General features: G+C 43.9%; 4 protein-coding genes across 4 annotated transcripts in view; 3 read left to right on the plus strand and 1 right to left on the minus strand.

The window, feature by feature from the left end:
• The window catches only part of LOC127626125 (GTPase IMAP family member 7-like), a 13,683-nt gene extending 7,234 nt beyond the window's left edge, over window positions 1–6,449 (plus strand). The window contains exon 6 of the mRNA XM_052101700.1: window positions 6,385–6,449. Within this exon, the coding sequence (XP_051957660.1) occupies window positions 6,385–6,397 (13 nt within the window). The 3' untranslated portion in view covers window positions 6,398–6,449. The remainder of the gene's footprint in view (window positions 1–6,384) is intronic.
• A 30,263-nt stretch (window positions 6,450–36,712) lies between these two features.
• On the plus strand, window positions 36,713–40,006 carry LOC127626113 (GTPase IMAP family member 8-like). Its single transcript, XM_052101679.1, has 6 exons — window positions 36,713–36,859; window positions 37,149–37,820; window positions 37,906–38,718; window positions 38,795–38,857; window positions 38,947–39,051; window positions 39,160–40,006. Exons 1-6 carry the CDS (start codon window positions 36,850–36,852, stop codon window positions 39,321–39,323), a joined length of 1,827 nt encoding a protein of 608 aa, XP_051957639.1. The 5' UTR covers window positions 36,713–36,849; the 3' UTR covers window positions 39,324–40,006.
• Window positions 40,007–50,709: 10,703 nt separating this feature from the next.
• LOC127625986 (zinc finger BED domain-containing protein 4-like) lies at window positions 50,710–57,016 on the plus strand. Its single transcript, XM_052101487.1, has 4 exons — window positions 50,710–51,150; window positions 51,245–51,433; window positions 51,542–51,765; window positions 57,008–57,016. The coding sequence occupies exons 1-4, from the start codon at window positions 50,811–50,813 to the stop codon at window positions 57,014–57,016; spliced, it is 762 nt and encodes a 253-aa protein (XP_051957447.1). The 5' UTR covers window positions 50,710–50,810.
• LOC127626115 (GTPase IMAP family member 8-like) lies at window positions 56,817–59,889 on the minus strand. The gene is made up of 6 exons (XM_052101680.1): window positions 59,753–59,889; window positions 58,794–59,465; window positions 57,896–58,708; window positions 57,757–57,819; window positions 57,563–57,667; window positions 56,817–57,454 (listed from the first exon to the last, which is right to left on the minus strand). The coding sequence occupies exons 1-6, from the start codon at window positions 59,760–59,762 to the stop codon at window positions 57,300–57,302; spliced, it is 1,818 nt and encodes a 605-aa protein (XP_051957640.1). The 5' UTR covers window positions 59,763–59,889; the 3' UTR covers window positions 56,817–57,299.
• Window positions 59,890–68,111: the final 8,222 nt, after the last annotated feature.

Genomic DNA, 68,111 nt, shown 5'->3' on the forward strand with positions numbered 1-68,111 from the left:
CTGCATTTCACTTCTAGTGCTTTTATATCTTAGTGCTGCATTCGACACAATAGATCATGACATTCTCTTGAATAGGCTAGAGAATTATGTTGGCATTTGTGGAGTTGCAGTAGCACAGTTTTGGTCCTATTTAGCAGACCGCTACCACTTTGTCTATGTAAATGAGGAATTGTGAAACCAAACAAAAGTTAAATATGGAGTGCCACAGAGATCAGTTTTAGGACCTCTGCTTTTCTCCATGTATATGCTTCCCCTGGGAGATATTACCAGGAATTGTGCAATAAGTTTCAAAATAGAAGCAAAGACTTATTAACAAGCATGGAGCATGGTAAAGTGTTCCTATTTACTTTATTTATGCCAATTCCTGTTCCAGTTCTCTTTATATTACATCATGCACATGTTCCAATTCCTGTTCCAGTTCTCTTTATATTACATCATGCACGTTATTTACTGTCATTCTTTATTTCTGACTTGATGAAAGTTCATTAAAAAAATTATGGTAATAAAATAGTTAATGGACACTTGATGCAACTAATGATCCCTAGCTAGAAGAAGTCTAAGAGCAAGCAGTCTAACAAGTTTTAACCCCTGTAATGTTAGCGAAACAAGACAGGACCTGTTCTAGAATAATAAAGATTTACAACTGCTCATGCTCTAACTTTATTTCAGGTTAATATTTGATTCTTTCAGATGATACATTTAGTAAATGTTATACAGAGTAGGGCTTTATTCAGACAGACAGCAAAAATCTAATTGTTTTCAGTTGGAAAAGTTGCTTGCTGTCTAAATGGCACAATTTTTACAAACCTGCTCCAAATCCTGTGCATATGTGGTCTGAAATCAGATTCAATTCAGATATATTGACTGTCTGTGACTGTAACATCATAAGTAGTGGTGCGTCTTCAGTTGTGTCTGAATTGACACATTTATACTTACAGTACCAAGTTAATTGTTTTAAACACCACACCAGATATTTACACAAAATAACTATTATAAAGTATCTGTCATGATTCCCTTGTTGTCTGCCCTGGTTTCACTTGTCTTTGTCAAAACTACACTTCCCAGGATCCCTGGCCCTCATCACTGCCAGCCCTGTGTCATTGTGCTCACCTGATTGTCGTCTGTCATCATCATGTCTCCAGTGTATATAAACCCTGATTGTTCTCCATTCCCTTGTCAATCGTCGATGTTTATGGATGCGTGTTTTGCCGGTTTCCCTGTGTATGTTCTCCGTGTTTTTGTTTCTTATGTTTACATTTTTGTTATCCCCTCGTGGATGTTTTGTTTGTTCCCAGTGTTTTGTTTTATTCTGTGTTTTCTTGTCTATTTAATAAAAGAACCTGCTATTAGATCCTCGCCCCTCGTCTGCCTTCCTGCTCATCGTAACAGAACGATTGACCCAAAATTGATCTAACAGTGTTCCTCAGAGAGCTGACAGAGGCGGACTTGTCTGTTCGGGAGTTCACCCACTTCTTCGCCAGCGTGGCCAGTTACACCGGCTGGGATGATGATACCCTGAAGAAAGCGTACCGGTTCGGCATACCCAGACATCAATGGTGGGAGTTACCGGAGACTACACCTGGCAAGAGTATGTGGGACTCGTCGTGGAGGAATTCGCTGCCGGGGAACCACCTCTCTTGATCCCGGCTCCCGCCTCTGGGCTTTCCGCGCCAGCCACGGTGAGTGAATCAACCCCCACGCCTGCTGTGATCAGCGAGCCAGCGCCTGCAGCCCCTATCGTCAGTGAGCCAGCGCTGCCAACTTCGTCCGCCCGGAGGAGGAGGAGAAGAAAGGCCTCTGCTCACCAGCCTCCGCCAACCACGGCCAACCAGCCAATGCCTGCAGCCCCGAACGTCAGTGAGCCAGCACCTGTAGCCTCGGACGTCAGTGAGTCAGCGCCTGTAGCCTCGATCGTCCCAGAGCCAGCGCCTGTAGCCTCGATCATCCCAGAGCCAGCGCCTGTAGCCTCGACTGTCCCAGAGCCAGCACCTGTAGCCTCGACCGTCCCAGAGCCAGCACCTCTAGCCATGACCGTCCAAGAGCCAGCGCCTCTCGAGCCTCCCAGGGCTCCGCCTCTCGAGCCTCCCAGTGCTCCGCCTCTCGAGCCTCTTGAGCCTCTTGAGCCTTCCAGGGCTCCGCCTCTCGAGCCTCTTGAGCCTTCCAGGGCTCCGCCTCTCGAGCCTCTCGAGCCTTCCAGGGCTCCGCCTCCGAGTCTCCCAGGACTCCGCCTCTCAAGTCTCTCGAGCCTCCCAGGGCTCCGCCTCTCGAGCCTCTCGAGCCTTCCAGGGCTCCGCCTCCCGAGTCTTCCAGGACTCCGCCCCTCAAGTCTCTCGAGCCTCCCAGGGCTCCGCCTCTCGAGCCTCCCAGGGCTCCGCCTCTCGAGCCTCTCGAGCCTTCCAGGGCTCCGCCTCCCGAGTCTTCCAGGACTCCGCCTCTCATGTCTCCCGAGCCTCCCAGGACTCCTCCTCTCGAGCCTCCCAGGGCTCCGCCTCTCAAGTCTCTCGAGCCTCCCAGGGCTCCGCCTCTCGAGTCTCCTAGGGCTCCGCCTCTCGAGCCTCCCAGGGCTCCGCCTCTCGAGCCTATCGAGCCTCCCAGGGCTCCGCCTCTTGAGCCTATCGAGCCTTCCAGGGCTCCGCCTCCCGAGCCTCCTACGGCTCCGCCTCCCGAGTCTCTCGAGCCTCCCACGGCAACGCCTCCCGAGTCTCCTAGGACTCCGCCTCCCGAGCACCCTGAGCCTCTCGAGCCTCCTACGGCGCCATCTCCCTCGGCTCTGCCTCCAGAGACTCCTACGACTCCGCCTCCAGAGCCTTCCAGGTCTTCACCTCTAAAGCCTCCTACGGCGCCGCCTTCCTCGGCTCCGCCTACTGAGCCTTCCAGGGCTCTGCCTCTAAAGCCTCCCACGGCGTCGCCTTCCTCGGCTCCGCCTCCTGAGCCTTCCTCGGCTCAGCCTCCAGAGCCTCCCTCGGCTCTGTCTCCTGAGCCTCCCACGGCTCCGCCTCCTGAGCCTCCAGAACCTGCCTCAGCTCCGCCTCCGGAGCCTCCAGAACCTCCCTCAGCTCCGCCTCCAGAACCTCCCTCAGCTCCGCCTCCTGAGCCTCCAGAACCTCCCTCAGCTCCGCCTCCTGAACCTCCAGAACCTCCCTCAGCTCCGCCTCCTGAGCCTCCAGAACCTCCCTCAGCTCCGCCTCCGGAACCTCCAGAGCCTCCCTCAGCTCCGCCTCCTGAGCCTCCAGAACCTCCCTCAGCTCCGCTTCCTGAGCCTCCAGAACCTCCCTCAGCTCCGTCTCCTGAGCCTCCAGAACCTCCCTCAGCTCCGCCTCCTGAGCCTTCTACGATGTGGTCTCCTGAGCAGTCCACGGCTCATGGGGCAGAGTTCCCCATGGCTGTGGTCCTGAGGCCGCCTCCCAGGCCTCCTGAACCTGTCTTTGCTCTGTGGCCAGCTCCCAGGCCACCTGATCCAGTCCTCTTGTGGACACCTTGGACTGCCTGTCTGCCCCCTGTGCCTCCTTGGACCGCCTGTCTGCCCCCTGTGCCCCCTTGGACCAACTTCTTGCCCCCTGTGCCTCCTTGGACTGCCTGTCTGCCCCACGTGCCTCCTTGGACTGCCTGTCTTCCCCCCGTGCCTCCCTGGACTGCCTGTCTTGTGCCCCTTTAGACTGTCTGTTTGCCCCTTGTGCTCCCTTGGTCTGTCTGTTTGACCCTTGTGCTCTCTTGGTCTGTCTGTTTGCCCCTTGTGCGCCCTGGGTCTGTCTGTTTGCCCCTTGTGCTCCCTTGGTCTGTCTGTTTGCCCCTTGTGCTCCCTTGGTCTGTCTGTTTGCTCCCCCCCCCCCCACTCCTTGGACGCTTTTTGTTTTTTTTGGGGTATTACCTTTTTGTTTTTGTCTTTGAGGAGCGTCTGGAAGCCGCTCCTTTGAGGGGGGGGGGGGGGGGTTATGTCACGATTCCCTTGTTGTCTGCCCTGGTTTCACTTTTCTTTGTCAAAACTACACTTCCCAGGATCCCTGGCCCTCATCACTGCCAGCCCTGTGTCATTGTGCTCACCTGATTGTAGTTTGTCATCATCATGTCTCCAGTGTATATAAACCCTGTTTGTTCTCCATTCCCTTGTCAATCGTCGATGTTTATGGATGCGTGTTTTGCCGGTTTCCCTGTGTATGTTCTCCGTGTTTTTGTTTCTTATGTTTACATTTTTGTTATCCCCTCGTGGATGTTTTGTTTGTTCCCAGTGTTTTGTTTTATTCTGTGTTTTCTTGTCTATTTAATAAAAGAACCTGCTATTAGATCCCCCATTCAGAGCTCAGAGCAGTTGTTCTGGGATGTCGGACAGCTGAAAAAGCGTCAGTGATTAACAATATTTTAGGTCAAACAGATTTTTCGTGAAGTCTGTGAGGAGAGAAGGTGACGTGAATGGAAGGAAGATCACTCTGATTAACACAACCTGCTGGTGGAAGGAGTACAGTACGAAGGATTTGCCAGAAGTGGTCAAACAGGAACTGGTGTGCAGTGTCTTCCTGTGTCCACCAGGACCTCATGTTTTTCTGCTGGTCGTTGATCTCAGTTTGCCTTTTCCTCAAGAACACAGAATTAGTATTGAGGAACATCTTGGTCTCTTTGGAGAGAGAATCTGGTCACACGTCATAGTGATCTTTACACGAACAGTTTCACTGAAAGATGAATCCATTGAGCAGCACATACAGAATCAAGGAGAAGATCTGCAGCAGATCATCCAGAGATGTGGACACAGATACCACATCTTTGATATTGACAATAAAGGTAACTAGAGTTGAAGAACTGCTTGTGAAGATTGATGGTGTTGTGACTGTAAACAATGGCAAACACTTTGAAACTGATGATGAAAAACTACTTGAGGTGAAGAAAAAGAGAGAAGAAATTCAAGAGAGAGCAAAAGCCAGACAAACAATGGTGCAGGAAAAAACAGAACAGCTGACAGAAAAAGGTAAAAGTCAATTACAGTTATATTAGTGATGAATGAATAGCTTGGAATGATCAATCTTTATAATCATGACACATTTTCTCCAAAGGTGACGTGTTTCCACTCCGATAACTGAGAGTTGTTCTGGTGGGTTGGATCCTTGCTGGGAAAAGTTCAGCAGGAAACACCATCTTGAATGATGATGTATTTAAAGCAGGAAAAATAAAATCATATGTAGAAGGTTCTGGTGATGTGAATGCAAGGAAGATAACAGTGATGCCAGGCTGGTGGAAGTATGTTTCAACCCAATTCAATCCAGAGTTTATCCAGACATCACTTCTAGAGAGTGTTTCAAAAAGTGGAAAATTTCCCCAAGCAGTAATATTAGTGATTCCTGGAGACACTTCATTTAAGAAAGAACAAAAGAGAATCATTGAAGAAAATCTGTCTGTTCTCGGAGAGGAAGTCTGGAGACACACCATAGTTTTGTTCACATGGGGCAACAGATTTACAGACATCTCAATCGAGGAGCACATTGAGAGTGAAGGAGACGCACTCCAGTGGCTGATTGAGAAATGTGGGAACAGATATCACGTCTTTGACAACACAGACAGGAAGAATCGAGATCAAGTCACACAGCTGCTCCAGAAGATTGATCAGATGGTGGCAGAAAACTGTGTTCAGTCTCAACACTCGCTGTGCTGCAGAAATGAATCTTCATGACACACAACAAGATCTGGATTCAGAGGAGGAAATCAATCTGGACACTCAACATGTGCTGAAATTACTAAGTGAGGAGCTAAATAGCAGGTTGAAGGGAATTCAAAATACGACACCAGAAATATTGAAGGATTTCACTGAAGATAATGACGTTGCAAGCCAGAGAAGTTTGCAAAGCCCTCTAGATTGTGAGTTATTAATATTAAAATGAGTTTCAAGTTCTCAGTCTTTTTCAGTTCCAGTAATATTGTGTTTTATTTACAGTTAAAGAGGATGAATCAAATAAATCTTCTGAAACACAGATCATCAAACATCAACAGGAGATCAGTAAGTGTAGTTTTACATTGTATCTGACTGTAGTTTCAAGAGTTGAATTTGTGCATATAGTTCATTGAGTTTAATATTACATTACTCTTTCAGTTCAAGAGAAACTGCAGGATCAGATTAAAAGGGAAGGAAACAGATGGGAAGCCATTTTAATGGAGGGACTCTTGAATATTTTGCAGATTCTTAAAGTATCATGTGGTGAGTTATTGAACTGATACAGAAGAAATGGGATTTTTACTGCTTGAACTATAGAATTTATCTTTCACCAAACTCACACTCACTTTTTTCAACTCATAATATCTACAGATGAAAATGGGATCCAAAGATCAGATGAGGTGTGGAAGTGGGTTCAAAGATGTGAGGAATACGGCACATCTGCATATGAATCAATCTCTAATCTCAGTGAATACAGAATAATAAAAAACTCAACATCAAATCACATTATCAACAGTTCAGTCACATTGTGATTGATTTGAAAAAGTTTAGAAATTTTTGTATTTTCTGCTTTGATAAACTGTAAATCTGTAATTCCCCTTCTGTCGCTCTCTCCACGTTGTGTCAGAGAAGCGACACTAGGGGTCTCTCTTGAGCGCCGATATTCACCTCTGAACTATGAAAAAAGGCCAATGAGAGTTGGCACCCAGTATTTGCATGTCCCGCCCCCGGACATACGGGTATTTAAGCGGCGCAAATACGGGAGTTCATTCAGAAAATTTCTTCGGAGCCGATGGTCGTGCATGCAGTCTGCTGCGAGTTACACACCCAGTTCCTGTTTAATCCTCTGACGCTCTGCATGCTGTTGGATCTGACGGCGCATAACAGCGGCTTTCTCATTCGTGCACGGCTGTGCATTCTTGCCCCTGGGCGCTTCGACAGCGCAGACAACTCGAAAGAGTTATTCTAAAAGAGTGAATTTCGCTCTAAAGAGCAAAACACAGCGGCGCTTGAACGTCCTTCTCAGGACGCGTCTTTTTAAAGACGATTTTCCGCCTCTGTGTAGTTTCTGGATGCGTTGATTCTCCCCACCTCTGACGGCCATAAAACTGCCTTGCATTCCTGGGTTGCGATCACACGCAGGCAGCGTTTTTATGAATGGTCTATGTTTTCAGTACGAGAACATAGCCATGACAGCATTAGTGGTCGTAGGCTTTTTCTTGTAGTGAGAAAAGCCGCTTCAGCCGCCTCCGCTCGCCTCCTTCCTACGGGATTGAGGCAGGCGCCGCGGGCGATGAAAACGATCTGGGGACAGTGACGGGCTCCGTTTCGCCGGGTGAACCCCCTCGAAACCCCCCGCCTCCCCGCACGCTTGCTTGTTTCCGTCCGAGCTCGGGATGAGCATTCTCTCCAATGGGTTATGTTTTCAGTGTGAGAACATAACCGCGGCAGCTGCTACGATCTCTGCTTTCTCTTGTAGTGAGAGAGAGCCATTTCAGCCGCCCCCCGCGCCTCGCCTCCTTCCTACGGGATTGAGGCAGGCGCCGTGGGCGATGGAGAACGATCTGGGGAGAATAACGGGACGCTTTCGCCGGGTAAATCCCCTCGAAAACCTCCCGCCTCCCCGGCACGCTTGCCTGCTTCCCCCGAGCTCGGGATTAGTGCGGTCCGCTTAACAGCCTACCGTCCGGTCCCTCGAGCTCCCCGGCATTGGATGATGACATCACCGCTGCATCGGAGAGCGTAACAGCGGCGTCGATGCGGATAACTCGCCTGGGCCGCCACCTTCGGTCTCCGCCCAGTCTGAGCCTGACGCAAGAAGGTCCGCTATGCTTCCCGGGCTTAATTGGTTCCGCGGGCATGTGCGCCGCTCACAGCCGCGCCCCCCCCGGATTCCTTCCCGGACGTGCATGACGAGCTGAGCAAGCCCAGCTTCCTCGCTCCTCCGCTCTCGCTACCCTCGGTGGTAGAACGGTCCCAGACCGCTCCCCCCTGCATGCCATGGCCCCCTCCTGCAAGTCCACCGGGCCAGGGCACTTCAAAATCTGCACTTGGGTGGTCCTGTTCTTGACGTGCTGCAGGAACTGCACTCAAACAGGCGATGGCCACTCCGTGGTCCAGAAACGCAACGATGGACAGGCAGTACGGGAGGCAGACAAAGCACGCTTTCTCAAACGCCCCCGTCTCCCAGCTCCGTCCATTCGGCGACACCACTTGACGACTTCGCCCAGCAGTCCTCAGTGGTGAAGAAACAGACGAAGGCTATTTTCAAGCAAAAAAAAAAAAAAAAGCATCCTGCCCTGTCGCAAACCTGCCACCAGGGGCCATGCCCTGTCTGCTCGCTGAGGGCGTCCTCCTGCGGCTTTCAAGAAAGAAAGAAAGTGGTGCTCCGCCTCAACTAACAAGTGAGTGGGCCCAGCTCTCAGCCCCAGCGTTGAGCTCCCCGCAGAAGTTGGACGCCCATCGTCTCACGGACCCCTTTGAGGACCCAGAAGGCTCCCAGGCACTCCTGAGATGACAGACCCAGAGACCGAGACGTTAGCTCCGGAGCTGGTAAGACGACTCCGTTCCCCGGTGGAGGGCCGGGAGGAGAATTTTTTGTTAAATTCTTTACACTCTATAGAGCTATTTCCTTGTTGTCTCTGGGGTCACCTGGCTCGCAAATGCCGTTCTCACGGCACTCTGCTTTCAGGCCTCAACAGTCCCGGCTTCCTGGACGCGGTATCCCCGCCCTCAGCCCCTACGACTGTTCCCCGGCCGGCCGGTTCAGACGAGTTCAGAGGACGCCAGCATCAGACCTCCTCCTCAGTCACTGAACCCGCCCCTGCCAGGTGCGCGGAGCAAGGTAAGTGCTTTGAGTTTATTCTCAGCACCAGAGCCTCGGACGCCACGCTGCCTCCCGACGCCGCGTTACCTGTTCCAGCACCGCTGCGAAGCCCCGCCGGTACGCCCAAAAACTCGCCCCTTGGTGCCCCTAGCACGGAGCTTAGAGGCGTGGCCTTCACTGCCCAACCCGGCCACGCTGGCTGCACCGGACCATTCGACTCGGTTACGCTAATTCAGTTTGCCAGGTCTCCGCCCTTCGTGGGCATACATTTTTCCGCAGTACACGGCCAACATGCCCATTCCCTGCGCGAAGAAATCGCCTCCCTTCTATTAAAGGACGCGATAGAGCCTGTCCCTCCAACCGAAACGAAGAAGGGTGTCTACAGCCCTTACTTCGTTGTACCCAAGAAAGGCGGCGGCTTACGACCGATCTTGACCTGCGAAGTTTTCAATCGGACTTTGTCCAAACTCCCGCTCAAAATGCTCACCCAGAAACAAACTCTATCTGGCGTCCGGCATCTAGATTGGTTCGCAGCGTAGACCTGAAGGACGCTGTACTTCCACGCCTCGATTTGCCTCGACATCGACCCTTCCTATGGTTCGCGCTCGACGGCCAGGCGTATCAGTACAAAGTCCCCCCTTCGCCTGTCTCTGTCCCTCGCGTCTTCACATAAGTCGCAGAGGCAGCTCTTGCCCCGCTCCGAGAAGCCGCATACGCATACTCAATTACCTCGACGACTGGCTCATCCTGGCCCCTCACGAGAGTTACTATGCGCACACAGAGACCAGGTGCTCAGGCACCTCAGCTGTTTGGGGCTTCAGGTCAACTGGGAAAAGAGCAAGCTCACCCCGGTCCAGAGCATCTCTTTTCCCGGTTTGGAGTTAGACTCAGTCTCAATAATAGCACGTCTCTCCAATGAGCGTGCTCAGTCAGTGCTGAAATGCCTTGCTCTCTTCAAGCCAGGTGCCGTGGTCCCTCTAAACGCATTCCAACAGCTCCTGGGGCATATGGCATCCTCCGCGACGGCCGCGCCGCTGAGGTTGATGCATATGAGACCACTTCAGCACTGGCTCCAGACTCGAGTCCCGAGACGAGCATGGCGCCGCGGCACGCACAACGTGAAAGTTACCACTGCCTGCCGCCAAACCTTCAAACCCTGGACAGACCTCTGCTTTCTACGGGCAGGACTACCCTTGCAGCAGGTGTCCCGGCGCGTTCTGGTTACAACCGACGCCTCCAAATTGGGTTGGGGCGCCGTGTACAACGGGCACGCAGCCGCAGGCCGGTGGAACCGAGGCCCGCTGCGCTGGCGCATCAACTGCCCAGAGCTGCTGGCTGTTTTCCTTGCCCTGAGGAAGTTTCTCCCGTTAATTCGGGCAAGCACGTCCTAGTCAGGACACACAGCACCACGGTCGTAGCCTACATAAATCGCCAAGGCGGAGTACGCTCCCTCCACATGTCACAGCTCGCCCGTCGTCTCCTCCTTTGGAGTCAGCAGCGACTGGAGTCACTGCGCGCCACTCACATCCCCGGCAACCTCAATGTGATAGTGGACGCGCTGTCAAGACAAAGCTCACCCGGCGGAGAGTGGAGGCTCCACCCCCAGTCGGTCCAGCTGATTTGGGACAGGTTTGGCAAGGCCCAGGTAGACCTGTTTTGCCTCCCAAGAAACCTCCCACTGCCCGCTCTGATATGCCCGGACAGAGGCTCCCCTCAGGGCAGATGCTTTGGCACTCAGCTGGCCCGTGGGGCTGCGCAAGTACGCATTTCCCCCAGTGAGCCTTCTTGCACAGGTGCTATGCAAGGTCAGGGAGGACGAAGAGCAGGTCATTCTGGTGGCCCCCTACTGGCCCACCTGGACTTGGTTCTCGGACCTCACGCTCCTCACGACAGCCCCTCCCTGGCGAATTCCCCTGAGGAAGGACCTTCTTTCTCAGGGACGGGGCATGCTCTGGCACCCGCACCCAGACCTCTGGAACATCCACGTCTGGCCCTTGGATGGGATGCGGAAGATCTAGCCGGCCTACCATCGACAGTCATAGATACAATCAATCAAGCCAGAGCCCCCTCTACCAGGCATCTTTACGCTCTGAAGTGGCGTCTGTTCGCGGACTGGTGTTCTTCCCTACATAAGGGAAGTCAAGTCAAACCAAGTCAAAACACCAAAAACCTCGTAAAATAGGCGGTCAATAGCCTATTAGGATATGGAAACGTGTCCGAGGTTCCCTGTACCCTGCGCGCCAGCCTCAGAAAATTTTTCGGGGCCCCGGGGCGGGCGCCAGTTCGTTCGGGGGGTCCGACGAGGAAGTCTGTGACGCGGAGGACCTCCTCGGGCGCAGCGGACCCCCGCCACGGGCGTTTAAAGAATCCCCCCGAATATAGCCTCTCCATTGCATTTCAGCCTTTACCCACGTGAGGGCGGCCTCACGTCCCACCTCTGGCTCGAATGAATGGGCGCCTTCTCCATTCATATCGATGGCAATCGGGCGCCTCTCGGGGCAGGGCTCTCCCTCGTTCCATTTGTTGCCCTGTGTTCTTTTAAAGGGGGAGTGGGACGTAATGCCCCCTGAAGACCCCCATGGACCCCTGTGCCACCCTGGGGGCTGTCCACGGACCCATTATCATCCCCTGACCCACTATTTTACCCAAACTGACCAGTGAGACCCCTGACCACCCTGGGGGCGGGGCTGTCCACGGACCCATTATCATCCCCTGACCCACTATTTTACCCAAACTGACCAGTTAGACCCCTGACCACCCTGGGGGCGGGGCTATCCACGGACCCATTATCATCCCCTGACCCACTATTTTACCCAAACTGACCAGCTGAGACCCCCTGACCACCCTGGGGGCGGGGCTGTCCACGGACCCATTATCATCCCCCTGACCCACTATTTTTCCAAAAGTGACCAATGAGACCCCCTGACCACCCTGGGGGGGCAGGGCTGTCCACGGACCCATTATCATCCCCCTGACCCACTATTTTTCCAAAAGTGACCAATGAGACCCCCAGACCACCCGGAGGCGGGCTGTCCACGGACCCATTATCATCCCCCTGACCCACTATTTTTCCCAAATTGACCAGGGAGACCCCCTGACCACCCTGAGGGGGCGGGGCTGTCCACGGACCCGCTATCTGCCCACTAACCATCTATTTTGCACACAAACTGAGTCCACCAACAGACTAACTTCAATTAGCATTTGATTGTATAGTTGTATGTCCACCAACAGACTAACTGCCCATTCATTTGACTGTAAGTGGGACTACCCACGTACAATTTATTCAAAAGGCTATATGCCCATTAGCAATTGATTGTATAGCTGTATGTACACCAACAGACTAACTGCCCATTAGCAATTGATTGTATAGCTGTATATACACCAACAGACTAAATGCCCATTCATTTGACTGTAAGTGGGACTACCCACGTACAATTTATTCAAAAGGCTATATGCCCATTAGCAATTGGTTGTATAGCTGTATGTCCACCAACAGACTAACTGCCCATTAGCAATTGATTGTATAGCTGTATATAAACCAACAGACTAACTGCCCATTAATTTGACTGTAAGTGGGACTACCCATGTACAATTTATTCAACAGACTAACTGTCCATTATCAATTGATTGTATAGCTGTATGTACACCAACAGTCTAACTGCCCATTAATTTGACTGTAAGTGGGACTACCCACGTACAATTTATTCAACAGGCTATATGACCATTAGCAATTGGTTGTATAGCTGTATGTCCACCAACAGACTAACTGCCCATTAGCAATTGATTGTATAGCTGTATATAAACCAACAGACTAACTGCCCATTAATTTGACTGTAAGTGGGACTAACCATGTACAATTTATTCAACAGACTAACTGCCCATTATCAATTGATTGTATAGCTGTATGTACACCAACAGTCTAACTGCCCATTAATTTGACTGTAAGTGGGACTACCCACGTACAATTTATTCAACAGGCTATATGACCATTAGCAATTGGTTGTATAGCTGTATGTCCACCAACAGACTAACTGCCCATTAGCAATTGATTGTATAGCTGTATATACACCAACAGACTAACTGCCCATTAATTTGACTGTAAGTGGGACTACCCACGTACAATTTATTCAACAGGCTATATGCCCATTAGCAATTGATTGTATAGCTGTATGTACACCAACAGACTAACTGCCCATTAGCAATTGATTGTATAGCTGTATATACACCAACAGACTAACTGCCCATTCATTTGACTGTAAGTGGGACTACCCACGTACAATTTATTCAACAGACTAACTGCTCATTAGCAATTGATTGTATAGATATATGTCCTCCAATATACCACTGCCCATTCATTTGACTGTATATGGGACTACACACATGCAATTTATTTGCATTGGATGAAATCATGACTTGGTGTTCAGTTGAATTTATGTTTTGAAGGGTGCACTATGTTCAGGGGGAGTCCTATAGTCACCTAAATGTGATTATATGTCATACATTTAATCCTGGAGTTATAAAAATGAAGTACACCAAGTGATAATTGCTGGTCCGATCACGGGTCCGATTTCGGGTCCATTAAATCGATTGCAAGTGGGACTCCCACATGCAATTTATTTGCATTGGCTGAAATCATCACTTGGTTGTAAGTGGAATTTATATGTTTTGAAGAGTGCACCATGTTCAGGGGGAGTCCTACAGTCACCTTAATGTCATTATGTCATGAATTTGATCCTGGAGTTATAAAAATGCAGTACACCAAGTGATGATTTTGGGTCCATTAAATTGATTGGAAGTGGGTAGTCCCACTTCCAATCAAAGTAATGGGCTACAAAGACAGACAGACAGACAGACAGATAGACAGATAGACAGATAGACAAACATCCTACAGATAGATACATACATACATAGACATATATTGGACATATTGAGAACTGCACTGTGCAAAAGTGCTAAAAAGTGGAATTCTTAGCAAAGAATCACAGACAGGGATTGCTGAGATCCCACATACAATTTGTCCCATTAAATTGATTGGAATTGGGACTACCCACATTAAATTTGTGCATATCTCAGCTCTAGACAGACTTGGGAAGCTGAAACTTGTATTTCTGTTCATCTCCAAGCCTCCTCTTTCTATGGTATAAATTTCATTAAGATCGGAGGATGTCGAAAATTTAGTGCGTAGCCCTTTAAGAATTTGTGCGCGCAAATTTCGACTTCCTCAGATTTTCTTGAAACTCACAAAACAGAAAGAGGAGGCTTGGAGAAGCACAGAAACGGAGGTTTGAGCACAATAAGTCTGTCCAGAGCTGAGATCTGGACATCCCACATGCAATTTATTTGCATTGGCTGAAATCATCACTTTTTGGACATGGTTTTTTTAACTCCTGGATTACATTTTTGACATATAATCACATTTAGATGAATGTAGGACTCCCCCTGAACAACATAAGCCCTTCAAAACATAAAAGTTCCACTGACCACGAAACCATTTCTGTGAATGGGTCAAATTGGAGTTGGGATGTGCAGATCTCAGCTCTGGAGAGACTTGGGAAGCTGAAACTTGTATTTCTGTTCTTCTCCAAGCCTCCTCTATCTATGGTATAAATTTCATTAAGATCGGAGGATGACTGAAAATTTCGCATGCGTGCCCTTTAACTCTTTCCCGCCAGCGTTTTAAAAAAAGTTGCCAGCCACCGCCAGGGTTTTTGACGATTTTCAGCTAAATTTTAATGGCCCGCAGAATATTTTCTTCCATGAATATATGAAGATGCTATATATCAAAATAAAGATCTGGGCCTCTGCTTTTAGGCAAAAAAACTATTTTATTTTATCTTCATTTGTTCTTTTTTATTAGCTGACTTGAACAGAGGTAGGTTTTGTCAAAAACAACGTTTCAGACAAAAAGCTGAGAAAAGGCATGTTTATGTCTGATATTTTGAGCTTCTCATACTCCACTTCTTCATGTTTGAGACGATCGCAGTCTGTTTCTTTTGATCAAAGAGTTAGCATACTCTTTCAAAACATGCTTAGGGTCTTCCTTACAGTATAACACCTAAAACACGGAAACCCGGAAAATTCTGTGTTTGGCGGGAAGCTGTTCATAAAACACGGAAAATTCCGTGTTTGGCAGGGAAAGAGTTAAGGATTTGTGCGCGCAAATTTCGACTTCCTCAGATTTTCTTGAAACTCACAAGATAGAAAGAGGAGGCTTGGAGAAGCACAGAAACAGAGGTTTGTGCACACTAAGTCTGTCCAGAGCTGAGATCTGGACATCCCACTTGCAATTTGTCCCATTCACAGAAATGAAGGTTTCGTGGACAGTTGAACTTTTATGTTTTGAAGGGTGCACTATGTTCAGGGGGAGTCCTACAGTCACCTAAATGTGATTAAATGTCATAAAATGGATCCTGGAGTTATAAAAATGCAGTCCACCAAGTGATGATTTCAGCCAATGCAATTAAATTGCAATTGGGTAGACCCACTTCCAATCAAAGTAATACAATTTGTCCCATTAAATTGATTGGAAGTGGGTAGTCCCACTTTCAATCAAAGTAATGGGCTAAAAGGATAGACAGACAGACAGACAGACAGACAGACAGATAGATAGACAAACATCCTACAGATAGATGCATACATACATAGACATATATTAGACCTATTGAGAACTGCACTGTGCAAAAGTGCTAAAATGTGGATTTCTTAGCACAGAATCTCAGACGGGGATAGCTGAGATCCCACATACAATTTGTCCCATTAAATCGATTGGAAGTGGGACTGCCCACATGCAATTTATATGCATTGGCAAATGATGCTTTTCTTTCAGCACCACTTAGAGGCTATCTCCCCCTCAGGCAGCACCATGGGCCCTTTTTATGTTCCTGGTGGGCTAGTGAGAGGAAGCTGGGCTCGTTGTAAAGGTCTCAGGCAGCCCTTTCGAACGAGGTCAGTCCCGAGGTCGTAGCCCGAGAGCTGAGATCTGGACATCCCATGTACAATTTGTCCCATTAAATTTATTGGAATTGGGACTACCCACATTAAATTTTTGGGATGTGCATATCTCAGCTCTAGACAGACTTGGGAAGCTGAAACTTGTATTTCTGTTCATCTCCAAGCCTCCTCTTTCTATGGTATAAATTTCATTAAGATCGGAGGATGTCGAAAATTTCGTGCGTACCCCTTTAAAGGATTTGTGCGCGCAAATTTCGACTTCCTCTGATTTTCTTGAAACTCACAAGACAGAAAGAGGAGGCTTGGAGAAGCACAGAAACAGAGGTTTGAGCACAAAAAGTCCGTCCAGAGCTGAGATCTGGACATCCCACGTACAATTAGTCCCATTCGGAGAAATAAAGGTTTTGTGGTCAGTGACGGTTTTTTTGTTTTGAAGGGCTCAGGTTGATCAGGGGGCTTCACTGAGTCACCTAAATGTGATTTTAAGTCATAAATTTGATCCAGGGGTTAAAAATAACCATGTCCAAAAAGTGATGATTTCAGACAATGCAAATAAATGGCAAGTGGGTACACCCACTTCCAATCAATTGAATGGGTCAACAATCATCACTTGGTGGACTTCATTTTTATAACTCCAGGATCACATTTTTGACTTAAAATCACATTTAGGTGACTCTGTGAAGCCCCCTGAAACACATAAGCCCTTCGAATTTGTGTATTCTGTACAGAATACACAAATACAACATGTTTATGCAACTTACAACTCATTAACATGCATCATTTGCCTAAAAATGAAAGTGTCCATAAGCATTTTGTCCTATGGAGACTCAACAGCAGGTTTATGGGCTATTCATTTGAAACACTTAACATTTACATGCAGTTTTATTGACAAAATCCCTTTGGCAGCACTCAGAATACACAATACAACAAGTTGATGCAACTATCAACTCATAAACATGCACAATTAGCTTCAGAGTGAGACTCAAAGGTCAATTATTAATCATTACCATTGTAATTGTCTTATAGTTGGAGAACCATTGAAACTGGCTTGAAAATGGAGATGGGGGGAGGGGATCCAAATACAAGCCAAAACATGCAATAGAAGTTGGAGTGGGGGGAAACAGTATGCTTTATTATGTTCCTTTATGAAATAGGACTCAACTCAGCCTAATGTAACAAGCTGATGCAACTATCAACTCATAAACATGCACAATGAGCATAAAAATTAATTCCCACGAGCCATGCATTTGGTGCCATTCAAACCAATTGGAAGTGGGCACTTCCTGTATGATTCGGTGAAAAAAGCCTTGAATCATATGCCAGCAACTTCAGCCGTCGAGTACTCCTTCTTGGGGCCTTCATATACAACATGTAACGAATTCAAGTCCCTCGGTGTTAAGCAAGTACTTTAAAAAAAATCAAGAAAAATATTCCTGAAAAATGATTGTCACATTACACACATTAGTCAGCCAATGAAGCACTTAACAAAGTCATTCAGACTTGAACCTTTTCACAGTGACTAAGGGGCCCCTGAGAAGCTACAAATTTACATTTGGAGCCATTTGGACCTTTCCAAGTCATGTCCACGGTCCCGCTGTGAAAATGAATGGTACAAATTGTAAGTGGGATTGCTCTTCCCGATGTCCCAAAGACCCCAGATTTCGCACGGTGACACGTCAAGGGCCCCTTATCGACATACTAAGAGGACTAAGGCCTAGGGTGCAAAAAAGTATTTTTCATTAATTTCAACAGATCTCTCTGCCTGTCACAGGAATCAATGAGACAGGCTGCATTTTGGGCCTGTGTGCGACAGTCCGTTCATCGGAGCCTTTAATACTCAGCAATCCCCCAGGGCTTCCAAGCTCTAGGACCTGACTCGGGGGCCCCTGACGACCCAATATCTGAAATTTCGAGGTCCTGCGATCTCGGGAACCCCCTTTTCTAGATGTCCCACTATCTCTTTCAATCAATGCATTTTTCACAATGTTTTTGTGGACAACGTCCCTAAATGGGCCAAATGAATGGAAAATAAGGTCAAAAGGCCACGAGACTCTCCACGCTGTCTAAGGGCACCCCGACGATGCGCATATGTCGATTTCGAGTCGTTCGGACCTTTCTGCGCCCCGTCTGCCAACCCGTAGCAGACAACAAATGAAACAAATAGCCTGTGGGCTTTTTCTAGAAAGCTCCCCCAGCCCCCAAATTTCACACGGTGGTAGCCTGACGTCCCCCGAAACACATACCGAGAGCACGTGGCTCTAGAAAAAAGGAAAAGTTTTTTTGGGGAGTTTGTGCAAGATTCCCTCAAAATCCTTTAGCACTTAAAGCTTGAAAGAGTCTCTTGAAGGATGAGAGGCCACTAGGGTTAGGGTTTGAATATAAGCTCAGGAAGGTTCTAGAGACCCCAAGTTTTGGTTCCTGATTCGTGGGGACCGGACGCTCGCGGATCGGGAGTTTCGAGAGCCTGCGACCTTTTGACCCCTCTTTTCCAGACGTCCCACTATCCCTTTGAATCAATGCATTTTTCACAACGTTTTTGTGGACAACGTCCCTAAATGGGCCAAATGAATGGAAAATAAGGTCAAAAGGCCACGAGACTCTCCACGCTGTCTAAGGGCACCCCGACGATGCGCATATGTCGATTTTGAGTCGTTCGGACCTTTCTGAGCCCCGTCCGCCAACCCGTAGCAGACAACGAATGAAACAAATAGCCTGTGGGCTTTTTCTAGAAAGCTCCCCCAGCCCCCAAATTTCACACGGTGGTAGCCTGACGTCCCCCGAAACACATACCGAGAGCACGTGGCTCTAGAAAAAAGGAAGAGTTTTTTGGGGGAGTTTGTGTAAGATTCCCTCAAAATCCTTTTGCACTTAAAGCTTGAAAGAGTCTCTTGAAGGATGAGAGGCATCTAGGGTTAGGGTTTGAATATAAGCTCAGGAAGGTTCTAGAGACCCCAAGTTTTGGTTCCTGATTCGTGGGGACCGGACGCTCGCGGATCGGGAGTTTCGAGAGCCTGTGACCTTTTGACCCCTCTTTTCCAGACGTCCCACTATCCCTTTGAATCAATGCATTTTTCACAACGTTTTTGTGGACAACATCCCTAAATGGGCCAAATGAATGGAAAATAAGGTCAAAAGGTCACGAAACTCACCACGCTGTCTAAGGATGCACTGACGACGTGCATATGTCGTTTTTGAGTCGTTTGGACCTTTCGGTGCCCCGTCCATCGACCCGTTGTAGAAAATGAATGAAATTAATGGCAGATGGACTTTTTCTAGAAAGCTCCTCTGGGCCCCAAACTTCACGTGCTGGTAGTCCGGGGCCCCAAGCGCGTCATATTAAAAGCGCAACTCTCTAGAAAGAAATTTTTTTTCCATTTTTTTTTTGGCTTGAATGCGAGAATCAACCTCACAGGCCTTTTGCTCTCAAAGCCAGAAAGAGCCTCTTGCATGTGCAAAGTCATTTGGGTGTTCATTTAAGGTCTAGAGCTGAAAGAGTGCATTCGGAAAATGTCTAGAGCTTCCAAATTTTAGGCATCGATTTGGGGGCCCCTGGGGCTCCAGAATCCCAAATTTCAAGGTCCTGCGACCTTTTGACCTCTTTTTACAAGAAATCCCACTTGCCCATTGAACCAATGCAATTCTACAGCGGTTTCGTGTACGGGGTTAAAATTGATGCTCAGACCTGGGGGCTTCGAATGCTTCATTGTTGGGCCCTCAGAAACAACATATTAAAAAGGTGTGTCCCTCAGAGTTAAGGAAGTACTTTAAAAAAAATCAAGAAAAATATTAGAGGAAAATTATTGTCACATTACACACATTAGTCAGCCAATTAAGCACTTAACGAAGCCATTGGGACTTGAAACTTTGCACACTGACTAGGGGGGTCCCTGTGAAGCTACTGATATCAATTTGGAGTCGTTTGGATCTTTCGGAGTCGTGTACACGGTCCCGCTTTGAAAATGAATGGTACAAATGGTCAGTGGGACGTGTTCTAACATTGCACCCTGAGCTCCAACGGACCCCAAATTTCACACGGTGACACGTCAAAAGCCCCTTATCGACATACTAAGAGGACTAAGGTCTAGGACGTAAACAAGCATTTTTCATTATTTTCAACAGATCTCTCTGCCTGTCACAGGAATCAATGAGACAGGCTGCATTATAGGCCTGTGTGCAACGCTACATTCATCAGAGGTTTTAATACTTAGCAAGCCCCAAGGGCCTCCAAAATTTAGGACCTGGCTCAGGGGCCCCTGAGAAGCTACTGTTGTCAATTTGGAGCCGTTCGGACCTTTCGGGGTCGTGTACACGGACCCGCTGTGTAAATACAAGGTACAAATCGTACGTGGGATGTGCTCTAACTTTGCTCCCGAGCTCCGGCCGGAGCCGAAATTTCACTCGGTTGCACACCTGGTGCCCCTCTATCACATACTAAGAGGGCAGACACCTCTTGCCATTCTTTTTTTTTCACCTTCAAAATATGCCATTTCAAGGGTGTGGGCGGGCACCCCGACCACCAAACGCGTGGCCCGTGAAATCCCAGAGCGTAAAAACCTATTTGGGAACAGTTGGTCAGGGGGATGATAATTGGTCCGTGGACAGCCCCCCCCGGGTGGTCTGGGGGTCTCATTGGTCACTTTTGGAAAAATAGTGGGTCAGGGGGATGATAATGGGTCCGTGGACAGCCCCCCCCCCCCGGGTGGTCACTGGCCATCGTGAGTGGTCAGCGGGCAGACAGTGGGACCGTGGGACGCCGGGGGTCTCACCGCAGCTTACAGCACCCCCTATGTGTGTCCGTTCGGTCATGTATTCCGGACCGCAGACTCAGACCGATAAGCAGACCGATAAGCTCCATCTGTCCATTGAGATAGGCTACAGGAGGCTGTCCCCCTCCACCCTCAAGGTGTATGTCGCCGCTATCGCAGCCCACCACGACACGGTAGACGGCAAGTCTCTTGGTAAGCACGACTTAATCGTCAGGTTCCTAAAAGGTGCCCGGAGGATAACTCCCTCCCGGCCTAACCTGTTCCCCTCCTGGGATCTCTCGGTCGTCCTTACGAGACTCCAGAGACCCCCCTTTGAGCCGCTTGACTCAGTTGGACTCAGGGCCCTCTCTCTCAAGACCACCCTGCTGATCGCGCTTGCTTCCATCAAGAGGGTCGGGGACCTGCATGCGTTCTCTGTTAGCGACGCTTGCCTGGAGTTCGGTCCGGCAGACACTTTCGTGATCCTAAGGTCGCGACCGGGCTACGTGCCCAAGGTTCCTACCACACCCTTCAGGGATCAGGTGGTGAACCTGCAAGCGCTGCCCCGGGAGGAGGCAGATCCAGCCCTTTCACTGCTGTGTCCAGTACGTGCTTTACGGATTTATCTGGACCGCACACAGAGCACCAGACGCTCTGAGCAGCTCTTCGTCTGCTTTGGGGGACAGCAGAAAGGGAACGCTGTCTCCAAGCAGAGACTCGCCCACTGGGTTGTCGACGCCATTTCCTGGCTTATCACACCCAGGCCGTGCCCCCCCCTTGCGGGTCCGAGCCCACTCCACCAGGAGTGTTGCGTCCTCATGGGCACTGGCTAGGGGCACTGCCCTAGCAGACATTGGTAGAGCAGCGGGCTGGGCAACACCTAACACTTTTGCAAGATTCTACAATCTCCGAGTTGAGTCAGTATCGTCCTGTGTTTTCTCAGGTACCGAGCCGTAGAACTCGGTAGCACGCCCACGATCTGACCGGGTGAATCGCTTGCACCTAGCGCCTTTCCCCCTAACCAGGGGAAACAGTGCGCCTTCATTCCCAGGAGATCCCAGGTTTGGGACACTGGTTGATTCCTCCCTAGCCCTCGTGGGTCGCAGTTCAGCGGAGGAAGTCGCCGACCCAAGCCACTGCGGGTACCGCAAGCTACCCTGTACTGGTATAGGTGCTCCACAGGTAAGGCCTCCTTCGGACTCCCCTGTGTGTAACACCACGGTTCTGTCCCTCTGGCTAGCGGACTCCGTGTTTCCCTTAGGCAGTCACGGCTGCCTCGGTTGCCGTGCTGTATATTCCCCCCTCTATGAGGCTGGATCCACCACTGCACCAAATTTTCCACATAGGCCCTAAGTCAGGCCTCTGATGGTTTTGCCACTTAAACTTGCCTCCCCTCTCGGGTAGGCGTGGCCTCCGCAGGGTCTTCTCTGCCCTGAATAAGGGCTAAGACCCCCTTCCCTCAATGCGTGTAAGGGCCCCGGCCTTAGTTGATCTATGCGAGAAATATAGAGAGAAAAGAGGCCCAGCCAGGCTTGGCCCATTCCCAGGTTGGTGGCCAGCACCTTGTTCCCCCCTCCAGGGTAACGATAAGGAATCCTGATGGCTTAAATGGGGCATTGGGGAAGGGTACGTGCAGCCTGATACAGTTGGTCGTCCTGCACGTAAGAATACCTGCTCGCTCCTGTATCAGCAGTTCACGTACACGGCTCAGCGCATGGCACTTTTACAAGTGGACCCCTAGTGTCGCTTCTCTGACACAACGTGGAGAGAGTGACAGAAGGGGAACGTCTAGGTTACGTATGTAACCTCCGTTCCCCGATGGAGGGAACGAGACGTTGTGTCTCCCTTGCCACGTCGCTGAGCCGAGCCACTGTTGTGGCCGGACTATTTCCGGCTCCTCAGAAAAATCCTAAATGAACTCCCGTATTTGCGCCGTTAAAAAATACCCGTATGTCCGGGGGCGGGACATGCAAATACTGGGTGCCAACTCTCATTGGCCTTTTTTCATAGTTCAGAGGTGAATATCGGCGCTCAAGAGAGACCCCTAGTGTCGCTTATCTGACACAACGTCTCGATCCCTCCATCGGGGAACGGAGGTTACATACGTAACCTAGACGTTTTTTGTAATTTAAATTATTTTACTTCATGCTCATAATTCTGTATTTCATGATTAATTTTTTTTAAAGTAATTTAAGTTTTAAAAAATGGTTTCTTGATGGAATGTTACTCAAATTGTTATATGATGACTACACGGTATATTAATTATATACTATACTACGCAATAGATATCTTACCATAACTGAATAAGTTTTGTTTTGAAATGTAACTGCAATGCGTTTTTAAGAGTAACAAATTATGTCACACTTAAATCTATTTAGTTGACACCAACTCATTTCATCACATGGCAAACTCTGATCAGACTGATCTCACAGTGAAATCGGAAACAGTAGTTTGACTTTCCTTTAGATAAAATCAGTCTAGTGTTGTTGGGCATATGGGCACATGGGAGAGTGTGAAATGTCCACGGATGGGCACCAAAAGTGAGATGTGCAAGCTGTAATACAGTGAAGAGGAATGCATATTTTATAAACTTTACACCCCACCCCAAACCTAAACCTAACCATTACTGGAGTAAAAATGTAATGTTAGAGGGAAAAATTAAACCTCTGAATTGTAGTGTTTTGGATAGAACTGCACAGATGAATTTATTTCAGTAATCCATTTATTTTCCAAACAATTAACTGTAACTTCTTACAGTTATTGAAAATGCGGCATCCTTCTTGTCAACTTGTGAATTGTAACTAACTGGGTGCTTCTCATTTTTTTAATTGTACATCCTCGTTTCCTTGCTCCTCCGTCCTTGAGACTGTGACCCAGAAACCGATCAAAGTCTGCCATCATGAAGGACGACTCAATACTGTAAATACACCGCAGGGACCGAGGACAGAGGAAGATTCCCGAGGACGCTTGAGGAAGCACCAGAGCATCCTATGCGGAAGACTTTTTGGCTGATGCACCTGATGCACACTTAAATTCTCCATCTCCGTTCTTAACATTTTTTTATTCAAATGTAATTAATGTTTCACATTTGCGGTTTAAATAAACCATAATTGTCACACACTTTAACTGTGCATCTTGAATTATTAGGTTTTATTAAGAAAATATAATTTAATCAAGTTTCAACAGCATAACAACAAGCGCTCTGAGGTAAGATCCACCATGCACAATTTAAATATATATTGTGTTGTCACGATACCAACATTTCAGTTGTTGGAACCAATACCAGTGAAACAAATAACTCATTTGTTAATTGGGTAAATATTGTTTCAAGTTCTCAAGTAATTATTCAGGACCAGGAAACAGTCATTAATTATTTAAGAACAAAGAAACACATTTCTAACAGTTGTATCAAGTATTCAAGTAAACATTGTTACAGGTCTTCACTGTATGATTATATTTATATATATTATATTTTATTTTAAAGCTACTAAAGTTATTACTTTACACAAACGCACACAAAAAAGTAGTCTGTCAGACTAGATTCCGAAATGTATGATGGTGATACCTGACTGGATGATTCAGTAATATTTATCAGATAAGCGCTACCTGATTGGTCGGAGAAACTATAGCCTAAATCTTTAATCGTAGCCATAAGTAATCAGTAGAGCTTTCCTCATAAATATGAATGAGTCTTTTGTCATCCTACATTTCAGAAATCCACCCTCGTGGGAATTACAACCATCTTCACCTTCAGATATTATTTCCAGATAAAACAAGAACTTAAACATTACCCTTAACCTTTAACGTTAAACATTAGCATTGGATCTACGAGTTCTGTTCCTTTGAATGTATTCATTTGACATTTTATAGTCTGCTAATTTCCTTGGTGGACCTCTGTTTTCTCTCTGTGGGTATGTCCTGACATCAGGAGATTGAGGCTTTAGAGCAGGTGATGGAGGAAGCATTACTGCTGAAACTTGGCCTGTGAAATTGACTTCCCCAATTGTGATCCAATAAATGTTTATTTCTCTTTAGTATGGAAGCGCAGCGTAGTTCTAGCGGGAAGACTAGCAGCTGTACATCATCACATCATTAGCTGGGTAATTCCTAGTCAATCGCATGTAAGCCATTGCTTTATAAGTCTGCTCACAATCTATCACATTGCTGTTTCAGTGTGCTAACACGGCAACCTCCACCACCCCACCAACACCAGTTGAGCCCTGTCCCGCATGGGGGTAGGCTCCTCGCCCCTGCCTCCTATCTCCGGCAGGACATGACGGTTCCGGGTACAACTCCCTCGGACCGCCAGATGGGGCCTACGCCAAAGAGAGAGACATTACATTCTGTTTTACATTTATCAAATAAATGGCATCTTAAACCTCACTCAAGCCTGCGTGTCTTCCCGATAGAAGTGTCACTTCTGTTGCTCTTGTTTATACATTTTTGTGGCTAGATCCTGAAACTCATGTTTTGTCTCTAGTGTCCGGACCCTGACACTTCTTTTGGTCTTGTTTGTAGTTTAATTGGATGGATCCTGAGGCTTTTTTCGCCAGCCCAGCCCAGCATTGAGTTTATTGCACTGAATCGTTTTCATTTGGTTTGTTTTTTGAGCTAATAAAGCCCATACTTTGTACTCTGCATCTTAGTCCATTCTCCTTCACATATCCTCAAACAATGTGGCTCGTTGAATGATGCAGCGCTTTGAGGTGTGATGAATTTCTTGTTATCTGATGGTTCCCATGAGCTACAGTGATCATTGACCCATTCAAAGCTATCACTTTATATGTGTAGTGTGTGGGTGACGTAGATGTCACCCATTGGTGATGTCAAATTAGGAAGTGCGTATTTAAATGGGCTGCGCCTGTTTTGTGATGCGATCGGTTGTAACACCCGCCCTATTCTGTGTCGTCATTTTGTCTCGACGTGCTGCAGGGAAAAGACTGAGAGGTAGCATGCAAATCAGTTGGACCACTTAATACAGGAGTGGATTGGTTGGGGTTGGCTGGTTGTTTATTCAGCGTTCTGTGGCGTTGGTCATTTAGTGGCGTCTGTGCACCAGCTGCAGTTCACCTATGTAAATAAAATCATCACCCTTGGTTGGGCATGATGTGCTGCAATATTTGGCAGTAGCACGAGCGGCCCGGTCAGCGCTGTTGTCTCGCTCAGATTTTATGATCTTGTCTTCTTTTCTTTGTTTTGTTTCCAGTTAACCTGGTCTGTGTTTTTCTGTCTAAAAAGGCAATGGTGAATTGAATTGGTGTGTAGTTTCTTTTTTTTTGGTATGTCTCACTGACTCTTAGTTTTGTTGTTGTTATTATATGTGTCTGCGATTTAAGTTGATTTATTGAATATTTTGTTTTTTTTGTGCGTTAGTGACTAAAAGGAGTCATTCTCCTGTGTTTGCAGATTCATTATTGTGCTTATTATTTTCTGATATTTACATTGCCAGTGGTGTGAAATTGTTTATTGTGTTTGTACTCATTTTTTTCTTGTTGTGTATTTCCATGCAGGAGCTGAGGGCCACTTACGCGGGTGTCCTGGGGCTGTGGTAGTGGGGTCTCCTGTTCACTGAGAGTGCTCTATTTCACTTGTGTGGTGTGGTGGGGCATGAGTATTGAGTGAGTTTTTCTTTTGCTTTCCTTGTAGGCCACTTCCAGCCGGGGGTGCCCAAAGTAGATGTCCTCCAGCCCTGTATGGTTATGTTGATGAATGTGTTGGAACTAATGCGTTCTTTTGATTTATTTTTCCTTTGGTAATTTACTGTTGCTGTTATTTACATTTCAACCCTTGGATCATTTTTTTGTAAATTCTTGTGTGTATGTTTGGAATTGAGTATTTTGTCCAATGCTCCGTTGAGGGGTAGTTTTACCGTGCGTTTGAGGTTTGTTGGAATAAAGTCTGTTTTCGTAGAACCCATGACTCTGCCCAGTTACTTGCTGACAACGAACCTGTGTGCTCTGAGTAGATAAAAGCCGGTGGCTTGTAATTCTTAGGGTGCAAGTCCCTAGGTGGCGTAGTCGACAACTAAAAATTATATTAAGAATTACTTCCGTAGATTAGGCTGACTTCCGTCTCGCCGGTAACCGTTCGGTCACATATGGATGAGGCTGAAGTGCAGAAAAGAGCTTCCCACATCTCTTTAGTGACAGAACCGTGTCATCCAAGTGTCTCCACCTTTAGTCTTGAGGCTTTAGTGTGACGCATCCTGTCTGCATACAGCTTCATCTTGTCCTTGGTATCTGCACGGAGCAAAGTGTCATCATGGCAGTGTTGTTTTGAAAATGGGCCAGACAAAAAAACTTTAACAGGTGATATTCTTGTTGAGCAATGTGAGGTTGCCTGATAGTTGCGAAGAAAAGTGTACAGTACCTGTTTCCACGGTAAGTTATCCACATGGGCTGCTTGAATAACCTTCTCCAGTGTTCTCATAAACCGCTCAATCTCTGTATTCGCTTCTGGGATGATTTTTCTGTGTTTGAACCCCACTTATGTGGAGAAGTCAAAGAAATCATGTGTACTGAAAGGTGGGCCGTTATCTGTTTTGACATCCATGGGCACACCAAAAGATGAAAACACTGATGAAGTTTTGGGATAGTGCTTTTTGCTGGTGTGGACAGCACAATCTCAACCTCTGGACATCTTGAATATTCCTCAATTACAACCAAGGTAATCTCTTGAAGGGAATGCGCCACAGAAATCAACAACGACTTTTTCCCATGGATTGGATGGCAGCTCAGACATTTGTATCTGCTCTACATTGCTAGTAGGCAAGAAAGCTTGACATGAAATGCAGGTTGACATTTTTTCACAGATCAATTGTTTTGCTTTCATCACCCCATGGTGATCTTCATGTGAAAGAGAGATAGCTTTTGTCTGTAAGGATAATGGCACAACTATCTTTGTCACTCTTAACACCAGGGTTCGTACGGGTGCTGGAAATCCTTCAAAATGCTTGCATTTTAATGTAGTGTTTTCAAGGTTTGAAAAGTGCTTGGATTTTGGATAAAGTGCATGAAACTGCTTGAAATTGAAATTGCATTGCTTTCATAATAATTTGCTATCTTACTGAATAGTTACATTTTTAGATAAAATAAGCCTAATTGCTTTTGCATAAAACGAAATCAACTCCACACGAGTCTGTGCGTGAGGCTGTAGTGTGATCTGCCAGTCTTTTTTGATGTCGCCCTCTGTTGGAACAGAGTGCGAGATGACAACATGCCGGGAGGTTGCTGCTTCAATGAATGTTAACTTGAGAACGAAAAATATATATTATAATTAAAACGAGGACCAAATCCTCGAGTAGCCTCCTGTAAAGTCTGCAAAAAGGATGTGCAGCTTTTCACCATGGGAGGGTCTGCGATTTCGAGCCATGTGAAAGGTAAAATGTAGGGAATTTTCGATTAGGCCAATTAAGTTTATTTAAGCTAGCTGGAAAATTTGCATGCTAATGATAGTCGGGAGGCGGAGGGATGTAAAAAAGTTTGTTCAGTGCGTGGACTCACTGACTGAATTCTGCACCCTCGTGAATTCTCTCATCATAATCAACAAAGTGCAGATACGATGTAAACAAGAGATTCGTTTAGCAGTTTAGACCGTTAGATTCAGTGATTATAACGGGAGTTTATGCGAGAGTGCATAGTGAGCTTGCGCTACACTGAAGTCTTCCGTTTCAGTGATGGGGAACGTTCGTTACTTGTTTCCCGAACTGGGGAACTCTTTTTCCTGGACATGTCCTCTTTTTCGGACATTAAAAAAGCATCGGCCAGGATTTCTAAATTCATGAAAATGTCCTGGATTCTGCTTTAGTTGCATTATCTGGTCTAATACGTCAATGTGCGCACGCTTATTTGCTAAGCTTAAACCCCGCCTTCTCGCACACTCAATTATAAGAGGCTTGCAGCAACTATTGGCCAAATTCCTGCCTGTCAATCTCTCCGGGAACGCGCAAGTTGTTGTTGTGTTCGGCATCAACAGTAGCAAATTAAAGCTGAGTGGAAACAATGCCCAAACGAAAGTTTACGAAAATGTACAGAATATTTGCAACAAAAATTCCCATGCTTTCATGGGAAGCAGAATGTATGACATGTAAACCTGCACTTCAGTTGCTAATAAAGGTGCAAGTGATTTAGAAGCACACATTAGATCTGCGAAGCATAAAGGCTCAGCAACAGGTGAAAGTTCATCAGGTAAATTAACAGACTACTTTTTCTGACCAGGTAAAATTATCACATTGCTTCATTTTCCATGGCCATTCAAAATAATAGTAAATAAAGGAAAACTCATGGCATCAAATATTTTATTTTAGTACATGGACATTCAAAAGAATGTTGGAAATTGGTATTTATATATTTGAAGTGGTTATTCTGAATAAGTTTTATCTTAATTTGTTACTCAATAATACAAAACCATAATTATATATATATATATATATATATATATATATGCTAATAGAGTGTCTTTTTCACTGAATTAAAATTAGCATTCATAGTAACACTGTTTTGAAAGAACATGCCTTTCTTTCAATTTCATCACAGTCTAATAAAATAACATTCAAACCCAGTGCATGTATTTCTCACTGGCAAAAATAATTTTGTGTGCCCTCTAGAGTAGAAACACCAAAATAGTTGTGTCATAAAGGTCAGAAAAATATGTAATGAAATAATCTTTTGCAGTTAAAAAATGCATCTACTCATGCGTTGTGCATCACACAAGTATCTTTTTTTGCCAGGCACATTGCTAGGTGACATAGCTTAGTGATAGCAAGTAAAATACTTGACTGTTTAACCAGACTCGCACATGTCAGTCATCCACGAATTTAGCTTAGATTTTTTTTTTTTTTCGCAGTTTAAATTGTAATTTGTATTTGAGGTTAGATGCATAAAGGAGTTTTGATTCTGATGGTATAAGTTCATAAGCTTTGATGACAGCTGTCAGACATTTAGCGCCACCAAATAATTTTCCACATTCACGCAGTAATTTCCACTCACATTTGCTTCTACACTAGAGACCTGTTTTCACATTGTTGCATGATGTTTTTTCAGCAAATAAGCTCAACCTGACTAACAGTGTCAAATGTGTCATAAAAAAGGACCTTGAGCTTGAGCATCACAATTGCACAGATACTTACCCACAATGCTCCAGGCACAGAAGCGAATGCTATTCTTGCATACGCGACGTGAAGAAGGTGGTGTTTTCAAGTTATGCAGTTATATCATATCTAGTATTCCCATCTCAACCGGCAAGCCATTTATTTATTATGAATATGATTAATAACGTAAAAAACGTGTAAAAATATCTCAAAGTCCAATGGCCTTTTGAAGAGCTGCAAAAGTAAAGGAAATAATTTATTGAAACTGAAGTTATTTGTCTAGTGATTATTTGAGTGATTGTTTAATAAAGACTCATCCAGGTTATATAGGATGCCAAGTCTACTTAGACAGGTGATACATTGTGAACCATGAAACATGTTTTCCTTTAATTTTTCACCCTTCTGTAGAATGCTATAACAAATGCTATCATGATTTTTTTTAATAGCACAATAACATCTGATTTAAGTACGTATATGTATGCAAACATATCATTTACCACAGTTGTAAGGTGGTGGAAAAGTTTGAAAATGCACCTTGAAAATGCTTGAAAAGTGCTTGAGTTTGACTTTGGAAAAGGTGTAAGAACCCTGTAACACCACATCCCCTGCTGTTGTAACAGGCAGTTACAGTTTGTATATCCTGTATGGTCATCAGCAAGGTTGTTTGCCTAGTCCTGAACTGTGAAATTGTATGAATACCAGAGACTCCACCTCTCTATCCGGAAAGTTGGCTTTGCTTTTGTATTATTGAATATTCACTCAAGGGGCTTGTGGTCAGTAACCAGGGTAAACTGCACCACATAGATATACATTTGGAAATGTTCACACCCCCAGACAATAGCCAAAGCCTCCTGTTCAGTTTGAGTGCGTAGTGATAATCGCACTGGGCATTTAGAATGAACAGGGCCTCACACAAGACACCAAAGTATGTGATGATTTTCGATCACACATCATTTAAGGTGTGCATGGCCCTGTCCCAAATGGCACACTTGATGTGGACTTGTGGTCTTGTGGCCTTCATTTGCATGTTCCCATGAAGTCCATGAGAATGTAGGGTGTCCCATTTCACATATTGGTGCTCTGAGGGGTGCTCCCAAGTGCCCCATTTGCACCCTCAATGCGCCCTTCGGCTGAGCCCGCATCAGTGTGAGCACCGCAGTGGACTATTACCCAACACTCAACGCTACTGATCCTCTCAATGAATCACAGCAGACAGGAGTTTCCGAGTCAGAGGATAAAACATAGCAGATGAGGCGATGTCAATCATGGATTAAACATTTAATTTAATAATACTTTTTTACTGATTGTCAAAAGCGGATCACTTATCATGTGTAGATAGTATCACTTTTAAATCTGATGTGTAGAACTGGGTTAAAACTTTATTTATTTTAGTTTCCAGAGATATGGAATGGAAATCATTCAGTTAATTTAATAGTTTTTCGTGGGTAAGTTTTACATTCATAAAAGTAAGTAATATAACATTAAACCTACTACTGTTTTTTCAAAGAGGATTTTGTAATTATTGTGAGTCTCTAAAATATAAAATATCATGTGGCGACTTGATGTAGCAGGCGTGAGCGCTGGACCGTGGAGCAGAGGCTGACTCTGGCGTGGCTGCGACATGGTCTGGTGCTGACTCTGGCGTGACTGTGATATGGCCTGGAGCTAACTCTGGCATTTCATGCCATGACAAGGAACTCAGGCTTGACGGCCATGATGTGGAACTCAGGCTTGTCAGCCATGACGTTGACATGAACCATCACTCTCCAGCTGAATGCTTTCAGACAGTTCAGCACCGGTTGCGCTTGCATGATCGTGAGGTGCGCCATCATCAAGACTAACTCCATGCTGAGAAAAGAGATGCTCTGAACCTGGGAGAGCTTGCTCTTTTCCCAGTTGACCCGAAGCCCCAGCCGGCTGAGGTGCCAGAGTACTAGGTCCCTGTGCTCACACAACAACTCCTGCGAGGGAGCTAGGATTAGCCAGTCGTCAAGGTAATTGAGGATGCGAATGCCCACTTGCCTTAACGATGCAAGGGCTGCCTCTGCGACCTTCGTGAAGGCGCAAGGTTACAGGGACAGGCCTAAAGGGAGGACCTTGTGCTGGTATGCCCAGCCCTCGAAAGCAAACTGTAGGAAGGGTCTGTGTGGTGGTAAAACCGATTTGCATATGAAATTACACATCCTTCAGGTCTACCGCCACAAAAAAAATCTTGTTGCCGAACGCTCGCAAAAATTCATTTCTGCATCAGCATCTTGAATGGGAGTCTGTGCGTAGCTCGGTTCAGAACTCGCAGGTCCAACATTGGCCGCAACCCACTGCTTTTTTTTGTTACGATGAAGTAGGGGCTGTAAAACCCTTTCTTCATCTCGGCTGGAGGGACAGGCTCTCCCAGCACAGGGCAGCGGCATTCTTGCCCCTCACAGAGTAGATTGAAGTGGACACCACTGAACCTGGGCGGATGCTTGGCAAACTGAATCGCGTAGCTGAGTCGAATGGTCTGGGTCAGCCACCGTGATGGGTTGGGGAGCACAAGCCACGCTCCAGGTGAGAGGGACCAAAGGGACAGTCGCATCGGATGTACCGGCGGGAGGGGCCTCGCGGCAGGGCAGAGCCTGAGGTGCCACTTGTGGCTGTGCTGAGTCTGGGGACCTCAAAGCACGTACCTGGCTCCATATACTCACCATAGGAGCGGTCTGAGATGGGGGAGGAGGAAATTCGTCCTCGAGGCTTGTCACCAGCGTCCTGGCATTGGTGAGGTTGTGCCACAGCTGGGCATGCGGGGCAGGTGGCCCACCTCCGAGGCGCCATATCTGCTGTAAGAAAACGGTGCCTGGCTGTCGTGATAACGATGGCCATGGAGACTGCATGTGTAACCCAGGAAGTGAGGAAACCGCTCTTTTCTTGAAAATGTGGGTACCGCAGTCCCTTGGGTTGAACACAGGATTTTCCTTCTGGCAATCCACCGGGGGATGAGTGGTCTGCTTACAAGCTCCAGGTGTGCATCTGTGTGCAGCCTAGTGTTGTTCGACGCACACTGCCCCTAGAGTCATTTTCCAGCAGAGTGAGCAGACCTCATCCAGTGCCTAAGGAAGGAGCTAAGTTCCTTGGAGAAAACAGTAAGGATTAAATTTGTATAACTCCTTTATATTTAATTCAAAACTTTTGATATGTTACTGCCAACGCGACAAACGCAATATCCTACTTTGGATATTGATAGCGTAGTTGAAGTTGCATTATCACAGCAGAAGGGTTGCTATCATGTCACAATAAGCGAGAATTTTGCAATTACAGACAGTGAATCTGAGACTTTTATTTGTTCTGTTTGTGTGTCTTATATTTGAGAGGGTTGTCACTCAATGCAGAGAAATAAGTAATAAAAAAGACACCAACGCACTATAGGCTATTGAAGGACTGGCTTTGGTAATCTCAGACATTATCGGTTCTGCTGTCGGTACTGGAGAAATTAAGAAAATACATTTATTATTGCAATAAAGAGAAAGTTATTTTATCTCGCCAGCCATTTCTATGTATAATAATATGAAACCATTTGTCTGTGATGCAATTTAGCTATTCGCAGTCAGAGAGAGAGAGAGAGAGAGAGAGAGAGAGAGATCTCGCTTAAGTGCTTGAGTGACGACAGAGGACAGAACTAAACATTCAGACATAGCCTGGTTTAGATCTGTGATATTAGTCTGATTTTATTTTAGATTTCGCCTTCCAAATATTATAAAATGAATATTTATACATAAGTCGCATTCTGTCTAGCACAACTTCCTTCCCTTCACAGCGGTGCACTGACATTTCTCCCTAAAACTCAAACTTAACGTCAGAATCAGCACGATCGGTGATTGTTGTAAAATGCAGTCTAGCTACTGTTGCTAAATTGCGGGACGCGTTTAATAATAAAAAGAGCGCAAGAGATACCGTTCCCAAGGCGGTGCGCACTCCGAAACAGACCACAACGAGACAAGCTACTTTGGGTTTCATGTGCGTTTCTAAACTATCAACTATACACAAAAATATGTCTTAAATGGACGTAGTTATGGAAATAGTGTGCATCAGGATCCTATTAGACTCGGTCTTAAAGGGGAAGCAGTCTATTAAACATGTGACGATTGAGCCATTACTGCGAATCAAACAACAAAAGGCAAAGAGAAAATCACTTACAGCTCTTGAATGAATAACTTCTGCATTAATAAGCATTAATCTATCTATGATAAACTATGCAGTGTTATTTTACAATTGATTACTTTATTAGATTTCTTTTTAGACCACACCTGAATAGTAATGTTAGTAGACCTTCCTGAAATTAAATCACTGTGCCTATATAACGTTTATCTTTCTTTAATATATATTTAATATATATATAAATAACAAAAAGAACCATTAAGAATACCGTTAAAGTACCGGATCAATAAGCAGTATCGTAAGATAGAAATACCGTTAAAACCTTAACGATACCCATCCCTAGTTATGCCTGTGCTTCTCTTGGATGCTCTGAATATTGGATTACGTGTCTGGATTGCCCCTTAATTAAAGCTGCATTTGGATCTCAACCTTCGTGTCTCGGAGCAGTTCGTAACACCTGCTTTGTTTATTTAATATATTTGTTATACATTATTTATACAATATGTTTTTACATTATAAATTTTTAATTTAAGTGTACAAGTGCAGATTGGTCAAGTGTTCAATAAATGTATTTGTTGAGAAATTTTGTCTATCTTAAGTAATTATTTGTGTTACATTTTATCTTTCAAATAAGAGGTTAAAAACAAGCACATATCGGCCAAATATCGGCCAAAATAAATCGGCAGCATTAATCCCGGATTTCAAAAGATGAAATCGGCCTGAAAAAACCCATATCGGTCGACCTCTACATAGAACATTACAGTGAGACAGAATATAAAACAAGGAACGAGTATAAATAAACATACAAATAAAAATAGGACATATAACATAGAATGGTGTATGCATATGTGCAAGTGGTAATATATGTGCAAGGTTGGGGTATGTACTGTTATTGAATGAAATATGACTTTACATATGTACATGAGATATTTATACATTATTGCACTATGGGAGAGCTGAAGGCAGTTTAATTGTTCATGTGATAAATGGCCAGAGGGTAAAAACTTGTGCCTGGTTGTCCTGGTACTGAGTGCTCTGAAGCGCCGGCCAGAAGGCGATAGTTTGAAATGGGAGTGGGCAGGGTGTGTGGGGTCCAGAGTGATTCTACCTGCATGTTTCCTCACTCTGGCAGCAGCTAGTGAGACTGGGGAAAATTACATCAGGGACCCTCACTATTAGCACTGGTGCTCCTCAGGGATGTATTCTCTCTCCACTGCTCTTCTCCCTGTACATGAATGACTGCACTGCAAAGAACCCCTCTGTCCCCTCAACACCATGGTCATCTGCATCATCTGCAACGGTGAAGTGTCTGCAGACAAATGGGAGGTTGATCAGCAGGCTGTCTGGTGCGATCAAAACAACCTTGAGCTGAACATGCTAAAAACTGTAGAGATGATAGTGGACTTCAGGAGAAATCCCCCCCGCTGATTAGACCTCTGCAAATGATCCAGAATGCAGCAGCATGTCTGGTCTTTAATGAACCAAAGAGAGCGCATGCTACATCACTCTTTGTCTCTCTCCACTGCCGGTTGATGCACGCATTAAATTCAAGGCTCTGATGCTGCATACAAAACAATCACTTGATCTGCTCCAGCATACCTAAAATAATTTCTGATAACTATCACATTTAGATGAACTGTCTATGACAGTATGCTCTGTGCATCTGGTTGAAACAAATATGAAGTAGCAGTAGCTTTTAGCTTAGTTTAACTACATTTTCTGAGTAGTTGAGAGCTTAGCTTGCAAACTGTTTTGAGTAACTTGCCCAACACTGTTCACTTCACCTGTGAGTGGGCTTAATGTTTTGGCTCATCAGTGTTTCACAAAAGAAAATTAAATGCATTTGCATTCTCCCTCATTATCAATTGATTTCTCCTTGTTTGAGGGCGGTCCGAAACTTATTTGAGAAGAAAATAAATAACACTGTTTTTCTAACACTCAGTGAACATCAGTTAACATTCCTGGTTTAATATATAAAACTGAGATGAAAACAGAGTTTTATTTTTACCAAATCTGACATTCTTAATTTTTTTGTAATAAGTGTGGTTGTTCTGGGTCAATAGAAAATATAGAAATATAGAAAGCCATTTCTACATGTCTCAAGTGTGTCTGAAATAAAAATGCATGATGATGCAGGACACAATATGAAATTAAGCCTTGATCTTATCATGCATTTTAGATTAGAGATTGAAATTGTCCACAAAGAAATGGACAATTGAACAAGCATTATTCTGGGCTGAAATGTGTTTATTACGCATTTCAAAATAACATCATTATAGGTTGTGTCAACTTGTTTTTCAGAGTAAAGTCCTTATCTCAATTTACTGCAAGAATACACACAGGCTGGTATGTGCTCTTCAAGAGAGAACTCTTACGAAAGGGTACGAAAGATCTAGAAGATTGCAAAAGTGTTATATAAATATCCAACATTGGACATTAAAAATCGAATATCAATAATTAGTCTGATGGTTCAGTCACTGTTGATTAACCTGATACAATTATTTACTTTTGACTAAATGTTGTCAATCCTAAACCACCAGAGCAATACTTGATTTATGCACTTCAAATGGGGATTGATTGATTGATTGATTGATTGATTGATTGATTGATTGGATGTTGAATTTAAAACTTACATTTTTGTCTGTTCATCACACAAAGTGATCATAAGGTTTCAGAATATATTGAAAACAGTATTTTCCAGAAACACAGAATACTACAGTATGCAAACCCAGTTTATCATCATGTCAACAAATTTGTACTGTTGCTAATACATTTAGTACTTTACAAATCAATCCTAGTCATCTACTGAGCACTGCTATTTATTAGTATTCCTAAGGAAAATTAATGTATTTGCATTCTCCCTCAGTTACAATTGATTTCTCCTTGTTATTAAAGAAAAAAATAAGCTGTTATTTATTCAAAACATTTTGTTTGTCAGATTGTTGATCATGTTTGAACGGGAGGGAATGTTCCTTCTAATCACTGTCATCTCAGCAGCAAGACTGACCTGATATTCTGGTTTGAAAGAGTATCTAAAGCCAGAGTTAAAGTCTTTCGCTTTCTTCATTTCATCTGTGTATCGGTATGTTTAGTCGGCATATACAGTTGTCCATCGTGTAGATTTGTTTGATTTATCTGCCAGGAATTAAAAGTGTTAGTTTGGAGAGCGTAGAAGCCAACATTCGGCAAGAAAATGGATCAAGGTAAAGTTCACTGACAATTTGTCAAGATATCAAATGTCACTTTCATTTGATTTATTTTCTATGTTTGTTAGACATGTTATACATGCACGGACTGCTGTAAAATAAATAGAAACTAAATCACTAGATGCTGTTGCAGAAAATCTTTCTTTGTTTTTAGGTAACAAGAATGAGTGTTTCTTTCTTAATATATTCTTGGTTTAAAAAAAATATATATATAACTGAGATGAAAAACTTACAACAGAGTTTATTTGTACCAACTGTTTTCTCTTCTCATTCTTCATCTTTTCAGAGATAAGAGTGGTTGTTCTGGGTCACCAGTCCTCTGAAAAAACATCAGTGATAAACAGTATTTTAGGTGAAGATGAGGCAGACAGATTTTTCGTGAAGTCTGTGAGGAGAGACGGTGACGTGAATGGACGGAAGATCGCTCTGATTAACACACCCTACTGGTGGAATATATTTGACCTGCGAGACTCACCAGAAGTGATCAAACAGGAACTGGTGTGCAGTGTCTTCCTGTGTCCACCAGGACCTCATGTTTTTCTGCTGGTCGTTGATCTCAGTTTGTCTTTTACTCAAGAACACAGAATCAGTATTGAGGAACATCTTGGTCTCTTTGGAGACAGAATCTGGTCACACGTCATAGTGCTCTTTACACGAACAGTTTCACTGAAAGATGAATCCATTGAGCAGCACATACAGAATCAAGGAGAAGATCTGCAGCAGATCATCCAGAGATGTGGACACAGATACCACATCTTTGATATTGAAAATAAAGGTAATGGAGTTGAAGAACTGCTCGTGAAGATTGATGGTGTTGTGACTGTAAACAATGGCAAACACTTTGAAACTGATGATGAAAAACTACTTGAGGTGAAGAAAAAGAGAGAAGAAATTCAAGAGAGAGCAAAAGCCAGACAAACAATGGTGCAGGAAAAAACAGAACAACTGACAGAAAAAGGTAAAAGTCAATTACAGTTATATTAGTGATGAATGAATAGCTTGGAATGATCAATCTTTATAATCATGACACATTTTCTCCAAAGGTGACGTGTTTCCACTCCGATCACTGAGACTTGTTCTGGTTGGTTGGATCCTTGCTGGGAAAAGTGTAGCAGGAAACACCATCTTGAATGATGACGTATTTAAAGCAGGAAAAATAAAATCATATGTAGAAGGTTCTGGTGATGTGAATGGAAGGAAGATAACGGTGATGGACACACCAGGCTGGTGGAAGTTTGTTTCAACCCAATTCAATCCAGAGTTTATCCAGACATCACTTCTAGAGAGTGTTTCAGAAAGTGGAAAATTTCCCCATGCAGTAATATTAGTGATTCCTGCTGACACTTCATTTAAGAAAGAACAAAAGAGAATCATTGAAGAAAATCTGTCTGTTCTCGGAGAGGAAGTCTGGAAACACACCATAGTTTTGTTCACATGGAGCGACAGATTTCCAGACATCTCAATCGAGGAGCACATTGAGAGTGAAGGAGACGCACTCCAGTGGCTGATTGAGAAATGTGGGAACAGATATCACGTCTTTGACAACACAGACAGGAAGAATCGAGATCAAGTCACACAGCTGCTCCAGAAGATTGATCAGATGGTGGCAGAAAACTGTCTGTTCAGTCTCGACACTCGCTGTGCTGCAGAAATGAATCTTCATGAGACTGACACACAACAAGATCTGGATTCAGAGGAGGAAATCAATCTGGACACTCAACATGTGATGAAATTAATAAATGAGGATTTGAAGAACAGGTTGAAGGGATTAAAAAATACAACAAAAGAAATATTGATGGATTTCACTGAAGATATTGATGTTGCAAGCCATATTAGCATGCCAGAACCTCCAGAATGTAAGCTATTAATCTTAAAATGAGTTTCAAGTTCTCAATCTTTTTCAGTTCCAGTAATATTGTGTTTTATTTACAGTTAAAGAGGATGAATCAAATAATCCTTCTGAAACACAGATCATCAAACATCAACAGGAGATCAGTAAGTGTAGTTTTACATTATATCTGAAGTTTCAAGAGTTGAATTTATGCATATAGTTCATTGAGTTTAATATTACATTACTCTTTCAGTTCAAGAGAAACTCCAGGATCAGATTAAAAGGGAAGGAAACAGATGGGAAGCCATTTTAATGGAGGGACTCTTCAATATTTTGCAGATTTCTAAAGAATCATGTGGTGAGTTATTGAACTGATACAGAAGAAATGGGATTTTCACTGCTTGAATTATAGAATTTATCTTTCGCCAAACTCACACTCACTTTATTCAATTCATAATATCTACAGATGAAAATGGGATCCAAAGATCAGATGAGGTGTGGAAGTGGCTTCAAAGATGTGAGGAATACAGAACATCTGCATATGGATCAATCTCTAATCTCAGTGATCCAACTGAAGATTCACAGAATAGAGAGACATCAGAAGATACAGAGACATTTTCACAAGCTTAACATCAAATCACATTATCAACAGTTCAATCAGATTGTGATTGATTTGAAAAAGTTTAGAACATCTAGAACATTTTGTATTTTCTGCTTTGATAAACTGTAAATCTGTAATTTTTGGTAATTTAAATAATTTTACTTCATGTTCATAATTCTGTTTTTCAAGCAATTTAAGTTTCTTGATGGAATGTTACTCAAATTGTTATATGATGACTACACGGTATATGAATCATATACTATACTACGCAATAGATATCTTATCATAACCGAATAAGTTTTGTTTTGAAATGTTACTGCAATGCGTTTTTAAGAGTAACAAATTATGTCACACTTAAATCTATTTAGTTGACACCAACTCATTTCATCGCGAATTCTGATCAGACTGATCTCACAGTGAAATCTGAAACAGTAGTTTGACTTTCCTTTAGATAAAATCAGTCTATGCTTACTGATATTGGAAAAACTGCCCCCAGTGGCCAAAGCTTTAAGTGTTGTTGGGGATATGGGCACATGGGAGATCCATTTTCTGTGTGAAATATCCACGGATGGGCACCAAAAGTGAGATGTGCAAGCTGTAATACAGTGAAGAGGAATGCATATTTTATAAACTTTACCCCCCACCCCAAACCTAAACCTAACCATTACTGGTGTAAAAATGTAATGTTAGAGGGAAAAATGAAACCTCTGAATTGTAGTGTTTTGTATAGAACTGCACAGATGAACTTATTTCATTAATCCATTTATTTTTCCAAACAATTCTTCTTACAGCTATTTAAAATGCGGCATCCTTCTTGTCAACTTGTGAATTGTAACTAACTAGGTGCTTCTCATTTCTTTAATTGTACATCCTCGTTCCCCTGCTCCTCCGTCCTTGAGACTGTGACCCAGAAACCGATCAAAGTCTGCCATCATGAAGGACGACTCAATACTGTAAATGCACCGCAGGGACCAAGGACGGAGGAAGCTTCCCGAGGACGCTTGAGGAAGGAAGCACCAGAGCATCCTATGCGGAAGACTTTTTGGCCGATGCACCTGATGCACACTTAAATTCTCCAATTTATTCAGATGTAATTAATGTTTCACCTTTGCGGTTTAAATAAACCATAATTGTCACACACTTTAACTGTGCATCTTGAATTATTTGGTTTTATTATGAAAATATAATTTAATCAAGTTTCAACAGCATAACAACAAGCGCTCTGAGGTAAGATCCACCATGCACAATTTAAATATATATTGTGTTGTCACGATACCAACATTTCAGTTGTTGGAACCAACACCAGTGAAACAAATAACTAATTTGTTAATTGGGTAAATTTAGTTTCAAGTTCTCAAGTAATTATTCAGGACCAGGAAACAGTCATTAATTATTTAAGAACAAAGAAACACATTTCTAACAGTTGTATCAAGTGTTCAAGTAAACATTCTTCCATTCTCGTGGATTACAGGTCTTCACTGTATGATTAAACTACATTCATATTTTATTTTAAAGCTACTAAATTTATTACTTTACACAAACACACACAAAAAAAAGTAGCCTGTCAGACAGTGTGCGGGGATCAAGATTCCGAAATGTATGATGGTGATAGCTGACTGGATGATTCAGTAATATTTATCAGATAAGCGCTACCTGATTGGTCGGAGAAACTATAGCCTAAATCTTTAATCGTAGCCATAAGTAATCAGTAGAGCTTTCCTCATAAATATGAATGAGTCTTCTGTCATCCTACATTTCAGAAATCCACCCTCGTGGGAATTACAACCATCTTCACCTTCAGATATTATTTCCAGATAAAACAAGAACTTAAACATTACCCTTAACCTTTAACGTTAAACATTAGCATTGGATCTACGAGTTCTGTTCCTTTGAATGTATTCATTTGACATTTTATAGTCCGCTAATTTCCTTGGTGGACCTCTGTTTTCTCTCTGTGGGTATGTCCTGACATCAGGAGATTGAGGCTTTAGAGCAGGTGATGGAGGAAGCATTACTGCTGAAACTTGGCCTGTGAGATTGACTTCCCCAATTGTGATCCAATAAATGTTTATTTCTCTTCAGTATGGAAGCGCAGTGTAGTTCTAGCGGGAAGACGAGCAGCTGTACATCATCACATCATTAGCTGGGTAATTCCTAGTCAATCGCATGTAAGCCATTGCTTTGTATGTCTGCACACAATCTATCACATTGCTGTTTCAGTGTGCTAACACGGCAACCTCCACCACCCCACCACCACCAGTTGAGCCCGTCCCGCACAGGGGTAGGCTCCTCGCCCCTGCCTCCTATCTCCGGCAGGACATGACGGTTCCGGGTACAACTCCCTCGGACCGCCAGATGGGGCCTACGCCAAAGAGAGAGACATTACATTCTGTTTTACATCTATCAAATAAATGGCATCTTAAACTTCACTCAAGTCTGCGTGTCTTCCTGATAGAAGTGTCATTTCTGTTGCTCTTGTTTATAAATTTTTTGTGGCTGGATCCTGAAACTCATGTTTTGTCTCTAGTGTCCGGATCCTGACACTTCTTTTGGTCTTGTTTGTAGTTTAATTGGATGGATCCTGAGGCTTTTTTCGCCAGCCCAGCCCCACATTGAGTTTATCGCACTGAATCGTTTTCATTTGGTTTGTTTTTTGAGCTAATAAAGCCCATACTTTGTACTCTGCATCTTAGTCCATTCTCCTTCACATATCTTCAAACAATGTGGCTTGTTGAACGATGCAGGGCTTTGAAGTGTGATGAATTTCTTGTTATCTGATAGTTCCCATGAGCTACAGTGATCATTGACCCATTCAAAGCTATCACTTTATATGGATGAGGCTGAAGTGCAGAAAAGAGCTTCCCACATCTCTTTAGTGACAGAACCGTGTCATCCAAGTGTTTCCAACAATGGCCTCCACCTTTAGTCTTGAGGCTTTAGTGTGACGCATCCTGTCTGCATACAGCTTCATCTTGTCCTTGGTATTTGCACGGAGCAAAGTGTCATCATGGCAGTGTTGTTTTGAAAATGGGCCAGCCAAATAAATCTTTAACAGGTGATATTCCTGTTGAGCAATGTGAGGTTGCCTGATAGTTGCGAAGAAAAGTGTACAGTACCTGTTTCCACGGTAAGTTATCCACATGGGCTGCTTGAATAACCTTCTCCAGTGTTCTCATAAACCGCTCAATCTCTGTATTCGCTTCTGGGATGATTTTTCTGTGTTTGAACCCCACTTATGTGGAGAAGTCAAAGAAATCATGTGTACTGAAAGGTGGGCCGTTATCTGTTTTGACATCCATGGGCACACCAAAAGATGAAAACACTGATGAAGTTTTGGGATAGTGCTTTTTGCTGGTGTGGACAGCACAATCTCAACCTCTGGACATCTTGAATATTCCTCAATTACAACCAAGGTAATCTCTTGAAGGGAATGCGCCACAGAAATCAACAACGACTTTTTCCCACGGATTGGATGGCATCTTAGACATTTGTATCTGCTCTACATTGCTAGTAGGCAAGAAAGCTTGACATGGAATGCAGGTTGACATTTTTTCACAGATCAATTGTTTTGCTTTCAATGTTAAAGAGAGATAGCTTTTGTCTGTAAGGATAATGGCACAACTATCTTTGTCACTCTTAACACCAGGGTTCGTACGGGTGCTGGAAATCCTTGAAAATGCTTGCATTTTAATGTAGTGTTTTCAAGGTTTGAAAAGTGCTTGGATTTTGGATAAAGTGCATGAAACTGCTTGAAATTGAAATTGCATTGCTTTCATAATAGTTCGCTATCTTACTGAATAGTTCACTTTTTAGATAAAATAAGCCTAATTGCTTTTGCATAAAACGAAATCAACTCCACACGAGTCTGTGCGTGAGGCTGTAGTGTGATCTGCCAGTCTTTTTTGATGTCGCCCTCTGTTGGAACAGAGTGCGAGATGACAACATGCCGGGAGGTTGCTGCTTCAATGAATGTTAACTTGAGAATGAAAAATATTAATTATGATTAAAACAAGGACGAAATCCTCGAGTAGTCTCCTGTAAAGTCTGCAAAAAGGATGTGCAGCTTTTCACCATGGGAGGGTCTGCGCTTTCGAGCCATGTGAAAGGTAAAATGTAGAGAATTTTCGATTAGGCCAATTAAGTTTATTTAAGCTAGCTGGCAAATTTGCATGCTAATGATAGTCGGGAGGCGGAGGGATGTAAAAAAGTTTGTTCAGTGCGTGCACTCACTGACTGAATTCTGCACCCTCGTGAATTCTCTCATCATAATCAACAAAGTGCAGATACGATGTAAACAAGAGATTCGTTTAGCAGTTTAGACCGTTAGATTCAGTGATTATAACGGGAGTTTATGCGAGAGTGCATAGTGAGCTCGCGCTACACTGAAGTCTTCCGTTTCAGTGATGGGGAACGTTCGTTACTTGTTTCCCGAACTGGGGAACTCTTTTTCCCGGACATGTCCTCTTTTTCGGACCTTAAAAAAGCATCGGCCAGGATTTCTAAATTCACGAAAATGTCCTGGATTCTGCTTTAGTTGCATTATCTGGTCTAATACGTCAATGTGCGCACGCTTATTTGCTAAGCTTAAACCCCTCTCGAGGGGTTTAAGCTGTAACTGTCTGTTACAACAGCAGGGGATGTGGTGTTACAGGGTTCTTACACCTTTTCCAAAGTCAAACTCAAGCACTTTTCAAGCATTTTCAAGGTGCATTTTCAATCTTTCCCACCACCTTACAACTGTGGTAAATGATATGTTTGCATACATATACGTACTTCATCACATTAAATCAGATGTTATTGCGCTTTAAAAAAAAATCATGATAGCATTTGTTATAGCATGATACAGAAGGGTGAAATATTAAAGGAAAACACATTTCATGGTTCAAAATGTATCACCTGTCTAAGTAGACTTGGCATCCTATATAACCTGGATGAGTCTTTATTAAACAATCACTCAAATAATCACTAGACAAATAAGTTCAGTTGCAATAAATTATTTCCTTTACTTTTGCAGCTCTTCAAAGGCCATTGGACTTTGAGATATTTTACTTAAAAGTTTTTACATGTTATTAATCATATTCATAATTAATAATTGGCTTACCGGTTGAGATGGGAATACTAGATATGATATAACTGCATAACTTGAAAACACCACCTTCATCACGTCGCGTATGCAAGAATAGCATTCGCTTCTGTGCCTGGAGCATTGTGGGTAAGTATCTGTGCAATTGTGATGCTCAAGCTCAAGGTCCTTTTTTATGACACATTTGACACTGTTAGTCAGGTTGAGCTTATTTGCTGAAAAAACATCATGCAACAATGTGAAAACAGGTCTCTAGTGTAGAAGCAAATGTGAGTGGAAATTACTGCGTGAATGTGGAAAATTATTTGGTGGCGCTAAATGTCTGACAGCTGTCATCAAAGCTTATGAACTTATACCATCAGAATCAACACTCCTTATGCATCTAACCTCAAATACAAATTACGTTTTAAACTGCGAAAAAACAAAAATCTAAACTAAATTCGTGGATGACTGACATGTGCGAGTCTGGTGAAACAGTCAAGTATTTTACTTGCTATCACTAAGCTATGCCACCTAGCAATGTGCCTGGCAAAAAAAAGATACTTGTGTGATGCACAACGCATGAGTAGATGCATTTTTTAACTGCAAAAGATTGAGTTATTTCATTACATATTTTTCTGACCTTTATGACACAACTATTTTGGTGTTTCTACTCTAGAGGGCACACAAAATTATTTTTGCCAGTGAGAAATACATGCACTGGGTTTGAATGTTATTTTAGACTGTGATGAAATTGAAAGGCATGTTCTTTCAAAACAGTGTTACTATGAATGCTAATTTTAATACAGTGAAAAAGACACTCTATTAGCATATATATATATATATATATATATATATATATATATATATATATATATTATGGTTTTGTATTATTGAGTAACAAATTAAGATACAATTTATTCAGAATAACCAAAATATTTGATGCCATGAGTTTTCCTTTATTTACTATTATTTAGAATTTTTTTGGAAAATGATGCAATGTGACAATTTGACCTGGTCAGAAAAAGTAGTCCGTTAATATACGAAGGTGAACTTTCACCTGTTGCTGAGCCTTTATGCTTCGCAGATCTAATGTGTGCTTCTAAATTACTTGCACCTTTATTAGCCACTGAAGTGCAGGTTTACATGTCATACATTCTGCTTCCCATGAATGCAAATATTCTGTACATTTTCGTAAACTTTCGTTTGGGCATTGTTTCCACTCAGCTTTAATTTGCTACTGTTGATGCCGAACACAACAACCCTTTGCTTGTTCCCGGAGAGATTGACAGGCAGGAATTTGGTCAATAGTTGCTGCAAGCCTCTTATAATTGACGGTGTGCTAGAAGGCGGGAAAGAGGGGTTTAAGCATAGCAAATCATTTTTAAGGTCCGAAAAAGAGGACATGTCCCTACATTTTACCTTTCACATGGCTCGAAAGCGCAGACCCTCCCATGGTGAAAAGCTGCACATATATACTCGAGGATTTGGTCCTCGTTTTAATCATAATTGATATTTTTCGTTCTCAACTTAACATTCATTGAAGCAGCAACCTCCCGGCATGTTGTCATCTCGCACTCTGTTCCAACAGAGGGCGCACATCAAAAAAGACTGGCAGATCACACTACAGCCTCACGTGCAGACTTGTGTGGAGTCAAGATGGCGCCGAGTATGGCTGCTGCGTTGCGAGCTCCGATACAACACTGCGGTTTATTGTTTGTGTTACGTTTGAGCAGGAAGGCAGACGAGGGGCGAGGATCTAATAGCAGGTTTGTTTATTAAATGGACAAGAAAACACAGAATAAAACAAAACACTGGGAACAACCAAAACATCCACGAGGGGATAACAAAATGTAAACATAAGAAACAAAAACACGGAGAACATACACAGGGAAACCGGCAAAACACGCATCCATAAACATTGACGATTGACAAGGGAATGGAGAACAAACAGGGTTTATATACACTGGAGACATGATGATGACAAACTACAATCAGGTGAGCACAATGACACAGGGCTGGCAGTGATGAGGGCCAGGGATTCTGGGAAGTGTAGTTTTGACAAAGACAAGTGAAACCAGGGCAGACAACAAGGGAATCGTGACATAACCCCCCCTCAAAGGAGCGGCTTCCAGACGCTCCTCAAAGACAAAAACAAAAAGGGAATACCCAAAAAAAACAAAAAGCGTCCAAGGAGTGGGGGGGAAGCAAACAGACAGACCAAGGGAGCACAAGGGGCAAACAGACAGACCCAGGGAGCACAAGGGGCAAACAGACAGACCAAGAGAGCACAAGGGGCAAACAGACAGACCAAGGGAGCACAAGGGGCAAACAGACAGTCCAAAGGGGCACAAGACAGGCAGTCCAGGGAGGCACGGGGGAAGACAGGCAGTCCAAGGAGGCACGGGGGGGGGGGGGCAGACAGGCAATCCAAGGAGGCACAGGGGGAAAGAAGGTGGTCCAAGGGGGCACAGGGGGCAGACAGGCAGTCCAAGGAGGTACAAGGGGCAGACAGGCAGTCCAAGGAGGCACGGGGGCAGACAGGCATTCCAAGGGAGTACAAGGGGCAGGCAGGAAGTCCAGGGGGGCACAGAGGGCAAGACAGGCGGTCCACGGGGGTATGTGATGGGGACCGGGTCAGGTGGTCTGGGGGGCGTCCACCGAGCAGGGACAGGTTTAGGAGGCCAGGGAGGTGGCCACAGGGCTAGGACCGGTTTGGTTGGCCTGGGAGTGGCCACTGGGGAAGCGGGTGGAGCTGTGTGATGCGGGGCCAAGGAGGACCTCTGAGGCGGAGCAATGGAAGACTTGCGTGGCGGCGCCGAAGGAAGCGTAGGCAGGGCAGCAGGAGACCCTGGGGGCGGAGCCGAGGGAAGCTCAGGAGGCAGAGCCGATGGAGGCTCAGGAGGCGGAGCTGAAGAAGGCTTCGGGGGCGGAGCTGAGGAAGGCTTCGGAGGTGGAGCCGGGAGAGGCGCGGGAGGCGAAGCCGTAGGAGACTTGGGAGGCGGCGCCGAAGGAGGCATGGGCAGGGCCATGGAAGGCTCAGGAGGCGGAGCCGAGGGAGGCGGAACCATGGAAAGCTCAGGAGGTGGCGCCGAGGAAGGCTCAGGAGGCAGCGCCGAGGGAGGTGGAACCATGGAAAGCTCTGGAGGCTCAGGAGGCGGAGCTGAGGGAGGTGGCGCCGTAGGAGGCTCTAGAAGCGAAGACCTGGAAGGCTCTGGAGGCGGAGCCGTAGGAGGCTCGAGAGGTGGAGCCCTGAGAGGCTCGGGAGGCGGAGCCCTGAGAGACTCGGGAGGCGGAGCCGTAGGAGGCTTGGGAGGCGGAGCCCTGGGAGGCTCGAGAGACGGAGGCTCGAGAGGCGGAGCCCTGGGAGGCTCGAGAGGCGGAGCCCTGGGAGGCTCGAGAGACTTGAGAGGCGGAGCCCTGGGAGGCTCGAGAGACTTGAGAGGCGGAGCCCTGGGAGGCTCGAGAGACTTGAGAGGCGGAGCCCTGGGGGGCTCGAGAGGCAGAGCCCTGGGAGGCTCGAGAGGCGGATCCCTAGGAGACTCAAGAGGCGGAGCCCTGGGAGGCTTGAGAGATTTGAGAGGCGGAGCCCTGGGAGGCTCGAGAGACTTGAGAGGCGGAGCCCTGGGAGGCTTGAGAGGCGGAGCCCTGGGAGGCTTGAGAGGTGGAGCCCTGGAAGGCTCGAGAGACTTGAGAGGCGGAGCCCTGGGAGGCTCGAGAGACTTGAGAGGTGGAGCCCTGGGAGGCTCGAGAGACTTGAGAGGCGGAGCCCTGGAAGGCTCGAGAGGCGGAGCCCTGGGAGGCTCGAGGGGCGCTGGCTCTTGGACGGTCATGGCTACTGGCGCTGGCTCACTGACGTCGGAGGCTACAGGCGCTGGCTCACTGACTTCGGAGGCTACAGGCGCTGGCTCACTGACTTCGGAGGCTACAGCCACTGGCTCACTGACTTCGGAGGCTACAGGCACTGGCTCACTGACGTCGGAGGCTACAGGCATTGGCTGGTTGGCTGTGGTTGGCGGAGGCTGGAGAGCAGAGGCCTTTCTTCTCCTCCTCCGGGCGGACGAAGTTGGCAGCACTGGCTCACTGACGATAGGGGCTGCAGGCGCTGGCTCGCTAATCACAGCAGGCGTGGGGGTTGATTCACTCACCGTGGCTGGCGCGGAAAGCCCAGAGGCGGGAGCCGGGATCAAGAGAGGTGGTTCCCTGACAGCGAATTCCTCCACGACGAGTCCCACATACTCTTGCCAGGTGTAGTCTCCGGTCTCCGGTAACTCCCACCATCGATGTCTGGGTATGCCGAACCGGTACGCCTTCTTCAGGGTATCATCATCCCAGCCGGTGTAACTGGCCACGCTGGCGAAGAAGTGGGTGAACTCCCGAACAGACAAGTCCGCCTCTGTCAGCTCTCTGAGGAACACTGTAGATCCATTTTGGGTCAATCGTTCTGTTACGTTTGAGCAGGAAGGCAGACGAGGGGCGAGGATCTAATAGCAGGTTCGTTTATTAAATGGACAAGAAAACACAGAATAAAACAAAACACTGGGAACAACCAAAACATCCACGAGGGGATAACAAAAATGTAAACATAAGAAACAAAAACTAAGGATGGCTGGTGCGAAACAGACGTTCCGAAGCTTTGCGAGATCCCGAAGCAAAGATGATTCGAAACACTGATCCGAAGCGTGATTCAAAACACCCACGTCACGTGACAACGGCTAAATGAAGCGTCTAAGTGTTTCATCAGGTGGAGTGCTCCGCCGAATCAGGGTTTCATTGATTGGTTGGTTCGGGAACAAATCACACAATCACACAGTATAAAAGTTTTGTCAACGCATTTTCATATCGTGGGTTTTTGTGAGAGGAGTTTGGTTTTGAGATAGTGGATTTTTGGTGATATAGTGACATTTATAGTGCGATTTGTTTAGTTATATTTAGGATTTAATTTACATTTACACATTGACTTAGAGACACACAGAGTACATATAGTGACACATGAATAGATGCATTGATAGAAATATATATATATATATATATATATATATATATATATAGATTAATAGATAGATACATATATTACAGATACATATAGATTATTAGATAGATAGGCTACATATAAAATAGATAGATAGATAGATAGATAGATAGATAGATAGAAAGAAAGAAAGAAAGAAAGAAAGAAAGAAAGAAAGAAATGGAGGCTCCACAGAAGAGATGCCGTACATCTGTGGTGTGGGAGCATTTCCATTTGGAAACCCCAAATAAACTGAGATGCGTGTATTGTGATCGGCAGCTCGCCTACTGCAACAATACATCATCCATGATGCGCCATTTGAGGAGCATTCATCCTGCCATTCTGCAGGGTGCAGAGGATGGTAGTGTTCCCCTGTACCAAGGCCTGCTACTGACACTGCTGGGCCATCTAAGCAAGGTATGCATTGTTTGAAATATAGGCTAATTATAAGTGAAATATAATAACTAAGTGTTGGGCCATTGTTTAGAAAGGCCATGGACTAAGACATGCCTAACATCCCAATCACAACTGCCAATCACTTTAAAAACAAATGTTGTCAATATAATATTATACTTTGTGAATATACATTTTATATGTCTACATATGAGTACCCAATCTACAGCCAAGACATCATTTTGTTTTTTTGTAATTGTTGTATTTCTATAATGCACTTTATCTTTCTCTGCACACTGAGCATAAATATTCATAACATAACTTTGTTTAGGAAGGTTTCCAAATGAACCAGTAGACTACTTTCACGGTAGGCTACTATTTTTCCAATATATTTGTCTGAAAGTATGTTTTATCTTCTCTTTTAAAAGGCAGACAGAGGGAATTGGATGAGGCTCTTCTGAACATGGTGGTGAAGGATCTGCAGCCCTTCACCATCGTGGAGGATGAGGGTTTCAGGGCCTTTGTGAACAAGCTTGATCCAAGCTATGTCCTCCCATCCCGGAAGGTGCTTAAAACAATGGTCAGCTGAAAGGTACAACACAACCAAGGAGAAGACAATGGAGGACCTACAAAGGCGGAGTTTGTTAGCCTTACGGCTGACATGTGGTCTTCCATTAATATGGATGGATATCTTGGTGTAACATGCCATTACATAACACCAGAGGCAACAATGGCAACTGTTTTACTGGGTGTAAGGAGGTTTTACCAAACCCACACAGCCCAGCATCTCATGGAGGCTAAAGCCTTGCTAATGGCTGAGTGGGGAATAACCTCCAAAGTTCACTGCATGGTGACTGACAATGCATCCAACATGATCCTAAGTGCCCAGCTACTCAACCTTCGCCATGTCCCATGTTTTGCTCATAATTTGAATTTGATAGTGAAAAGGCCCTGGATCAAACCCCAGTCATCAATGAAATTCGCCAGAAAGCCAGAAAGATAGTGGGGTTGTTCAGATCCAGCTGCAAAGCAAAGGACAAGCTTGTGGAGATGCAGAGCTTGATGGGCAGACCAAGTCTGAAAATGATACAGGAGGTTGAAACGAGATGGAACAGCACATTCGACATGCTACAACGCTTGTATGAGCAACGTGAGCCAGTGGCTGCTGCACTTGCCAATTTAAACAGTGATACTGCTCCCCTGACAAGTCTTGAGTATGACATTATTCAACAGTCATTGACACTTCTTCAACCATTCAAACTAGCAACAACAGAGATGTCAGAGGAACAGAGAGTGTCTGCTTCAAAGCTCATACCATTGTACAGGATGTTGCAGCACAAGCTTGCACAGAAAAAAGGAAATGCAACGCAGGAATCAACTGTACAATTAGGTAGGACACTATGACCATACGTGTAATTGGCCATAACTCTCATATTGTTGTCATTATTTTAATTAATATGGTTTTCTCTTGTGTTGGCTCATAGGCTCACATCTACAAGAAGGTCTGCACTCCAGATGTGGAGGGTACGAGACTTTTAGAGCCTTGGCACTGGCTACACTGCTGGACCCAAGGTTTAAAAATGTGGCTTTTGGAAATCCTGCCAAAGCCCTGGATGCTGAAAAGCACATCACACTGGAGTGTGCTTCACTGATGCGTTCAAACACAACTCCTGGTGAGTTTCAGTCTATGTTATCTTATGTAATGTGATTCATGAAATTTATACTTCATATGTGTTGTCAGTTTATGATTTGTTACTAATTGCCGTTTTCTTTTAATTCAGAACCACAAATGTCAACATCAGGCCCATCATCAACACCAGTTGAAACACAAGACAGTTTATGGGAACATTTTGACAATCGTATCCGTGAGACCCAGATGATACACAATCCTACAGCTGATGCCACAGTGGAAGTGAAAAAATACCTCAGCGATGCGTTTTTGCCCAGAACTCATGATCCTCTAACTTACTGGAAAGAGAGAGCAGTAATCTTTCCTCATTTGTATGTCCTATCTAAAAAATATCTTTGTATGCCAGCAACAAGTGTCCCTTGTGAGAGAATTTTTTCAAAGGCTGGAGAAATTATCTGTAAAAAAGAAGTAGGCTGAGTCCTTCAACAGCAGAGAAATTAATATTTTTGAATAAAAATCTATAAGAAAGGGAGACATTGTGGCTTGATTTATTTTTATTAATATTCATTTTTCATGACCAAAATCACATTATGCAATGTGAAGAGACTACAGGTTACAAGCTTCATATATTACAAAAATACAATAAAAAAAAAAAAAAACAACACATTTTTTTATTAGCTCTTTGTAAAGGTTGTTTCAGATCAACACCTGCAAGTGACCACTAGGTGTCACCGTGGAGACGGGTTTCGGATTGATTCGAAGCCTCGAAACAAAATGGCACATTTGCTTCGACTGTTTCATTGCTTCACGAAGCCTCGATCTGCCCATCTCTAACAAAAACACGGAGAACATACACAGGGAAACCGGCAAAACACGCATCCATAAACATTGACGATTGACAAGGGAATGGAGAACAAACAGGATTTATATACACTGGGGACATGATGATGACAAACTACAATCAGGTGAGCACAATGACACAGGGCTGGCAGTGATGAGGGCCAGGGATTCTGGGAAGTGTAGTTTTGACAAAGACAAGTGAAACCAGGGCAGACAACAAGGGAATCGTGACAGTTTGTTTTGTTTACAGTTCTTGTTTTTTTTTGTCTTGGATGTTGTCTGCCTTATTGTTTATGACAGACAAACGCTTTTGGACATTGGATCTACAAATACACATTGAAAACTGGACTTCCAATTCCTCAACGCCGGCCCGCTGTTTACAAACACGCCAGCGGAGCCCTTTGTCTGGGCTGCTCGGCCGCGGAAACGCAGAAGGAAAAGGGGAAAAAGAGCCGGCATTCTCATCAGAGTAAGACGTTGTGCAAATCGACCCCCGCTACCCAGTATACTACTGACAAATGTTCAGTCTCTGGACAACAAGCTCTGCGAGCTGAGAGCGCGGATCTCTTTCCAACGAGAGACGAGAGATTGCTGTGTTGTCTGCCTTACAGAAACATGACTGGCTGCGGAGATTCCAGACCTGGCCATCGAAATCACGGGCTTTTCCGTGCACCGAGCGGACAGAGCGAAAGACCTCTCAGGTAAAAGCAGAGGTGGTGGTGTATGTTTTATGATCAACAAATCATGGTGTGATCAGAGGAACGTACATTTAATCAAGTCTTTCTGCTCTCCTGATCTGGAATATCTCATGCTTCTGTGTCGACCATTCTGGCTACCGAGGGAATTCACAGCGGTCATCATTACAGCTGTGTACATCCCCCCACAAGCCGACATAGACCGGGCACTCAGGGAAGTGTATGGGAGCATAAGTGAGCAGGAAACCGCGCACCCTGAGGCTGCGTTCATTGTTGCCTGGGACTTCAACAAAGCAAATTTTAAAACAATAGCACCAAAATACCACCAACACATAAACTTCAACACACGAGGGGACCGGGTTTTAGATCATTGTTACTCTCCTTTCCTGTATGGCTACAAATCCCTCCCCCACCCCCCATTTGGCAAATCGGACCACACTTCCGTTCTCCTACTGCCCACTTACAGGCAGAAACTGAAACGGGAAGCACCCACCCTCAGAACGATCCAGTGCTGGTCGGACCAATCAGACTCTGCGCTACAAGACTGTTTTAATCACGCGGACTGGGAGATGTTCCGGTCCGCCTCTGATGACGACATCGAGGTTTACGCTGACAGCGTAACGTGTTTCATCAGGAAGTGCGTAGAGGATGTTGTTCCGACCAAAAATATACAGATATACCCCAACCAGAAACCATGGGTTAACGGCGATGTTCATGCGGCACTCAATGTGCGGACCTCCGCTTTTAATTCTTCTAACACGGAGGAGCGTAAACAAGCCAGTTATGCCCTCCGTAACACTATCAGTGAAGCCAAACGCCAGTTCAGGCACAAACTTGAAGGTCAGTTCAACACCACTGACTCTAGAAGTATGTGGCAGGGAATTAACATCATCACGGACTACAAACAGAACAAAGACTCCGCCGTGAACATCGCTGCATCTCTCCCGGATGAGCTTAATACATTTTCTGCTCGTTTCGAGGACAATAACACTGCCCTCGCGGAGAGAGAGCACTCGCGGCTGACGCTTCAGAGGTTGGTTCACTCTCCGTCTCCGTTGTGGATGTAACCCGATCCTTCCGACGGGTGAACATCCGTAAAGCTGTGGGTCCAGACGGCATTCCGGGCCGCGTCATCAGAGCGTGCGCGAATCAACTGGCTGGTGTTTTTACGGACATTTTCAATCTGTCCCTCTCCCTGTCTGTAGTCCCCACATGCTTCAAAACATCAACCATTGTGCCTGTACCGAAGCAAGCCAGAATCACTTGCTTAAATGACTGGCGTCCTGTTGCTCTGACTCCCATCATCAGCAAATGCTTTGAGAGGTTAATCAGAGATTACATCTGCTCTGTTCTGCCCCCCTCTTTGGACCCATTGCAGTTTGTCTACTGCAACAACCGCTCCACTGATGATGCCATTGCATCTACACTACACACTGCTCTCTCCCATCTGGAAAAAAGGAACACATATGTGAGAATGCTGTTTGTAGACTACAGCTCAGCATTCAACACCATAGTGCCCTCCAAGCTTGATGAGAAACTCTCTGGGCTCTGGGCTTAAACAGCTTGCTGTGCAGCTGGATCCTGGACTTCCTGTCAGGCAGACGTCAGGTGGTTAGAATGGGCAGCAACATCTCCTCATCACTGACCCTCAACACTGGAGCCCTGCAGGGCTGTGTTCTCAGCCCACTCCTGTATTCCCTGTACACACATGACTGTGTGGCGACACATAGCTCCAATGCCATCATTAAGTTTGCTGACGATACGATGGTGGTAGGTCTGATCAGTGACAATGATGAAAGAGCCTACAGAGAGGAGGTGCACACTCTGACACGCTGGTGTCAGGAGCAAAACCTCTCCCTCAACATCAGTAAAACCAAGGAGCTTGTTGTGGACTTCAGGAAGAAAGACGGAGAACACAGCCCCATCACCATTAATGGAGCATCGGTAGAGAGAGTCAGCAGTTTCAAGTTCCTCGGTGTCCACATTACTGAGGAACTCACATGGTCCGTCCACACGGAGGCCATTGTGAAGAAGGCTCACCAGCGCCTCTTCTTCCTGAGATGGCTGAGGAAGTTTGGAATGAACCAACACATCCTCTCACGGTTCTACACCAGTACTGTAGAGAGCATCCTGACTGGCTGCATCACCGCCTGGTATGGCAATAGCACCTGCCACAACTGCAAAGCCCTGCAAAGGGTGGTGCGAACTGCCAGAAACATCATCGGAGGTGAGCTTCCCTCCCTCCAGGACATATATACAAGGCGGTGTGTGAAAAAAGCTCGGAGGATCATCAGAGACTCCAGCCACCCGAGTCATGGTCTGTTCTCACTGCTACCATCAGACAGGCAGTATCGCAGCATCAGGACCCGCACCAGCCGACTACAAGTCATACTGTTGAACAATTGCTCTATCAGGATCAATAATTAGCACTGCACTTTATTCATCTACAATCTCACACTGGACTGTCAACATATTCTCCTCAATACTTATATATATGTCATATCCTCTTTACTTATTGTATATTGTGTATTCTATATTGTGTGTATTGTCTACTGTACATTGTATATAATTATCGTGTTGTGTAAGTATGTGTACATTTGATATGTAAATTGTGTCGTGTAAGTATGTTGTTTACTGTAATTGGTATATGTCTCGTCACTGTCATGACTGCTATGTTGCTCGGACCTGCACACAAGAATTTCACCTACTGTTGCACTTGTGTACATGGTAGTGTGACAATAAAGTGATTTGATTTCATTGAGTTGATTTCGTTTTATGCAAAAGCAATTAGGCTTATTTTATCTAAAAATTTAACTATTCAGTAAGATAGCGAATTATTATGAAAACAATGTAATTTCAATTTCAAGCAGTTTCATGCACTTTATCCAAAATCCAAGCACTTTTCAAACCTTGAAAACACTACATTAAAATGCAAGCATTTTCAAGGATTTCCAGCACCCGTACGAATCCTGGTGTTAAGAGTGACAAAGATAGTTGTGCCATTATCTCTCTTTCACATTGAAAGCAAAACAGTTGATCTGTGAAAAAATGTCAACCTGCATTCCATGTCAAGCTTTCTTGTCTACTAGCAATGTAGAGCAGATACAAATGTCTAAGTTGCCATCCAATCCGTGGGAAAAAGTCGTTGTTGATTTCTGTGGTGCATTCCCTTCAAGAGATTACCTTGGTTATAATTGAGGAATATTCAATAGAATAGAATCACCAATAACAAGGAGACTCCTCCCCCAGTTAATCTAGCTCTAATCTAAAATGCATGATAAGCTCAAGGCCTAATTTTCATATTGTGTCCTGTATCATCCTGCTTTGTTATTTCAGACACACTTGAGATATGTAAAAATGGTTTATTACTTTCTATATTACTTACGGCTTACGTTCTTGTCGTATGTCACAGCTCGCCCGCCATCTCCTCCTCTGGAGTCAACTGAGATCGCTGTGGGCCACTTACATCCCAGGCAACCTCAACGCCACAGCAGACATGCTGTCATGGCAGGTGGCGCTCAGGGGAGAGTGGAGACTCCACCCCCAGTTGATTCAGCTGCCCTTCGGGGCAGGATGTGGTCTCCGCTGGGTCTTTTCTCACTGACAGAATAGGAAAGGAAAAGAAAACCTTCCCCGGTACATATAATGAGCGTTAAATTGCCCCAGCCGAATAACTAATACTCTGTGGAGAGAAAATATATAGAGAAAAGGCCGCGGCTAGCTCAGCCTGCTCCCATACTAGATACCCCCCACACCCCGTTCAATTGTCCATTTCTTCTTTATTTCACACGTCTCTAAACTAATACGCATGATAAGCTCAAGGACTAATATTCATATTGTGTCCTGTATCATCATGCTTTTTAATTTCAGACACACTTGAGATATGTAGAAATGGTTTATTGCTTTCTATATTAATTCTATATTCAGTGACAGATGTGCATTTATAATCATTTTACAACAGCATCTAATGTTGCTCGTACAGACAGAATTTTGAGTCAGAACTCTTTTATTAAATGAGATTTTGTGCACTGTTGATAATTTTAACATTTCATGATTATCATCATAATTTGTTATCCTTAAAGATGCACTGAATTTACATTTCTAAACATATTCTGTAATTGTAAGATATTGATTTATAAGGTAAATGATTAAAAATATATAGTCATTCTATGGGCCTATAAAGTTAGAGTAAACATTTCTTAAGAACACATTTCTAAAATGTAGCAATTTAACATTTCATTCATGAATGTATAGGATAATGAATATGAAGTAAAATAATTTTACACGTGTATAATTCTTTCAAGGAGAAAATATTTGTACTTTTTACAGGCACTGATCACAATGTGACTGAACTGTTGATAATGTGATTTGATGTTAAGCTTGTGAAAATGTCTCTGTATCTTCTGATGTCTCTCTATTCTGTGAATCTTCAGTTGGATCACTGAGATTAGAGATTGATCCATATGCAGATTCCTCACATCTTTGAAGCCACTTCCACACCTCATCTGATCTTTGGATCCCATTTTCATCTGTAGATATTATGAATTGAATAAAGTGAGTGTGAGTTTGGCGAAAGATAAATTCTATAATTCAAGCAGTGAGAATCCCATTTCTTCTGTATCAGTTCAATAACTCACCACATGATTCTTTAGAAATCTGCAAAATATTGAAGAGTCCCTCCATTAAAATGGCTTCCCATCTGTTTCCTTCCCTTTTAATCTGATCCTGGAGTTTCTCTTGAACTGAAAGTGTAATGTAATATTAAACTCAATGAACTATATGCATAAATTCAACTCTTGAAACTTCAGATATAATGTAAAACTACACTTACTGATCTCCTGTTGATGTTTGATGATCTGTGTTTCAGAAGGATTATTTGATTCATCCTCTTTAACTGTAAATAAAACACAATATTACTGGAACTGAAAAAGACTGAGAACTTGAAACTCATTTTAATATTAATAACTCACAATCTAGAGGGTCTGACATGCTTCTCTGGCTTGCAAGGTCATTATCTTCAGTGAAATCCATCAATATTTCTTTTGACTTATTTTTTATTCCCTTCAACCTGTTTTTCAAATCCTCATTTATTAATTTCATCACATATTGTGTGTCAAGATTGATTTCCTCCTCTGAATCCAGATCTTGTTGTGTGTCAGTCTCATGAAGATTCATTTCTGCAGCACAGCGAGTGTCGAGACTGAACACACAGTTTTCTGCCACCATCTGATCAATCTTCTGGAGCAGCTGTGTGACTTGATCTCGATTCTTCCTGTTTGTGTTGTCAAAGACGTGATATCTGTTCCCACATTTCTCAATCAGCCACTGGAGTGCGTCTCCTTCACTCTCAATGTGCTCCTCGATTGAGATGTCTGGAAATCTGTCGCCCCATGTGAACAAAACTATGGTGTGTCTCCAGACTTCCTCTCCGAGAACAGACAGATTTTCTTCAATGATTCTCTTTTGTTCTTTCTTAAATGAAGTGTCTCCAGGAATCACTAATATTACTGCATGGGGAAATTTTCCACTTTCTGAAACACTCTCTAGAAGTGATGTCTGGATAAACTCTGGATTGAATTGGGTTGAAACATACTTCCACCAGCTTGGTGTGTCCATCACCGTTATCTTCCTTCCATTCACATCACCAGAACCTTCTACATATGATTTTATTTTTCCTGCTTTAAATACATCATCATTCAAGATGGTGTTTCCTGCTAAACTTTTCCCAGCAATGATCCAACCAACCAGAACAACTCTCAGTGATCGGAGTGGAAACACGTCACCTTCGGAGAAAATGTGTCATGATTATAAAGATTGATCATTCCAAACTATTCATTCATCACTAATATAACTGTAATTGACTTTTACCTTTTTCTGTCAGCTGTTCTGTTTTTTCCTGCACCATTGTTTGTCTGGCTTTTGCTCTCTCTTGAATTTCTTCTCTCTTTTTCTTCACCTCAAGTAGTTTTTCATCATCACTTTCAAAGTGTTTGCCATTGTTTACAGTCACAACACCATCAATCTTCACAAGCAGTTCTTCAACTCCATTACCTTTATTGTCAATATCAAAGATGTGGTATCTGTGTCCACATCTCTGGATGATCTGCTGCAGATCTTCTCCTTGATTCTGTATGTGCTGCTCAATGGATTCATCTTTCAGTGAAACTGTTCGTGTAAAGAGCACTATGACGTGTGACCAGATTCTGTCTCCAAAGAGACCAAGATGTTCCTCAATACTGATTCTGTGTTCTTGAGTAAAAGGCAAACTGAGATCAACGACCAGCAGAAAAGCATGAGGTCCTGGTGGACACAGGAAGACACTGCACACCAGTTCCTGTTTGACCACTTCTCGTGAGTCTTGTATGCCAAATATATTCCACCAGTAGGGTGTGTTAATCAGAGCGATCTTCCGTCCATTCACGTCACCGTCTCTCCTCACAGACTTCACAAAACTTTTCTTAGACTCAACTTCACCTAAAATACAGTTGATCACTGATGTTTTTTGAGAGGACTGGTGACCCAGAACAACCACTCTTAGCTCTGAAAAAATTAAGAATGAGAAGAGAAAACAGTTGGTATAAATAAACTCTGTTGTAAGTTTTTCATCTCAGTTATATATATATATTTTAAACCAAGAATATATTAAGAAAGAAACACTCATTCTTGTTACCAAAAAACAAAGAAAGATTTTCTGCAACAGCATCTAGTGATTTAGTTTCTATTTATTTTACAGCAGTCCGTGCATGTATAACATGTCTAACAAACATAGAAAATAAATCAAATGAAAGTGACATTTGATATCTTGACAAATTGTCATTGAACTTTACCTTGATCCATTTTCTTGCCGAATGTTGGCTTCTACACTCTCCAAACTAACACTTTTAATTCCTGGCAGATAAATCAAACAAATCTACACGATGGACAACTGTATATGCAGACTAAACATACCGATACACAGATGAAATGAAGAAAGCGAAAGACTTTAACTCTGGCTTTAGATACTCTTTCAAACCAGAATATCAGGTCAGTCTTGCTGCTGAGATGACAGTGATTAGAAGGAACATTCCCTCCCGTTCAAACATGATCAACAATCTGACAAACAAAATGTTTTGAATAAATAACAGCTTATTTTTTTCTTTAATAACAAGGAGAAATCAATTGTAACTGAGGGAGAATGCAAATACATTAATTTTCCTTAGGAATACTAATAAATAGCAGTGCTCAGTAGATGACTAGGATTGATTTGTAAAGTACTAAATGTATTAGCAACAGTACAAATTTGTTGACATGATGATAAACTGGGTTTGCATACTGTAGTATTCTGTGTTTCTGGAAAATACTGTTTTCAATATATTCTGAAACCTTATGATCACTTTGTGTGATGAACAGACAAAAATGTAAGTTTTAAATTCAACATCCAATCAATCAATCAATCAATCAATCAATCAATCAATCAATCAATCAATCAATCAATCAATCCCCATTTGAAGTGCATAAATCAAGTATTGCACTGGTGGTTTAGGATTGACAACATTTAGTCAAAAATAAATAATTGTATCAGGTTAATCAACAGTGACTGAACCATCAGACTAATTATTGATATTAGATTTTTAATGTTCAATGTTGGATATTCATATAACACTTTTGCAATCTTCTAGATCTTTCGTACCCTTTCGTAAGAGTTCTCTCTTGAAGAGCACATACCAGTCTGTGTGTATTCATGCAGAAAATTGAGATAAGGACATTACTCTGAAAAACAAGTTGACAACCGATAATGATGTTATTTTGAAATGCGTAATAAACACATTTCAGCCCAGAATAATGCTTCTTCAATTGTCCATTTCTTTTTTATTTCACATCTCTAATCTAAAATGAATTATAAGATCAAGGCCTTATTTTCATATTGTGTCCTGCATCATCATGCATTTTTATTTCAGACACACTTGAGACATGTAGAAATGGCTTTCTATATTTCTATATTTTCTATTGACCCAGAACAACCACACTTATTACAAAAAAAATAAGAATGTCAGATTTGGAAAAAAGAAAACTCTGTTTTCATCTCAGTTTTATATATTAAACCAGGAATGTTAACTGATGTTCACTGAGTGTTAGAAAAACAGTGTTATTTATTTTCTTCTCAAATAAGTTTCGGAAACCGCCCTCAAACAAGGAGAAATCAATTGTTAATGAGGGAGAATGCAAATGCATTTAATTTTCTTTTGTGAAACACTGATGAGCCAAAACATTAAGCCCACTCACAGGTGAAGTGAACGGTGTTGGGCAAGTTACTCAAAACAGTTTGCAAGCTAAGCTCTCAACTACTTAGAAAATTTAGTTAAACTGATTAATGCTGTCTAATTATTTTGGCTGATATGTGCTTGTTTATAACCTTTTATTTGAACCTTTTATTTGAAAGATAAAATGTAACACAAATAATTACTTAAGATAGACAAAATTTCTCAACAAATACATTTATTGAACACTTGACCAATCTGCACTTGTACACTTAAATTAAAAATGTATAATGTAAAAACATATTGTATAAATAATGTATAACAAATATATTAAATAAACAAAGCAGGTGTTACGAACTGCTCCGAGACACAAAGGTTGAGATCCAAATGCAGCTTTAATTAAGGGGCAATCCAGACAGGTAATCCAATATTCAGACTCAAGCCCCTTGAGTGAATATTCAATAATCCAAAAGCAAAGCCACCTTCCAGGATAGAGCGGTGGCGTCTCTGGTATTCAGGTATTCATCTGATTTAATGTGATGAAGTATATATATGTATGCAAACATATAATTTAACACAGTTGTAAGGTGGTGGAAAAGTTTGAAAATGCACCTTGAAAATGCTTGAAAAGTGCTTGAGTTTGACTTTGGAAAAGGTGTAAGAACCCTGTAACACCACATCCCCTGCTGTTGTAACAGACAGTTACAGTTTGTATATCCTGTATGGTCATCAGCAAGGTTGTTTGCCTAGTCCTGAACTGTGAAATTGTATGACTACCAGAGACTCCACCTCTATCCGGGAAGGTGGCTTTGCTTTTGTATTATTGAATATTCACTCAAGGGGCTTGTGGTCAGTAACCAGGGTAAACTGCACCACATAGAGATACATTTGGAAATGTTCACACCCCCAGACAATAGCCAAAGCCTCCTGTTCAGTTTGAGTGTGTAGTGATAATCGCACTGGGCATTTAGAATGAACAGGGCCTCACACAAGACACCAAAGTATGTGATGATTTTCGATCACACATCATTTAAGGTGTGCATGGCCCTGTCCCAAATGGCACACTTGATGTGGACTTGCAGTCTTGTGGCCTTCATTTGCATGTTCCCATGAAGTCCATGAGAATGTAGGGTGTCCCATTTCAAATATCGGTGCTCTGAGGGGTGCTCCCAAGTGTCCCATTTGCACCCTCAATGCACCCTTCGGCTGAGCCCGCATCAGTGTGAGCACCGCAGTGGACTATTACCCAACAGTCACCACTACTGATCCTCTCAATGAATCACAGCAGACTGGAGTTTCCGAGTCAGAGGATAAAACATAGCAGATGAGGCGATGTCAATCATGGATTAAACATTTAATTTAATAATACTTTTTTACTGATTGTCAAAAGCGGATCACTTGCTTATCATGTGTAGATAGTATCACTTTTAAATCTGATGTGTAGAACTGGGTTAAAACTTTATTTATTTAATTTTCCAGAGATATGGAATGGAAATCATTCAGTTAATTTAATAGTTTTTCGTGGGTAAGTTTTACATTCATAAAAGTAAGTAATATAACATTAAACCTACTATTGTTTTTTCAAAGAGGATTTTGTAATTATTGTGAGTCTCTAAAATATAAAATATCATGTGGTGACTTGATGTAGTAGGCGTGAGCGCTGAACCGTGGAGCAGAGGCTGACTATGGCGTGGCTGCGACATGGTCTGGAGCTGACTCTGGCGTGGCTGCGACATGGTCTGGTGCTGACTCTGGCGTGGCTGCGACATGGTCTGGTGCTGACTCTGGCGTGACTGCGACATGGCCCGGAGCTGACTCTGGCGTGACTGCGACATGGCCCGGAGCTGACTCTGGCGTGACTGCGACATGGCCCGGAGCTGACTCTGGCGTGACTGCGACATGGCCCGGAGCTGACTCTGGCGTGGCTGCGACATGGTCCGGAGCTGACTCTGGCGTGGCTGCGACATGGTCTGGTGCTGACTCTGGCGTGACTGTGATAGTGCCTGGAGCTAACTTTGTCATTTCATGCAATGACAAGGAACTCAGGCTTGACGGCCATGATGTGGAACTCAGGCTTGTCAGCCATGACGTGGACATGAACCATCACTCTCCAGCTGAATGCTTTCAGACAGTTCACCACCGGCTGCGCGTGCATGATCGTGAGGCACGCCATCATCAAGACTAACTCCATGCTGAGAAAAGAGATGCTCTGAACCTGGGAGATCTTGCTCTTTTCCCAGTTGACCCGAAGCCCCAGCCGGCTGAGGTGCCAGAGTACTAGGTCCCTGTGCTCACACAACAAATCCTGCGAGTGAGCTAGGATTAGCCAGTCGTCGAGGTAATTGAGGAAGCGAATGCCCACTTGCCTTAATGATGCAAGGGCTGCCTCTGCGACCTTCGTGAAGGCACAAGGTGACAGGGACAGGCCTAAAGGGAGGACCTTGTGCTGGTATGCCCAGCCCTCGAAAGCAAACTGTAGGAAGGGTCTGTGTGGTGGTAAAACCGATTTGCATATGAAATTACACATCCTTCAGGTCTACCGCCACAAAAAAAATCTTGATGCCGAACGCTCGCAAAAATGCAGTGCTGCATCAGCATCTTGAACGGGAGTCTGTGCGTAGCCCGGTTCAGAACTCGCAGGTCCAAGATTGGCCGCAACCCACTGCCTTTTTTTGTTATGATGAAGTAGGGGCTGTAAAACCCTTTCTTCATCTTGGCTGGAGGGACAGGCTCTCCCAGCGCAGGGCAGTGGCGTTCTTGCCCTTCACAGAGTAGATTGAAGTGGACACCAGTGAACCTGGGCGGATGCTTGGCAAACTGAATCGCGTAGCTGAGTCGAATGGTCTGGGTCAGCCACCGTGATGGGTTGGGGAGCACAAGCCACGCTCCGGGTGAAGGGGACCAAAGGGACAATCACATCGGATGTAATGGCGGGAGGGGCCTCGCGGCAGGGCGGAACCTGAGGTGCCACTTGTGGCTGTGCTGAGTCTGGGGACCTCAAAGCATGTACCTGGCTCCATATACTCACCATAGGAGCGGTCTGGGATGGGGGAGGAGGAAATTTGTCCTCGAGGCTTGTCACCAGCATCCTGGCATTGGTGAGGTTGTGCCACAGCTGGGCATGCGGGGCAGGTGGCCCACCTCCGAGGCGCCATATCTGCTGTAAGAAAACGGTGCCTGGCTGTCATGATAACGGTGAGGAAACCGCTCTTTTCTTGAAAATGTGGGTACTGCAGTCCCTTGGGTTGAACACAGGATTTTCCTTCTGGCCCTCCACCGGGGGATGAGTGGTCTGCTTACAAGCTCCAGGTGTGCATTCAATTCAGAATCAGAATGAGCATAATGCCAAGTGTTCTCACGTACACGTTTTTTGGTGATAGGAGAAACAAGTGCACATAGAACTAGATTTTTGAATTTTTTTACATAATCGGTATCGGCCAATATCCAAGTATATCAAGCCGATTATTAGGCAGGCGCATCTGTGTGCAGCCTAGTGTTGTTCGACGCACACTGCCCCTAGAGTCATTTTCCAGCAGAGTGAGCAGACCTCATCCAGTGCCTAAGGAAGGAGCTAAGTTCCTTGGAGAAAACATTAAGGATTACATTTGTATAACTCCTTTATATTTAATTAAAAACTTTTGATATGTTACTGCCAACTCGACAAACGCGATAGGCGACATGACGTTCGGCTACTTTGGATATTGATAGCATAGTTGAAGTTGCATTATCACAGCAGAAGGGTTGCTATCATGTCACAATAAGCAAGCAAGAATTCTGCAATTACAGACAGTGAATCTGAGACTTTTATTTGTTCTGTTTGTGTGTCTTATATTTGAGAGGGTTGTCACTCAATGCAGAGAAATAAGTAATAAAAAAGACACCAACGCACTATAGGCTAGTGAAGGACTGGCTTTGGTAATCTCAGACATTATTGGTTCTGCTGTCGGTACTGGAGAAATTAAGAAAATACATTTATTATTGCTATAAAGAGAAAGTTATTTTATCTCGCCAGCCATTTCTATAATAATTCTATGAAACCATTTGTCTGTGATGCAATTTAGCTATTCACAGTCAGAGAGAGAGAGAGAGAGAGAGAGAGAGAGATCTCGCTTAAGTGCTTGAGTGACGACAGAGGACAGAACTAAACATTCAGACATAGCCTGGTTTAGATCTGTGATATTAGTCTGATTTTATTTTAGATTTCGCCTTCCAAATATTATAAAATGAATATTTATACATAAGTCAGCATTCTGTCTAGCACAACTTCCTTCCCTTCACAGCGGTGCACTGACATTTCTCCCTAAAACTCAAACTTAACGTCAGAATCAGCACGATCGGTGATTGTTGTAAAATGCAGTCTAGCTACTGTTGCTAAATTGCGGGACGCGTTTAATAATAAAAAGAGCGCAAGAGATACCGTTCCCAAGGCGGTCGCACTCGAAACAGACCACAACGAGACAAGCTACTTTGGGTTTCATGTGCGTTTCTAAACTATCAACTATACACAAAAATATGTCTTAAATGGACGTAGTTATGGAAATAGTGTGCATCAGGATCCTATTAGACTCGGTCTTAAAGGGGAAGCAGTCTAATAAACATGCTGACGATTGAGCCATTACTGCGAATCAAACAACAAAAGGCAAAGAGAAAATCACTTACAGCTCTTGAATGAATAACTTCTGCATTAATAAGCATTAATCTATCTATGATAAACTATGCAGTGTTATTTTACAATTGATTACTTTATTAGATTTCTTTTAGACCACACCTGAACAGTAATGTTAGTAGACCTTCCTGAAATTAAATCACTGTGCCTATATAACGTTTATCTTTGTGTAATTGTTTATCTTTGTTTAATATATATATATATATATATATATATATATATATATATATATATATATATATATATATATATATATATATTTTGTTATATATATATATATATATATATATATATATATATATATATATATATATAACAAAAGAACTGTTAAGAATACCGTTAAAGTACCGGATCGATAAGCAGTATCGTAAGATAGTAATACCGTTAAAAGCTTAACTGTCACGATTGTAGGTGAGCAGGAAAGCAGACGAGGGGCGAGGATCTAAATGCAGCGGGACTTTATTCCCGTTTAATAACAAGGGCAATACGGAAACAACACGAACAAATGAAACATCTACAATGGGGAAGGCGGAGCTGAGGGAGGCTCTGGAGGCTCAGGAGGCGGAGCTGAGGGAGGCTCTGGAGGCTCAGCTGTGGGAGGCCCAGGAGGCGGAGTCGAGGGAGGCGGAACCATGGAAAGCATTTAGATCCTCGCCCCTCGTCTGCTTTCCTGCTCACCTACAATCGTAGGCCTTTCCTTTTCTCCTCCTCCTCCTCCGGGCGGATGAGGCTGGCAACGCTGGATCGCTGACCGTGGCAGGCGTTGGCGCTGGCTCGCTGGCCATGGCAGGCGTGGGCTCTGGCTTGTAGCGTGTGCACAGGTCAGGTTTGGGGAATGTACAATTAATATTACTGATCGAAATCAATGATTAATCGTACGGGTGACCCGGACACCACTACATATTAAAAACACCTTAAACCTTAAAAGGAAGGCTTATATAGTCCAAGAGTCTGCTTCAAAAATATATAGATAATTAAACACAACGAATTATATTTAATTAGGAATATATATTCTATGCAGACAGGCTATATTAATTTTAATAACCCCGTAATGGAATTGACCAGTAGGCTACCACAACCAGTCAGTTCGGTCCGCTGAACCACTTTATTCGGTACTTTGATCAATTCTCCAGAGGGGTTATTCCTAGTTATAAGCCTACTCATCAAAAGCACGTTAACTTACTTTGATAATATCAGCTCGTAGCTTAAAATCGCACATTAAAGAGGCTTTGTTTTGTAACCAACACACACAGACAATTACGCAGTATAATTGAGTTTAATACAAGGCACTATGATATATCAGTGCAATTGACAAACATACATATAACACAGAATAAGCATAAAATAAACGAAATAAATGCAGTAAGGGAAAGTGAAGAATTATTGGAGGTATGGCAAACTTATTACAACAATTAACCCTTTAAGAGCCAGCAACTGGAATTACACACTTTAACGCGTTGGAATTTCAGGTGAAATCATACTTGCACACTAGACCTTTTGTGTTGCTTGAGCGAGACTGCGTGTCCTCGTGGCGTTCTTGAGACAGAGGACTTCGGTGCAGTGTTTCCAGAGCGTGGAGTTGAAACTCACTTGAAGAGGAATTGAAGGGTTGTTCCGAGAAGTTCAAAGCGTCTTAGGAATACTTGTTGAATAGTTGGCGAGTGTTCCGGAGGGTTGCAGAAGGTCGGGAGAAGAAGTGAAGTTGGGAGTTGGGTTGAAGAGCGCGGCAAGAGAGTTCGAAGAAGAGATGAGCAAGAAGAGAGAAGAGTCAATGCTGGATCTGACCTTTAAAGTAGGGAGGTCACGCCTCCTGTGTGAGAAGTGACCCAATGAGGCCCCTCCGTTTTGGGCTGAATTTGCTCCCTTTGTCTGGTCAAAGCTCATTTGCATACTTCATGATTTAGTCAGACCTTCGCTTTGAACAACTCAAAAGATGATAAAAAACTAACAGAACACAGTTCTAAGGTTATCTTATATGTATATTCCGTTAGGACACATCAGTAAGGTTTAATTTGATACCAAGAAAAATGTGTTTGGTATCACTTAAAAGGAATATACACCCTTGGGCTGTTAAATATGAAACCTCAGGGTTTAAAACTACACACATGTTAAACCATTCTACTAGTTTTGATCTAACACCAAAATGCACAGCACACAGGGATTAAAACACTTTTCATTAAAAATAAGCCCTTTTAGGCTTTATGGGAAAGGCACACACATTTCTAATTCAAAGTTCCACATGGTTTTTCCTCACATGGTAACACGAGGATGTCACATGTGTGT

Source organism: Xyrauchen texanus, chromosome 32, assembly GCF_025860055.1.
Source record: "Xyrauchen texanus isolate HMW12.3.18 chromosome 32, RBS_HiC_50CHRs, whole genome shotgun sequence".
NCBI lineage: Eukaryota > Metazoa > Chordata > Actinopteri > Cypriniformes > Catostomidae > Xyrauchen > Xyrauchen texanus.

Bases quoted from the DNA above. Each gene is read 5' to 3' on its own strand.
- LOC127626115 (XM_052101680.1), bottom strand. The intron at 58,709-58,793 runs GTAAAAGTCAAT...TTTTCTCCGAAG, and splicing joins AGAACAGCTGACAGAAAAAG to GTGACGTGTTTCCACTCCGA. The intron at 57,668-57,756 runs GTAAGTGTAGTT...TTACACTTTCAG, and splicing joins CAAACATCAACAGGAGATCA to TTCAAGAGAAACTCCAGGAT.
- LOC127625986 (XM_052101487.1), top strand. From the start codon at position 50,811: ATGCAGAGCTTGATGGGCAGACCAAGTCTGAAAATGATACAGGAGGTT. The intron at 51,151-51,244 runs GTAGGACACTAT...GTTGGCTCATAG, and splicing joins GGAATCAACTGTACAATTAG to GCTCACATCTACAAGAAGGT. The intron at 51,434-51,541 runs GTGAGTTTCAGT...CTTTTAATTCAG, and splicing joins GCGTTCAAACACAACTCCTG to AACCACAAATGTCAACATCA.
- LOC127626113 (XM_052101679.1), top strand. The intron at 38,719-38,794 runs GTAAGCTATTAA...TTTTATTTACAG, and splicing joins CATGCCAGAACCTCCAGAAT to TTAAAGAGGATGAATCAAAT. The intron at 38,858-38,946 runs GTAAGTGTAGTT...TTACTCTTTCAG, and splicing joins CAAACATCAACAGGAGATCA to TTCAAGAGAAACTCCAGGAT.